The following is a 72,089-nucleotide window of genomic DNA, read 5'->3' as shown; positions in this document are numbered from 1 at the left end:
AAGATGGGAAGGGGACATGATGCGGGGAATATGAGATTCTAACAGTAAACCAAATAGAGAAGCATAATGAACACCATATTTGTATCAACAAGGATAATGAAACAGTAATATGTGCACAACATCACTCTTCGTGCTTTTACTCTCGTTCTCACCATATGAAACAACAGAAACGGCATGGCATCACCCTTCGTGTGTTACCTCTCATAACTATGGCACGGCATCACCCTTCATGCATTAAACTCTCACAATATCGGCACGACATCACCCTTCGTGCATTAGCTCTCAAATTATGGTACGACATCACCCTTCATGCATTAACACTCACAATATCAGCACGACATCACCCTTCATGCATTAACACTCGCTCATCATATCATGCACAGCATCACACTTCGTGTTTTACACTTTTCCTTACCTAAACAATAGAAACAATACATTCCGGCAAGGGAATCAACAATATAAACAATAACTCCCAGCAAAGGAATCAGCTATAACCAATCTCGTTTCAACAGTTAACTTCACAAAATAAATCTCAACTTGAGCCAATACTCAATAATGGTCAATTACCAAGAAATTATTATAAATCTTGTTCAACAGTGATAATCATCAACTTAAGCATAGACAGTACGTAATAAGAGCACAACAATCATAGTATAAGACTCACAGGTATGTTTGACACTAACATATAGATACTCGTCACCACACCTATATGTCGTACTCAACACTAACACGTAGCAAATAAGACTACAACTTCTATTCCCTCAAGCTAAGGTTAGACCAAACACTTGCCTCAATTTCACGGACAAAATTAAGCTTCAATTACTGTTTTACCTCTCGGTTCCACTTCTAATCCGTTTTGTGTCTAGTCATAATTTACTTAATAAAATTAGTAAATGCTAAATAAACCAATTCTAATGCATGAATATAGAGTTCCCAATGTTTTTCCCAAAAAGTCAAAAATCATCCCCGGACATGCTTGGTCAAAACTTGAAGTTCGAACCAAAACCTGATTACCCATTCACCCACGAACTCAAATATGCAATTAGTTTTGAAATTCAACCTTAAATTGAGGTCCAAATCCCCAAAAGTTAAAAATCCTAATTTCTACCCAAAAAATCCCAAATTCCCATGAAAAAACTTAGATTTTGAAGTGAAATCGTGTAAAAAGATGAATCGGATTGAAGAAGGTGAGTTAAAAATCACTTACTTGTGATTTGGAGAAGTTTGGGTCTTTGAAAAATCGCCTAGGGATGTTTAGGGTTTGAGAGAATTGAAAAATGATGAAAATCCCGTCTGAAATCTCACTTAACAGGCCTCAGTTATCGCAATTGCGATCAATTGCGAAACCTATAAATTTTTGTTGCCTTCGCATTTGCAACAACTGTGACCTTCGCATTTCCAGCCAGAGTGTCGGATTTGCGAGGATGGCCTGCCCAGGCCTGGTTCGCATTTGCCACATTATTATTGCATTTCCCAGGCCTGCTCACTTCGCAATTGTGAGGCCTGATCTAGCAATTGCGAGATTAGAGGCTTGTGCAAAATACCATATGCATTAGCGGAGTTTCCTAAGTTCTAATTACTCTGTGGCATATCCAAAGCTCACCCGAGCCCTCGGGGCTCCAAACCAACATGCATACAAGTCTAAAAACATCATACTGACCTCTCCACTGCACACGAACTGGAGGGAAATTCTTCGATCTCAACTGATGAACCTGCCAGTCTAGAATAGCTACCAGCTCCTCCTCATAGGTTAAGTCCTTGTCCAACTAGACAGTGCTGAAGTCTAACACATGGGATGGATTACCGTGATACTTCTGAAGCATGGACACATGAAACATTGGATGCATTGCTGATAAAATTGGTGGCAACGCAAGTCTGTAAGCCACCTCTCCAACTTGATCAAGAATCCCAAAAGGCCCGATGAACGTAGGGTTTAGCTTGCCCTTCTTTCCAAATCTCATCATGCCCTTCATGGGCGACACCCAAAGCAACACTCGCTCTCCGATCATGAACACCACATCACGAACCTTACGGTCGGCATAACTCTTTTGCCTAGAATGAGTTGTACGAAGCCTATCCTGAATGATCTTAACCTTGTCCAAGGCATCCTATACCAAATCTGTAGCAATCGAGCCTCCCTAAGCTCAAACCTCCCAACTGGTGATCAACATCGTCTACCATATAATGCCTCATAGGGAGCCATCTGGATGCTCGAGTGATAGCTGGTGTTGTAGGTAAACTCCGCTAATGGCAAGAACTGATCCCAAGAACCTCTAAAATCAATAACACATGATCGGAGCATATCCTCCAAAATCTAAATAGTACGCTCGGACTGTCCGTCTGTCTAAGGATGAAATGTTATGCTCAACTCAGCCTATGTACCCAACTCACGCTGAACTGCCCTCCAGAAATGCGAGGTAAACTGCGTACTTCAGTCAGAAATAATAGACACGGGCACACCATGAAGACGAACAATCTCCCGAATATAGATCTCAGCTAACCTATCTGAAGAATAAAAGACTACCACAGGAATGAAATGCACTGACTTGGTCAGCCTATCAATAATAACCCATACCGCATCGAACTTCCTCTGAGTCCATGGGAGTCCAACAACGAAGTCCATAGTGATACGCTGCCACTTCCACTCAGGGATCAAAATCTTCCAAAGCAAACCACTAGGTCTCTGATGCTCGTACTTTACCTGCTGACAATTCAAACACCGAGCTACATATGCAACAATATCCTTCTTCATCCTCCTCCACCAATAATGATGCCGCAAATCCTGATACATCTTAGCGGCGCCTGGATGAATAGAATACCGGGAACTATGGGTCTCCTTTAGAATCAATTCTCAAAGTCCATCCACATTAGGCACATAAAATCAACCCTGCATCCTCAAAACTCCATCATCTCCAACTATAACTTGCTTGGCACGATCGTATCGCACTGTATCCCTAAGGACAAGCAAATGAGGGTCATCATACTGCCGATCCCTGATACGCTCAAATAATGAAGACCGAGCGACTGTGCAAGCTAAAATACGACTAGGCTTAGAAACATCCAACCTCACGAACTGATTGGCTAAAGCTTGAACATCCAAAGCAAGCGGTCACTCACCGACCGGAATATACGCAAGGCTACCCATACTAGCTGACTTCCTACTCAAAGTATCGGCCACTACATTGGCCTTCCCCGGATGATACAAGATGGTGATATCATAGTCTTTCAATAGCTCCAACCACCTTCTCTGTCTCAAATTTAGCTCCTTCTGCTTGAACAAATATTGTAGACTTTTGTGATCCGTGAACACCTCACATGACACGCCATATAAATAATGCCTCCAAATCTTCAGCGCGTGAACAATGACTGCTAGCTCCAAATTATGAACTAGATAATTCTTCTCGTGAATCTTCAACTGTCGCAAAGCATATGCAATAATCTTTCCATTATGTATCAATATTGCACCAAGTCCAATACGAGATACGTCACAATATATTGTATATGGCCCTAAACCTGTAGGCAAAACCAACACCGGCGCCGTAGTCAAAGTTGTCTTGAGCTTCTGAAAGCTCGCCTCATACTCGTCCGACCACCTGAACTGGGCACCCTTCTGGGTCAACCTGGTCATCTGGATTGTTATAGATGAAAACTCCTCCACAAATCGATGGTAATAACCCACCAAACCCAAGAAACTCCAGATCTCTATAGCTGATATGGGTCTAGGCCAGTCCTTGACTGCCTCTATCTTCTTCGGATCCACCTGAATACCCTCTACTGATACAATGTGACCCAAGAAGGCAACTAAACTCAACCAAAACTCACACTTCGAAAACATAGCATACAACTGATTGTATCTCAAAGTCTGAAGGACAACTTGAAGATGCTGCTCATGCTCCTCTCGACTGCGGGAGTAGATCAAAATATCATCAATGAAGACAATCACAAAGGAATCCAGATAAGGCTTGAACACCCGGTTCATTAAATCCATAAAAGTTATGGGGGCATTCGTCAACCCAAATGACATTACTAAGAACTCATAATGCTCGTACCGAATGCGAAAAGCCGTCTTAGGGACATCAGATGTCCTAATCCTCAACTGATGGTATCCAGATCTCAAATCAATCTTCGAAAACACTTTGGCACCCTGAAGCTGATCAAACAAATCATCAATCCTCGGCAATGGATACTTGTTCTTGATAGTGACCTTGTTCAACTACTGATAATCTATACACATCCTCATTGACCCATCCTTCTTCTTAATAAACAATATTAGCGCACCCCAGGGTGAGACACTAGGCCTGATAAAGCCCTTATCAAGCAAGTCTTGCAGCTGCTCCTTCAATTCTTTCAACTCTATTGGGGCCATACGATAGGGAGGAATAGAAATGGGCTGAGTTCCTAGAGCCAAATCAATGCAAAAGTCAATATCCCTGTCGTGTAGCATCCCCGGCAGGTCTGCAAGAAATACTTCTAGAAACTCCCGAACAACTGGCACGGAATCCATCGAAGGAACCTTAGCACTAAAATCACGAACATATGCTAAATAAGCCAAACACCCTTTTTCAACCATACGTCGAGCCTTCATATAAGAAACAACCCTACTAACATAATAACTAGGAGTCCCTCTCCACTCCAATCGAGGCAAACCCGACAAGGATAAGGTCACGGTCTTGGCATAACAACCCAATATAGTGTGATAAGGTGACAGCCAATTTATCCCCAATATGACATCAAAATCAACTATATCTAGAAGTAAGAGATCTACACGGGTCTCAAGACCCCCAATAATAGTCATACACGAGCAATAGATATGATCTACAATAATAGAATCACCCACTAGTGCGGACATATATACAGGAGCACTCAAAGAATCATGAGGCACAACCAAATACATAGCAAAGTAAGATGACACATAGGAGTATGTAGACCCTGCATCAAATAGAACTGAATCATCTCTACTGCAAACTGAAACCATACCTGTGATAATGGCATCGGATGCCTTAGCCTCAGGCCTAGTTGGGAATGCATAACATCGGAGCTGGTCCCCACCACTCTGATCTACATCTCTGGGATGGCCTTCTACTGGCTGGCCTCCATCTTTAGTGGCCTGCCCTCCACCTCTAACGGCCTGACCTCGACCTCTAACACCTCGACCTCTACCTCTAGCTGTCTGACCCCTACCTCTAGCTGGCCGAGCGAGTGGTGGAATACCCGATGCCTGAAACATGGCACGAGAACCTTGATGTTGAGAACTGGTTGATGTTCGAGGACAAAATCTAGCAATGTGCCTCAAATTGCCACAAGTATAGCAAGTCCTTGGCTGCTGGGACTGCTGACCCTGACGACCTGAGTAACCACCCTGAAAACTCTATAGTGGAGGTGCACTAATAGGAGCTGGTGGTACACTATAGGGTAGCTGATCAGAATACTGCATATGAGACCCACGGCCACCTGGAGCACCGTGAGAAGTCTGAAATGCTGAATGAAACGGCTTGGGAGTATGTCCTCTACTAAAAGACTCCAGACGAGGAACCACTGAACCTGCCAGAATTACGAGGCCTCTTGTCAGACCCCTGACCGCTCCCCTGAGCTAGAACCATCTCAACCCTTCTGGCCACATTGGCCGCATCCTAGAAATAAATCTCACTCCCTGTCTCTTTAGCCATCTGCAATCGAATAGGCTGAGCGAGTCCCTCAATGAACCTCCTCACTCTCTTTCTCTCTCTCTCTCTCGATGGGAATTATAAGAAGAGCATAACGGGCCAAGTCAATAAATCTGGTCTCGTATTGAGTGACGATCATAGAACCCTGCTGGAGACGCTCAAACTGCCTCTGATAGTCCTCCATCTGAGTGATAGGAAGAAACTTCTCCATAAATAGCTAAGAGAACTGATCCCAAGTCAAATCCGGTGACCCAGCTAGTTTAACCAAACAATAATCCCTTCACCAAGTCTTGGCAGAACCTGACAAACGAAAAGTAGCAAAGTCGACCACATTGGTCTCCACTATCCCCATGTTTTGTAGAACCTCATGAAAGTTGTCCAAATAGTCCTAGGGATCCTCTGAAAATGTACCGCCATAGGTGGTAGTAAAAAGCTTGGTGAACCTATCCAGCCTCCACAAGGCATCAGCGGACATAGCTGACCCATCACCAGTCTGTACCACAATACCCGACTGAACTATCCCAACTGGTTGAGCTGCTGGGGTCTGAAACTGGGGAGCCATCTGCTCCGGAGTATGAGTAGTAGGAGTTTGGGCTCCTCTTCTAGCTTGAGAGACAGCTGGTGCTACATGGAATATGCATGCCTGAGTGACATTCTCCATAAGGCCCACTAGACGGACCAGAGCATCCTGAGTACCATAGTGGCGATGAACCCCTCTGGAATCTGAGCTAGCCCTGCTGGAACTGTCTGGGTCGGAACCTCCTCCTCAAACTCTACCTGAGGCTTTGTTGTTGGTGCTACTGCTCGAGCTCTGGACTGAGCCCTCCCTCTACCTCGCCTTTAGCACAGCGTCGGTTTCTACCCCTTGTAGGAGCTGCCATGGGGGGCTTGGGCTGATGGTCGGCTGATGAAGTGGTACGTGTTCTCACCATCTACGAAAGAACAGAGTGCAAGTTCAATTAGCATTGAGAAATCAAGTCGCATGACCGGAAAGAATAGATGTGAAGTTTTTCCAAAACTCTATAGCATCTGGGGGATAAGCACAGACGTATCTGTACCGATCACTCAGACGCTACCTAGCTTGTTTGTAAATTGTGAGACCTAGGCAACTTAGTGCTCTGATACCAACTTGTCATGACCCGGATTCTCCACCATTGGGATCGTGATGGCACCTACTCATGAAAGTTAGGCAAGTTAACCGATACATTCTAACACATTGATTATCAACCCAAACAGTAGTAATAAATTGCAAATAAGCTAAGCAAGTATAAAATGCGGAAGTTCCATAACAACTTAAGTTCTAAACAAGGCTACCCAATGATCTGGTGTCACAATGTCACGAACATCTAAAGGTTTCTACAAACATTGGTTTAAAAGAAATACAACTGTTCTCAGAATGAAAAGAGACAATACATCTAAAATATAAAGAAGTGGACTCTAGAGTCTGCGAATGCCGGCAGATCTAACTCGGGTCTCCTATGGACTGAAGGCAGCAACCCACTATCTACTCACAAGGTCCAGCACCGAAATCTGCACAGAAAGTGCAGAGTGCAGTATCAGTACAACCGACTACATGTACTGGTAAGTATTGAGCCTAACCTCGGTGAAGTTGTGATGAGGCTAGGACACGAAAACCATATAAACCTGTGCAGTTAAATCATATATGAACAGAACAATAATAACCGGAAATAACAAATAAAGATGGAAAGGGGACATGCTGCAGGGAATATTAGATTCTAATAGTAAACCAAACAGAGAATCATAATGAACACCATATTTGTATCAACAAGGATAATGAAACAGTAACATGTGCACGATGCATCACCATTCGTGCTTTTACTCTCGTTCTCAACATATGAAACAACAGAAACAGCACGGCATCACCCTTCGTGCATTACCTATCATAATCATGGTACGGCATCACTCTTCATATATTAAACTCTCACAATATTGCCACGACATCACCCTTCGTGCATTAGCTCTCAAATCATGGCACGACATCACCCTTCGTGCATTAACACTCATAATATCGGCATGGCATCACCCTTCGTGCATTAACACTCACTCACAATATCATGCACGGCATTACCCTTCGTGTTTTACACTCTTCCTCACCCAAACAATAGAAACAATACATCCTGGCAAGGGAATCAACAATAGAAACAATAACATCCCAACAAGGGAATCAGCTATAATCAATCTCGTTTCAATAGTTAACTTCAATAAATAAATCTCAACTTGAGCCAATACTCAACAATGGTCAATTACCAAGAAATTATCATAAATCTTGTTCAACAGTGATAATTATCAACTTAAGCATGGACAGTACGTAACAAGAGCACAACAATCATAGTATAAGACTCACGGGCATGCTTAACACCAACGTATAGATACTCGTCACCACACCTATACGTCATACTCAACACTAACACATAGAAAATAAGACCACAACTCATATTCCCTCAAGCTAAGGTTAGACCAAACACTTACCTCAATTCTACGAACAAAATCAAGCCTCAATTACCGCTTTACCTCTCGGTTCCACTTCCAATTCGCTTGTATCTAGTCATAATTTACTTAATAACATCAATAAATGCTAAACAAGCTAATTCTAATGCATGAATATAGATTTCCCAATATTTTCCCCAAAAAGTCAAAAATCGACCCCAGGCTCGCTTGGTCAAAACTCAAAGTTCGAACCAAAACCTGATTACCCATTCACTCACGAACTCAAATATGCAATTGGTTTTGAAATCCGACCTCGAATTGAGGTCCAAATCCCCAAAATTTGAAAATCCTAATTTTTACCCAAAAACACCCAATTTCCCATGAAAACCCCTAGATTTTGAAGTGAAATCATGTAAAAAGATGATTTAGATTAAAGAAGATGAGTTAGAAATCACTTATCTATGATTTGGAGAAGTTTGGGTCTGAAAAATCGCCTAGGGATGTTTAGGGTTTGAGAGAATTGAAAAATGATAAAAATCCCGTCTGAAATCTCACTTAACATGCCGCAGTTATCGCAATTGTGATCAGGGGTTTGCAATTGCGAACCCAATAAAATTCTGATGTCTTCGCATTTGCGACAAATATGTCGCATTTGCAACAACTGTGACCTTCGCATTTCCGGCCAGAGTGTCACATTTGCGAGGATGGCCAGCCTAGGCCTGGTTTGCATTTGCGACATTATTGTCGCATTTCCCAAGCATGCTCACTTCGCAATTGCAAAGCCTGATCTCGCAATTGCGAGATCAGAGGCCTGTGCAAAATACCAGATGCATCAGCTGAGTTTCCTAAGTTCTAATCACTCTGTGGCCTATCCAAAACTCACCCGAGCCCTCGGGGCTCCAAACCAACATGCACATAAGTCTAAAAATATCATACGAACTTGCTCATGTGATCAAATCAGCAAAATAACATCAACAACTATGAATTTAGCACCAAAATTCATGAAATTCTTAAGAACATTGAAAGTTCTATTGTCTCAACTATGGGTCCGATTTATACCAAATCAACTCCGATTCTTACCAAATTTCAAAGAGTCGACTTAATTATTATTTTAAACCTGTACCGGGCTCCCGAACCAAAATATGGGCCTGATTCCATCAAGATCACACACCATTTCATTTCTAAAAGTCTTTATATTTTCCAACAAATAATTTTCTTTAAAAATTCTTTTCTCGGGCTAGGGACCTCAGAATTTGATTCCGGGCATACGCCCAAGTTTCATATTTTACTACGGATCCTACAGGGCCGTCTAATCATGAGTTCGGGTACGCTTGCCGAAAATATTGATCGAAGTCAACTTTAATTATTTTTAAAGGTCAAAATCAATCTTTTTCTTAAATTTCTTATAAAAGCTTTCAGAAATGCGCCCGGACCGCGCATGCAAATCGAGGTGAAACAAAAGAAGGTTTTTAAGGCCTCAAAACACAAATTTGAATTCTAAAACAAGAGATGACCTTTTGGATCATCACAATTTTATAGACGGATATAAACTAGCATATAAAAGTATCTTGGTAGTTTTTCATATGATTCGCTCAAGTTTCCTCTCAGTAGTTGAACTGCATATTCCTTCGATCACCACGCTTGCATATATGTCATTTGAAGACCATACTACTTGTTCATGTTTCCAATTATGTCATTAGGAGTGTATATTGTTTTTGGGTTTTTATACTTGTCTATCATAAGACTGTCTATGAGTTTTGCAGTAGCTTGACGTTGTGCATAAGATCTGTCTTTCAGCGGGCATGGGTGCAGTTTACTGAAATTTCTGACCTTGAAAAGTTTTGTTGTTTTTAGGATTGAAGACTTAAAACACCAATCACAGTTGTTGATGATGCATACTAGGCAAATGGGATACATTGTAAATTCCGAGCTTTGTTTTCAGCTCAAGATATACGCATACACACATATTGTTATGTATCACTATGGGTGGAGAACCGTTCTGGACAGTGCATTTGATTTCAATAACATTCAATGAAGTATCTATCACAAGTTGTTTCGAAATCACGTATACAAAATCTTCAAAACTTATATTTGGAGTAAGTATTACAACATCGGCATTGCAATCCGCAAAACTATTGTCAACATTCCATCGGCCACGATATTGAATAAAAATTGATAAATTTGCCATTGAAGTAGCTGGAATTAGGTCAAAACTCACTAGTTCCTTGATTTATTTTGACTGTAGTTCATAGATCATTCATCAAAGATGTATCTATAGAGAAATCGCGAAAAGAGATTGTTGTTTCTACAATGAAATTAATCGATTTTTCAGTGAAATTTGAAGCTCCTTCTGAGAATTTTTTGGGAGAGAAGGTCGTGATTTACATAATATAGGCCTCTGTGAAATTGATACACTTAAAAAGAGGCAAGAAGATCTTTAATGTGATTCTCAGATGGAAGAATCCTTCTATGCGTGTATCTCTAATTTTCGACTATTTTTGGTAGGGAAATTTTCGTTCCTATACCATATAGAAAATTATATTACCAAATATGTTCATAGTTTGCATATTACCCTTCATGCTAATAGTATTTCTACAAAATATAGACACTGCATTAAATAAGGAATCATTGTAGCTATAGGATTCCTTATTTAGGCGCGCTAAAATTGGGGAATTAAATATTCTTCCAGATCTTCTACAATGCAAATCACGCATATTCATAATTATCATCAGATTCGTTTCAAATTTTCCATACTCTGTTTTTGCGATACACTCTGTTTCAACCTTTTTTCTTATTTCACAAATCAAAAATGACTAAATCTTCTACAATTCTTCTGCAACAAACGCAATTATGTCCAAATTTCAGTAATACAAAGCAAAGGAAAAGAGAGCAGCAATTTCACCATTGACAGCCATTAAAAAGCTTTGATGCTTTAAATTCAAATTTGGGTTTTCAAAAATCATTATTTGTTTGGATTGGGTGTTGTTGCAAATAATTGGGAATATGGTTTGGAGTTTATATCTCAATTTTGAGGGGTTTTGGTGAAGATTAGACTTGGTTTTGGCTGAATTTCGGATTGAAACTCGAAGAAGAAGAAGAAGAAGAAGAAGAAGAAGACATGACATACATTATACTGCATAAATTGTAGAAAAATTATAGACTGTTGTTTATTTATTTTTCTTTTATTCATTTACATATTGTATGAAAGTTGAACAACATTGTATAAAAATTATATGTAAGTAGTATTATATTGTAGTTGTATATAACTTAGTAAAAATAATGTACGAAAAGTGTAGATAATTTGTAGATAAGTTGTATAATATATAATTAGTTGTATGAAAATTATTTTTACTATGTATAAATCAGATACAAAATATACAAAAGACATATTGTAAAACTTTTGTATAAAATTTGTATGTAAGTTTTATGTTATTGTAGTTGTATTTCACTGGGTTGAAATAATGTGGGAAAGTTGTAGAAAATTGTAGATAAGTTGTATTCCTCTATAACGGGAGATGTTGGCATATCAAGTAACTTTAGTGTTCCAAACGAACATGCATGAAAATAAAGATAAATTCTGTTATGAATAGTTTGTAGAAATTTTGTAGATAATTTGTAGAAACATTGAAATTCTGTATTTTCATATTAATTTTTCAAATGATATGTAGTTTTATTGTAGAATAAATGTAGAAAACAAGCCATTATGAGTCTTATTTGACTCATTCCTCACATTCAACATATTCTACAAATTCACGTCTCTTTAAATACAATACAACCATACTTTCTTGAATTTAAAGGTATAGCAATATATATAACTTAAAAAATATCTTCTCCTCTGCACAAGTTAGCTCCAAAACAGACGAAGTGGAATAACAAGCTCCCATCAAAACTTTTAACACAAAAACACAAAGCTCAAATTTTATGTTATTGTAGTTATATTTAACTGGGTGAAAATAATGTGTGAAAGTTGTAGAAAATTGTAGATAAGTTGTATTTCTCTATAACGGGAGATATTGGCATATCAATTAACTTTAGTGTTCCCGACGAACATGCATGAAAATAAAGATAAATTATGTTATAAACAGTTTGTAGATAATTTGTAGAAATATTGAAATTCTGTATTTTCATATTAATTTTTCAAATGATATGTAGTTTTGTTGTAGATTAAATGTAGAAAACAAGCCATTGTGAGTCTTATTTGACTCATTCCTCACATTCAACCAATTCTATAAATTCATGCCTCTTTAAATACAATAAAGCCATACTTTCTTGAATTTAAAGGTATAGCAATATATATAACTTAAAAAATATCTTCTCCTCTGCACAAGTTAGCTCCAAAACAGACGAAGTGAAATAACAAGCTCCCATCAAAACTTTTAACACAAAAACACAAAGTTCAGAAATAATAGTCTATAATTTTTCTACAATTTATCTACAATATTTGCAATATAATGTATGTCATGTCTTCTTCTTCGAGTTTCAATCTGAAATCCAGCCAAAACCAAGTCTAATCTTCACCAAAACCCCTCAAAATTGAGATATAAACTTCAAACCATATTCCCAATTATTTACAACAATACCCAATCCAAATAAATAATGATTTTTGAAAACCCAAATTTGAATTCAAAGTTTTAAAGCTTTTTAATGGTTGTCAATGGTGGAATTGCTGCTCTCTTTTCCTTTTCTCTTATATTACTGAAATTTGGGATTGCGAGATAGAGAGAGACGTGGGAGAGAATTCTCAATTCTTTGCAACAACATCCAATTCAAATAAACAATGTCTTTTGAAAACCCAAATTCGAATTCAAAGTTTCAAAGCTTTTTAATGGTTGTCAATGGTGGAGGAGTTACAGATTTTCGCTGGTTTTAGAAGAGGAAACGTGGGTGTTTGAAGAGGAAATCGTGGGAATTTGGAGAGAGAAACTTGGGGGAGTGGGAATATATGGTTGAGTAAAATTAGGAGACTAATTAATACCATTAAAATCCTAAAATGGTACATAAATGGTAATTAGTTATATAGAAGGTAATTATATTAAAAGTTAGGCATTGAGGGTAATATAGTTTACTATATGGCATAGGAATGTAAAAATTTCTTTTTGGTAAGTGTCTAGTTTTGGGCTAGAAGTTGGTAAGTTTGAGTTTAAATTGGATATTTCTATACTTTTTCTGTCATTTATAGGCATCACTTAAAGGCACTTATTAGACACTTAATGCCACCACTTAAAGGTACTTCCTCCGGTTCATTTTAAATGATTTTTTGACATTTTTTTGTGATCCATAATATTTAATTTTTTCCGATATCAAGAAGAAATTAATTTCTTATTGTCAAAGTTGTTCTTGGAGTAAAGAGCCTAGGGCTAGGAATATTTGTTATATTTTTAATGAGCAAGTTAAAGTTAATATGGTCAATTTCACTATTAATTAATGTTAAAAGGTGAATTCCTTAATATGTGTGAAAAGAGCAAAAAATCACTTAAAGTAGACCCTAGGGAGTACTTGTTAATCACTTAATGCCACCACTTAAAGGCGTTTATTAGCCACTTAATGCCACCACTCAAAGGTATTTATTAGTCACTTAACGCGAGTATAACTTTAATTGTAGCCCAAAAAATGAATATACCCACTTATTACTTGTTATTTGTGACAAGTGCATTGGAAATGCATTGTGGGTGGACTAGTGGAGTAATCCAAATTTTTTAGCCCATCCCAATTTAACAAACTTTGGGATTTCACCATTTTGTGGTCATTGAACACGATGCAAAGGGAGCAAGAGTGTGGTATCCCTCTCTCAAGTCTCAACTACCCCTCCGTTTTAGAAAGATTGGTATAATTCAAAGTACGAAGTACTTAATTTTGATTGTAAATTTGGACATAAATTCTTTAAATTTTTAAAAATAAAATTTATATTTTTGAAAATTATATAAAAAGTATTATAAATTATAGTAATAAAAATGTGGTCAAAGAACAACTTCATAGACTTTCCAAATAATAATTGTGTCAATCTTTTTTAAATGGATGGAGTACTAATTAATACTACTATTTCTTTTAAATTACAGGAAGCTATTACTTATTTTCTTAGGAATAGATTAAATTTATGCTCTAAGTCTAAGCCGTCCTATTAAAACTTTTGTCATAACAAAGTCGAGTGGGTTCGGCGGACTTAATAACGGCGTCGTTTAGCAGCTCATACGAAGTCAAATAGCAGCTCATTTTGTAATGTCCCGTAAATGGCGACGGCGAGGATCGTATCCCTCAAAGCCCTCGTACGCGGAGTTTTAGCATGGTCACCACAGTCGCAATTCCTCCTCCGTTCTCGTACTCTTACCTCCACCGTGCGACCTTATTCCGCCGCCACATCGCCGCCTTCTAAGGCCGTTGTCTACGATCAACACGGCTCTCCTGATATTGTCACTCGGTAATTAGCTAAGTTCTCTTCTATTTACTACTACTATTTGTAACCTTATATGTTTATGTTTGTGTGTGTGTGTGTATTGCAGAGTAACGGAGCTTCCGCCGGTGGAAATTAAAGAGAATGACGTGTGTGTTAGAATGCTTGCGGCTCCGATCAATCCTTCTGATATTAATAGAATTGAAGGTTCGATTTTTTGAATTTCTTAGCTTTCTGTTCGCAATTTCGATTTTTTCCAATTGTAGGATATTTCTGTTTTGGAAGCATGTCTTTTTCTTCTTCAGACTATATTCCTAATGGTCTTAACAAGTTTTCGAGTAATGTTCTACTTGTGTTTGTGTCCCGTTGGAGTTTGACTCCAAATACGAAGTTATATCCACTGTTGTCCCTTGTATACAAATATCCCAATGTATTGTCCTATACTTCCTCCATTCCAATTTCTGTGCCAATATTTTCTATTAATCCGTTCAAAAAGAATGGCACTTTTCTATAATTAGGAAATTTAATATAAGCTTACCATTTTCCCCTTAATCCTATGCTTTTATAGTCACAAACCATTTTCCCCTTAAGACCACAAGTTCCAAAAGGTTTCACAAATCATTTTCCCCTTAAGACTACAAGTTCCAAAAGATTTTCTTTCTTTCTTTCTTAAACTCTATGCCAAGTCAAAGTACCATATAAATTGAAATGGAGGGAGTAGTAGAAATCATGTTGTTCTCGTTACTTTGAAATATATGCCACCTAATACATTGGATATTATGCACTTCGGTGCATTGTTCTAAAAGAGAATAATATATGTTTCTAAGATCTCAACTTGCTCCCAAGGCTCAAACTGTATTTGGACAGAAGTAGGTTTCGGTAGTTCTATTTGTTTCAAAATTTATCCACTTTTAAAATGACGAGGGGAGGGGTGAGGAGAGGCAAAATTTTGCTTTTATTTGTGCAACTTACTTTTCTTCAAACGATGCCTCGTTGCACTAAAGGTGTTTCTTTCTTTCTTTCAATCAATCAATTATGCCTCAGTCCTAGCTAAAGACTAAATACATAATTTCAAGTTTCGATACGCGACCTCATAATGGAAAAACCTTCTTTAGCCATTGTTTTCTTTCATTTTCAAGATTAATCTTTCTCATAAAGGAACATTATTTCACAATAGTTGTCCCAAATCTATTGTACCGCAGGAGTTTATCCTGTCCGACCACCAATGCCTGCAGTTGGGGGATATGAAGGGGTTGGAGAAGTGCATACTGTTGGCTCTGCAGTTAAGGGTCTTTCCACTGGAGATTGGGTTATCCCTTCCCCACCTTCTTCAGGTAAAATTTCGGTGTCAAAAGATCAAGTTGTGAACCCTAAGCATATCTTATTAGCCTGAGTAGACTTAAGACCCAATCAAGGCACTTAATGTGGTATTCCATATGCATCACCACAATAATGTTTTCATGCAGGGACATGGCAGACCTATGTCGTAAAAGAACAAACTGTCTGGCATAAAATTGATAAAAGCACCCCGATGGAGTATGCTGCGACTGTTACTGTTAATCCTTTGACTGCCTTGAGAATGCTTGAGGACTTTGTGACACTAAAACCAGGTTGTCCGGTACTTAATAATATGGTTAGTGCTTGCTTCCATTCCTTGCTAATATTTTCATAAGCAGGGGACACTATTGTACAAAATGGTGCTACAAGCATGGTGGGGCAATGTGTTATTCAACTAGCTCGACTTCGTGGGATTCATAGCGTCAATATCATTAGAGACAGGTGGAGTTTACTTCTGTTGCAAATATGTTTTGGTCTTGGTGTATTTTCAGTTATCTTATTTCCCAAAATAATTGTTCAGAGCACAGTCTAATTCTCTGGTGTGAAAATCTTGCTTCCTTTAGCTACATGCCACTTCTCTACAAAGATACTTGTGCTTTTCCAGAAAAGAAAGGACGACTTCTTGTTAAAGTTCAAATTTGCTTAAAGTAGATGTCTTGCTACTTACATCTGTAATTTCTCTCTATAGTGACAAGAAAAAAAATTACTGTTGTGGTATCATATGTTGATTCTAAGTTTTCCCCTTTCATTGCTGCCAAAGTGCCCTTATGTTTGGAATTTAACATGGATTGCCTGGGAATTGCTCTTCCACTGGGAGTATGAGTCCACGTCCAAACAAACTGTGTCCACATAAATTTTGTTCATTTTTTTTGAGAGCTTTTCTCAATGAAACTCAAGTAACGAATTACACACCAATCAGGTCTCAGTTAAGAATTTTATCATTAATATACGTATGATGTACCGTACTTGGTCCATTTTTTATTAATAAACATATTAGATCCTATTAATTTATTGAAAATTGCAATGCATGACATATGCACAAGATCACAAACCTAATGCTTTCTCAGGGCAGGATCAGATGAGGCAAAAGAAAATCTCAAGAAACTAGGTGCTGATGAAGTGTATACTGAAAGCCAACTGGAAGTGAAGAATGTCAGAGGTCTCCTGGTATCAATCAACAGCCATTTTAGGTTTATAATGACTTATATAGTCTTGTTTACACTGCAATTTTCTATAGGTCATTTCCCATTCAATTTTTAGTTTCCTCTCGGCCCATCCCCTTTTTCCAACTTTATACCTCTTCAATGTGTTGGAGCATTGTTCTAAAATAGTTAACTTCTCTCAGATGTTCTTTCTTGTTGGTATTTTCCTTTCTAACCATATATTATCATTAATGGTGTAGGGCAATATATCTGAACCTGCTTTGGGCTTTAACTGTGTTGGTGGCAATGCCGCTTCATTAGTCCTCAAATTCCTGAAGTAAGATGGTATTCTTAATATTATTTTCTATCCAGTTCAACTTTTCAGATTTAAAAGCATAGTATGTTTTTTGCAGGCAGGGTGGAACTATGGTTACATATGGGGGGATGTCAAAGAGACCTATAACTGTATCTACTTCATCTTTTATATTCAAGGCAAGCTTCAAGCATCACACTTTAGTGTTTTTCCTCTGAAAAAGTGTATCTATGATGGAGCTACTTCAATTATACCTGAATGAGCGTTAACAAAGTGAGGGCTATAATGTGACAATAAAACTCTGAGACACTCTAACAGCAAACAAACCTCAATGAGTGATCCATTCAATGCATGATTGATAACTGAGAATATTTAATTGTTGTTGGGGAGTTTGGATCAAATAAGGGCTTCAAGTATGTGCATTTAAGACCTGTAAAAATTTATTATGGAAACCCAGTGAGCTGTGTGTTAGTATATGCTTGTGAGGGAAAAGAACACTGAACTGTCATTGCTTCTATATTTTCAGGAGCTTGCCTTGACAGGATTCTGGCTACAGAGGTGGATGAGTTCAGACAAAGCTGAAGAGTGCCGATCCATGATAAATTATCTTTTGGGCCTATGTCGTGATGGGAAATTGAAATATGAGTATGACCCCTGTCTCTCACTTGATGTCATCGTGTCCTTGTGAAAGAAATTCTGGAAATTTTGTAGGTACTAGAATTTTATTGAAAATGATAAATCAATTCTAAAGAGTTGAAAATGTTTGTGGCTTGCTGACTGTTGGATAAATGATAGTGGGTGATGAAGTCAATAGTTAACCTAATGATCAGGACGTATTTAGTTTTATGACCTAAGGGAGGAGGTTATATTTTTTTCAAGGTTTTTTTGGAGCTGCTTCTTTCACAATGTTACCACGAACTGCAAGTAATTTTATCTTGATGCAGGGCTCTGATGTTATATTCCGTCATATTTATACAGGTTGGAAGTGGCACCTTTTGATGATTTTCATTCAGCTCTTGAAAAGGCTATGGGGAAGCGAGGAAGTCAACCAAAACAAGTTCTTAAGTTCTAAGTCATGTGCATTTAGATTCGATCTAAAACTAGCTTGAATATGAACAATTCTTTATTTTGAACCTCTGCAGTCCTAAGGCATACCTGTAAACACCCATGTAATCGGTGTTGAGGTCTGTACGCTGTAGTCCAGATCACAAAAATGTTAAAGGCTTGGAAATTCATGTGATAGTTAAGGAGTCTTCCTATAGGCAGAAATAGTTTTAGCTTTGTTACAGCAAACCTCTTTGTAAAATAAAGCCAGCTAATGTATGCAATCATTTGAGCTACTAGAAAAGGATGCAAAGTTTGTGTTCGATGAGGGATGTATGCAATCATTTGAGCTTCTCAAGCTTAAGTTGACCACTACCCCAATCATTACCGCACCAAATTGGAGCTTGCCTTTCGAGCTCATGTGTGACGCAAGTGACGTTGTGGTTGGGGCTGTCTTGGGTCAAAAGGTTAACAAGATGTTTCATCCGGTATACTACGCAAGCAAAACCATGAATGAGGCTCAAAGGAACTACACGGTTACCGAAAAAGAATTGTTGGCTATAGTATTTGCAATGGAAAAGTTTCGGCCGTATCTTATGGGGGCCAAGGTCATAGTGCACACCGATCATGCCGCTCTTAGGTACTTGATGACAAAGAAAGACTCCAAGGCAAGATTGATGCGATGGGTGTTACTACTTCAAGAGTTTGATCTAGAACTTATGGACCGGAAGGTAGTGAGAACCAAGCGGCGAACCACTTGTCCCATTTGGAGGAGGAGGGGAGGCCTTGTGATAGCCTTGAGATCAATGATTCATTTCCCGACGAACAACTCCTTGCGGTGTCAATGAATGATATGTCATGGTTTGCCGATGTTGCCAATTACCTCGTGACTGGATTAATCCCGTGTGAGCTCTCTTCTAACCAAAGGAAGAAGCTCAAGCGGGATAGTTTGGATTTCTATTGGGATGAGCCATACTTGTTCAAGATTTGCACGGATGGTGTGATTCATAGATGTGTCTTGGAGGAAGAACAATTAAGTATCTTAGAGGCTTGCCATTCTTCACCCTATGGTGGCCATCACGGTGGGGTGAGGACCGCCTCGAAAGTTCTTAGTTGTGGATTCTATTGGCCAACCTTGTTCAAAGACGCAGGTGATTTTGTGAAGAGGTGTGACATTGCCAAAAAGCGGGTGAAATTTAAAAAAGGGATGAGATGCCTCTCAATACCATTCTTGAAGCGGATATCTTTGATGTTTGGGGTATCGATTTCATGGGTTCATTTGTTAGCTCTTGTGGGAATACTTACATTCTCGTGGCGGTTGACTATGTCTCAAAATGGGTTGAAGTCGTGGCTTTGCCTAACAATGAAGCCCGGAGTGTTGTTGCATTTCTTAAGAAGAGAATTTTCACAAGGTTTGGCAATCCCCGTGCGATTATTAGTGATAGGGGTTCTCATTTTTGCAATAAAGTTTTCGACACGTTGCTTTCTAAGTACGGTGTCAATCACAAAGTTTCTACCCCTATCACCCTCAAGCAAGTGGTCAAGTGGAAGTCTCCAGCCGGAAAATCAAAAGCATATTGTCAAAGACGGTCAATGCACATAGGACCGATTGGTCGAAGAAGTTGGATGACGCTCTATGGGCTTATCGGACGGCTTACAAAACTCCGATTGGGATATCTCCGTATCGGTTGGTGTTTGTGAAAGCATGCCATCTTCCGGTTGAGTTAGAGCACAAGGCCATGTGGGCTTTGAGGAAGTTGAATCTTGAATGGGATGTAGCAGCCAATCTTCGTGTAGAGCAGATCAATGAACTCGATGAATTTAGATTCCATGCCTACTCCAGTTCGTCCTTGTATAAGGACAAGATGAAGTACCTTCATGACAAATATGCTCGTGGAAAGGAGTTCAACGTAGGTGATTTAGTTCTCTTGTTCAACTCCCGGTTACGTCTTTTTCCGGGAAAGCTCAAATCCAAATGGAGTGGACCGTTTGAAGTTGTGTTTGTGACCCTTTTGGTGCTCTTGATTTGAAAAATAAAAATGGTGAAGTCTTCAGAGTTAACGGGCACAGGGTCAAGCATTATCTTGGGAAAATTGATGACAGCCACGTGGCGGTACTTCTTCACTTCAAATGATGTGATGGTAACCTGCGTCGTGCTGCGACGTTAAATCAGGCACTTCTTGAGAGGCAACCCATGTGTTTTTCTTCTTGTTGTTTTCTTTGATTTTCTTTGTAGTATAAGATTGATTTTTGGGTTAACTGGTTGCGAGATGTTGCAGGGATTGTGTTGATGCAGTGCAAGACATAATGAAGAAATTGTTCAGTATCTGAAGTTGCTAGTGCGACCGCACTACACTTTATGCGGCCCGCACTGGTGAAGGCCAAAGTGACACGTCTCTGAAGTTGGCCACTGCGGCCGCACTATGTGCGGTCCGCAGTGGACCACTATGGCCACGGTCTATTTTATGCGAACCGCAGTGGGATAATTGGCCAAGTTGATCATAATAACTCAGTGCAGACCGCGGTCCATTTTGTGTGGTTCGCACTGGTAGGTGAGAATGGGCCCCAAGGGTTTTTCTATCAATAGACCCTGAGGGCCTCCTTTTACCCTTTTCGAAAAATTGAACCTCAGAGACTTTAAATATTGTTCCTCTTCTTCTTTGATTGTAATTGCTTGATTGGCACTATTTAACTTCACTTCATCTCATAATCTGGTAACATTACACTCATTTCTTCTTTGTTTAAATTCCATTTTTCTTAACTTTTGTTCTTCTTCCTCCCGTAATTAGTTCGATTTCTAGGTTAGATTAGTTTAAATGTTGATTACTGTGAACTTAGTAGTTTAATGGACTGGGTAATCGATTAGGGCCTTTAATTGGGTGGAAATTTGACCTTCAAAGCAAAATCTCAAGCCCTAACTTAGTGCCACTTCTGGGCACCCTATATGGCTCTAGAGGGTTTCCGTTCAGTACTCGTGTGTATCATTTGCCACTAGCCTTAAATCTCTTGTTACTGAACTTTCACCATCGACTTTATACGAAGTTTTAGTAGTAAATTCATCAGAAGTGTGCTGAATTTTTTCATGCACCTTTGAACGGGTAATAACAGTAATGCTCGCACAAATTGCTTTTTCAACGTAGGAAGAGGCCAAGCTTTTGCTGTAATGTCATATAGGTAGATCCAAGATTTAGAATTGGTTAATTTGGATCGGCACAAACATGTATGTGTGTCAAAAGCACTAACAAAACCAGTCGCAAGAGATCTTTACCATATCCTAAATATAGTGGACTGCCTCTTCTACAGTGTCAACAATCTGCAACAATTGTGCTTAAGCTTGTTTTACTTGGTAAAGATTGTTATATTTGCTCAATGGCTGCCATGAAAAGGAACAACTGTGTGAAGATGCGAAAGGAATACTATCAATTTACTAATGTGAGCATAATGTTAAAAACTCTTTTTCCAGGTTAAACGGAATTGGACCAGTAGGACCAAAGCAATGGGAGAATTTGCAGCATCATATACACAAACACACTAATCCCATAAACAAATTATAGAAAAATCATTATGTTCTTATGCAGGGAGAAAGGAACTGATCAATGTGAATTCAAGGCAAAGAGCAAATCAAAATTGAAGTATCAACACCACTGGTATTGTCGGTTTCTTATACAACAACATATACGCAAAAGCATAATTAATTAATTTCTTTTTCATACTAATTGGTTTTCTATCTCATGATCTGTTTACAAAGAGTTTCAGGTTTGTAAACAGAACAAGACTTCCTTTTTACATAAAATTTTGAGGGGGAAGGATTCTTGAGTAGAATATGAATCCAATAATTATGCACTCCCCTATAACAACCCCGTGTATGAAGGGAGGCAAACCAAACTCTCCAAGCTCAGCTTAAAAGAAAAATAAAGCAGATGTTACAATTGGCTAACCTGCCAAAGCCAAATCACACTCAATACATCGATGAAACCAGCAATTGAGGAAATATAGTATGAAATCACTTCATTGTATTAGGATCAAACTTTAGAGCCTCGTTCCATATGAGCTCCTTTATGTCATCCTCGCTTAGAGATGCTTGTTCAAAGTCAAAGTTGAAAGGAGAATCGCAAACAGGTTCCTCGTTTATCTCATGGAGACTTATCAAGAATGGATGATTCAATGCATCCTCAACTGCATGCACATAGAAATCAATATAAGACTTTATAAGTAAGAGCCAACAAGTTTAGAAAAGTACTTTTTTATGCTGTGGTTGCCAATGAGCATACCAGTTATGCGTTTAGCTGGATCAAAAACCAGCATCCTTTCAGCAAGATCAAGAGCTAAAGGGGACACATCCGGGAACTTCTGGGAAAAGGGTTGTCTTGGAACTCGAGGGAGATGCTTTACATACTTCCTAGCATTATCACTCCTTAGGAATCCAAGATCAGAATCCTCTGGCGAACCTAATAGCTTATTTATGAAAAGAGCGAAAAACGGATTTTATGATTGGTCTATAAAAATGACAATAAAGTAGATCTACTATAGATGAGCATTAGTGTTTGCTAATAAGAGTATAATACTTAAATGGCATTATACAACTACTTATTAAGAAAGCAGACATACCGCAATGATAAGCCCCAATTGCTGAGCATAGTCTCTGCCTGGAAAAAGAGGTTCTCTCTTTATGAGTTCCATCAGAATGCAACCAACTGACCATATATCAATTGCTGCAGTATATTCAGTACAATTGAGTAGTAACTCCGGTGCCCTATACCATCGGGTGACAACATACTCTGTCATAAAATCCGCCTCTGAAGTGGTTCTAGCTAGCCCAAAATCACAAATCTTGAGGTCACAGTTTGCGTTGAGTAGTAAGTTGCTAGGTTTCAGATCCCGGTGGAGGACATTAGCTGAATGTACATACTTGAGTCCACGTAATAATTGATAGAGAAAGTACTGAAAAACATCATAAATAGGATGTTAGAAGACTGCGCCAAACAAAAGTGAATTTCAGTGTGCCAATAAACATGATTTATCTAGCACAAACAACAACAACAAACCCAGTGTAATCTCATGTGGGGTCTGAGGAGGGTAGTGTGTACGCAAACCTTACCCCTACCTTGTGAAGGTAGAGAGGTTGTTTCCGATAGACCCTCGGCTCAATGATTTTAACTAGCACATACATGTAAAACTAGTGTGAATATGTTAAGTTAATTATTTAATAATTACAGTTCAAATAGTTCAAGTGAGGACATTTGAAGAAGAATATCATATTATGACTAAAGTAATTTAAACCGCCATCATTCAACTTCTAGTTATGAGATATTGAGAAGTTCAGTATCAAGCAATACAAGTAAATTAAGATGGATTCAACCGAAATCGGCTGAACTGAATTGGATAAATTATGACAGCACAAATATGGTAAAGCATGGTCAGGCAATAAGTAGTTCTTTATTTTGTGTTGTGGGTTATAACCAGTATACAGCAGAGGGTATAATAACTGACAGATTGTTGTGCCATCGCCAACAACATAAAAGAAAGAAAAAAGAAAGCTGAACTTAGGTCAAATATCCAGTGTGAGCCTTCAGTATGCAAGCTAACATAATCAGTCGCATTCAGAAGGAACAGATTGTGCTCTCAAATTTTATCCTATGTGTTACTAAGCGTCGTGGAATTGTGTTGGAAACAAGCATAAATCACAGATAGCATCAGAGACAGGAGGTTACCAAATAGATCCACCTTAAACACCACAAACGAATCAGCTAATAGACATGAAAGTGAAAGGGGTTAGTTCTGACTGTTAAAAGTGGCGTTTCATTTCAGAAATGCAAAGGAAAAATTATATCACATCCAAAATCCTAAGGAAATGTTAGGTGATAGTTTACAGTGACTATAAGGAGAGGGAGTGGATTATCAATCTCACAAAGGAAGTCTATAATACAAGACGAGACAGCTGACATGCTAATCTAACCAATCATGCGAAACAGAATAGCAACTGCCTCCTCCAGAACCCTCCTCACTCAACCTGAATATCCCCAAAAATCCGAGTCTCCTGTGAAAAGATAATTATCTATCAGATGTAGCCAAAATTACTCTGCCTTTTCCCCCAACGTTCATAGGAGTCGTTCATTGAACAGCTTCTTATGAAAATACCATAGAGCCATTTCCAAACCTTAAAAGGATAATTTGGAGCATGGGTTTAGCTGTATACTAGTGAACTTCTGCTAAAAACACCATATAACATGAAATGAACTTTCATTTTCTGTGGCCTTTTCCAAACCTAAAAGGACAATTTGGAGCATGGAATTAGCTGTATACTAGTGAATATTCACATTCTTCCAAGTTCTATCTCATTCTCACTATTCTATCAAATAAGTCGAAAACACATGGGATGGAGAGAGTGCTTTTCTAATTCAAGCAGCTCCAATCATGCAGGTACCAGTCTATTAAACTTGAAAATGTGACAGGCTAAACTACTTAATTCGACAGTGTGCAACTTAATAGCACATCATCAAACAAAGAATCAGCAATCAGCATAACCAGCAAATTTGATCTTTTCATCGAGCATCAATCATAATTGCACATATAACAAGTTACTAAGAGATGCCATCCACATAAAATTTGAATTTCGCTACTGTTACAGAGTGAATGCTACATTATATAAAATTTAATGAAAGATGAGAGTAAGCAGAGAGGCATACATACTTGGCAGTGATCTTCTGTCAGTGCTTGTGAAGAGCGTATTATCTGATGCAGATCAGTATCCATTAATTCATACACAATGTACACATCATTGAATTCCTCTCTGTCTGGTGGTCTTACTATATCTTTTATTTTGATGATCTGCACAACCAGCATACCAATATCAAAATCAACGAATTTTGTAACCAAATTACAGATTCTACTAAAAAAGAACACTAGAGGCAAAGCTATAAGCTCCACTTCAGAAACTATAGAATAAAAACATAAGCTTGTATACTCAAATATTTTTGATAGTTACATTTAAGTAGTAATAAAGATTCCATTAGCACTTGGCACAAGAGGAATGGCACATTTCTACATTTAGAACTAGTAAAGTTTCCATTTTACCTTTAATGGGATGATTTACAAAGGTACAATTGTCTATGACTTGTTTAAAGACTACAAATTTTATAAGTCTTTCTTTCTTTCTTTCTTTGTTAAACTCCATGCACAATCAAACAACATCACATAAAATGGGACTGAGGGAGTACTGAAAGTAGCATAGGTAAAGGACATGAATTCTCCAACATAAAACAACTATACTACTTGGTAATTAATTTGAGAATACATTTTCATGATCCATGTGAGAAAGAAGTTTGATCTCGCGAAGGGTCCTTTTCGCATCAATTCTATTTTCAAATGCATTCCCAATTTTTTTGATTGCTACCTCCTCCTTCGTCTCCGAATTTGTAGCACAACTGCAGGGGAACCCAACAAATTGTCAATTTCCCACCTAATAAAACTAACAAGAATACAATCCAAATCAAATCATATTCACCATAGTCATCCCAATTAACATAAATCCTATAGTAAACTTTCACTTGTTTCTCAATCTCATTAAAAAGACTTAAACTTTACACCACAACTTCACTCTAACAACAGAAAAGGGTCTTTAAAAAGCTAAACCAATATTTAAAAATGTATATACATAATAAACACCCTAGCAAAAATCATTTTACTCTAAATTCTGAACCCGTCTCTTTCTCTGTGTAACAATGAAAAGGCAACAAAAAGGGTTGAAAGGAAGTACCAGACCATGCCGTAAGCGCCACGGCCGACAGGTTGAATAGGAGGGATGTACTTTGATGTAACCTCAAAGAAGTTACCTAGTACATTGTACTCTACATATTTCCCCTCATGTGTTGGAACTCCTTTTATTTCCAGTTTTTCATTGGTTTCGTTTTCCATTTCTGCTCTCTTTGTCTGTCTCACTTTATTTTTCTTCTGACAGAATTTGATTGGGATTCGATTTGGAATGTGAATCTTAGTACAAGGAGCTTAGCTCTGTTCAAGAAATAGTGAAGTAAAAAAGTAGCTATGGACACAAAGGTGGTCTTTTGTGTAAAAGCGGGCCCGACCCGGTGTTTATTTGGGCTCTTTTTGAGTTTGAAATTTGAATGGATTTCTTCCTCTTTTCCCCCTTCTGGCACTTAGCATAAAGTAATCTTTTTTGGGGGTGGGTGAGGGTGGAGGTAAGTTTATTTACTTTATTGTAGGAATTTTTTCATTTCTATATAATATTTATGAAACTTATTTACCAAAATTATTCTAATTTTGTATATTACCCGCCTAAACAAAAATTACTTACAAATTATATAAAATTTATTATTAATGCTTTAAATTAGGGATTCAATTACACTTTTTTTCTTTTTCCTCGCCTCTTCTCTTTCCCTATTCATTGCGGCCTCTCTCCATATATAAATCAATTATTAGTGTCTTAAATTAGGGTATTCAGTTACATTTTTTTTTATTTTTTCTCTCTTCTCCTCTCCTCTTTCTTATTCTAGGGACTAGGGAGTCGGTGCATAAATAATCTAATTATCAGATGTGATGCCAACAATTTGGATTTGCGCGCCCATTCTATTCCCACTTTAAATTAATTTTATGATCTCATTGCTTTAAGAGTTGGTTGGGGATAATTTGTACAGTTTCATACGTGTTCTCCACAGTCATTTCTTGTGAAGATATATATCACGTCTCTCCCGGTGAGAGAGGGAGACACATTGTGGAGGATGAAGAACGTATATACCAGAACACAAATTATTAACTCATCAAATAACTCCATCATTACTTCAAAAGTTGTCCATAACTTATATTCGCAACTCCAACAACAACAACAACAACAACAACAACAACAACAACCCAGTGTAATCCCACAAGTGAGGTCTGGGGAGGGTAATATATTCGTAACTCCATTATTTGTATTTAGCGCTCATTCTATTTATAACTTCATTATATTGATATACAGTGGCATCTATCAGGAAGTGATGTTCTGGATGCAATGCCCATTGACAAGTAATTTGTGTTTATCCATCAGCGCCAAACCAAAACAATAGAGACATTGACGATAGATATCACCTAAACCAGACAAGTTAAATGTTGGAATATTCAATTTGATACAAATTTGATATATTTACAACATATAAACTAAAAATAAATTTTGTACAACTAATTATATGGTATACAACTTATTTATAACTTATTTACATCTTTCATACATCATTTTACCCAATTAACTACAAATACAACATCACATAATTTAAATACAATTTCACGCAAATTTTATACAATATGTTTTCTATATGTATTTTGTAAAAGATTTGTATATATTTTGTATGTGGTGTGTTCTTCTTCCTCTCTGAAATTTCAATCAAAATTTCCTCTCTTAATACAATTTCGATACATATCAACAACTTTATGTAAAAAGATAGTATTTATAATTTAAATACAAGTTTCATACAAAGATTCATACATTATTCAACTATTTTTCAACTTTCATGCAATATTCAAATAAAAAATAAAGAACTACAACATAATACAACTTTAATACAATTCCTAATATAAAGGGGGGAGAGAGAGAACATGGATGTGAAATAACTGATTTCTTATTCAATTCCTAATATAAAGGGATACTCATTTAAAACTAATTTGTATATAATTGGTACATGACCATGTAATTAAGTTAAAACTTGATTAGGGAGGGTAATAAAATTTCATATGTAGTATAGGAAGATAAAAATTCATTTATTGTATCTCCTACCGAACCTATTCCTTTTTATCCCTTTTTTACTTCGTTTATTCGCCAAGTATCTTTTTGGTCAAAAGTTTTTTTTTAGGTCAAATGTGGTATTTTTCTAAAGTTTAGGTATTTGGTCAAGCCTTTAGAAGGAACAAAGTATTTTTAGATAGAAGCAAAATCAGCTCGTGGGAAGCAGAAAAAAATTGATTCTCCCCAAAATTACTTTTTCGAAAAACACTTTTGAGAAAAATACCCTTAAACTTATTTTTTAAAAACTTGGTCAAACGCTAAATACTGCTCAAAAATATTCTTTAAATTAATTAACCAAATACAAATAGTTTCTCACCAAAACTATTTTTTTTAAGAACTTTTCGAAATAAGCTGATTTTAATTAGAAGTTTGGCCAAACATACTATTATTTGTATTTGGTTATTGCACTAAATCAAATAATTTAATATTATAAGAGAAACATTATTGTGTTAAGTAATCTGATTAAATCAGTTAAAGATTCAAAAAAATCCTTGCTTGTTTATGCTCTTTGCCTTAAATTACATAATCTTAGTGACCAAGGAAACTTCATTTTCCCGTTCGATCTTTTTTATTTTTTTAATTAGCTAAGTTACTATATTATTGGACTAATTTATTATTGATCATACAGTCATACTGATAGAAGAGTAATCTTGCAAGCTAACAAAAACAACCTAACTTCGTCTACTCACTTTGACTTGTATTAGATCAAGTGGTGGACTTAGGGTGTATTTGGTATAACAGAAAATATTTCTGTGGAAAATATTTTTCAAGAAAAATATTTTCTTGGAAAACAAGTAGTAATCTTATTTATTTTTCAGTATTTGGTACGCAAATTAAGGAAAATAACTTCTCAAGAATATTCATAAATAATTTAGATACAATAAACATGAAGCCATAAACTTTCAAACCAACAACCTTCCACACCCACAAAATTTCATAAACTTGTGAACCGCTAAACTTTCGAACTCGTAAACTTTATAATTTCTAAATTCTTAAATTTCCAAACACATAAATCCCCGACCTCATAACTTTAGAACTTGTAAAATTTCAAACCTCTAAAACCAAAAGATGTAAAAAATTAAAACTGAAAATATAAAAAATAATTATTTTTTCCGGGGGGGGGGGGTGGGGAGGGGCAAGGGACAGAGTAGGGTGTAAAGAAAAACGAAAAAACTGAACTTTGAAATTACAAAAAAAAAATTGTGCGGGAGGGGGTGGGGAGAGGTGGGGGTGCATAAAAACAGAGATTTGAAAATAAAAAATAAAAAGGTAAAAAGAAACTTTTTTTGTACGGGATGTAGGTGTGGGGGTGGAGTTGGTGGTGGTGGTGGTGCAGAAAAGTGAAAAACAGAAAATGGTGCGGGTTGGTGACGGAGAAAAAAGCCTTATTGGATAGAGGGGATGGGTAGGCGTGGGTGGGGTTGGGTGGGTGGCTATGGGGGCGTGGGGGTGGGTTGGTGAGTGTGGAGAAGGTTGAGAAGGAGTTTTGAAAAATGTTTTCCCTTCTTTTGATAAAGAAAATATTTTCTTCCTATTGGAGGAAAATGAATTCATAAGAAAAATGTTTTCCAAAACATTTAAGCCAACCAAATATAAAAAAATTAGAAAAAAAAATTCTTCATACCAAACACACTCTTAATGGTCCATCTTGTTACAAAAATTTACAATGGCAACCATTTTAATAATTTTAATGTCTCACTTGAATTTGTTTCTTTCAAGGTCACGTTGAATATTAGTATAGATTTAAAACTCTAAGGCTATATATTAAAAAACTACTATAGTAGAAAATACTTTGAATTTTTCATTTTTCAGATGTTAAAGTGTGTGATCATCTCATCTAAAAGTTTAAGCTATTAGTTGAAGACGAAATTGAGAGCAAAATAAAAAATTTATGTGTATTTGATACATTACAAGAATGATTCATGATCATTTATTGATTGCAAATATTATAATGATATAATGAGACAATGATTGAAGACAAAAAGAAACAATGCAAAAGAATTGATAAAAGAAGTGAAGCTAATGTAAAGAATGGAAAAGCTAGGCAAAACCGCAGAATTGTAAACAAAGCAGCAAAGCAACTCAGTAGTGAAACAGCAGAGTCTGGCGACGCGAGGGATTCTTCTCGCGTTAGAGCGTGCGACGCCAGTGCTGTAGCGAGGTGGAGCGCGCGATAGAACTCGCGAGGCGAGGTCTACAGCGAGGTATTTGCCCGTTCCGGATTTTAAAGCCTATTTTGTCTCCTTTTTGGTTTTAGACTTGATTATTTCGTCTAGGTCTTTTTTTTATACATATAAATAGTCATTAAACATTGTTTTTAGGTGGAATTTGACCAAAGGAGGCAAGAACATACTAGGAGCAAGGCGGAAATTCTTTTACGAGTTTTTCATTTCCTTCTTCTTATTTCCATTATTGGTTATGAATTCTAGTATTGTAGTTTTGCATACTATTATGAATAGCTAATTTGTTATCTAGGTTTTGATGGAACCTTTTGTAGGATGAATTCTTATTACGTTTTTATATAATTGAGCCGTTGGATTTCTTTATTTGTTCAACTACATGTTTATTGATGTTGATTGAATGACCATCAATTAACTGTACATATTTAGTATGTATTGCTTGGAAAATAGTTATATTTAGGTAGTTGTTGAAAAAAATCACTCATAACGTATGTGAGGAATCAATACAGAGGGTTTAAGGTGGGATTAAGAATAATGAAACCTTGGTGCAATCTTAGTGAGGGGTGAATTAGTGTCAGTTAGCGTAGTTCGAAAGAATATGTTTAGTAAATTGTGATAGTTGCTCGGAAGAGAATTTCGACACCCGAAGTACTCACAATCGGTAGAGAATACTTAAGCGAAATTATAGAAGACGTAGCGGGAATGATTCCGACAATTGGGGAAATCATAACTCTAGACCTCCTTAATCTTTTCTCCAACCCGTAGTATCTTTAATTGTTAATCTATTGCTTTAATTATTTAGTTAGTTAGATATAAGAATCTTAATATTTATAACTTAGGAATTGTTCGAGCTTATCTTCTTAATGATAGTCAACAACTGTAGCTAAGCCTTAGTTCTCTGTGGGATTCAACTCTGGCCTTGTAAACTAGATTATATTTGCAATGATTGTGTAGTTTTTTTTATAAGGCATAATTAGGCGCAATCACTCTCCCCTTACATGTGGGCTTGATTCTTTTTTATGAGCCAAACACGTACAAATTCTTTAGCAATAAGATAGGAATTCAGAACCTCTGCACACTTCAACATTCATTAAGCTAGTTATGAATTTTGTGGTGATAAGTAATGCCCAATGGGGATATTTAATATCTATTATATTACTTTACTTTACTACTATTAATTTAATTAATAATCTATCTATATAGAATAGGAGAAGCAAATTCATATTATTGTGCCAAGTGTCAACACAGAAAATGTACATGTGTCCGATTTTAGGACAAACCTTCAAATAATTTGGAGGTTCAAATTTATTTTAAAAAAAAAACGTAAAGGACACATTTTTTTAAAAAAAAACATTCAAATTTTTAAAAATAATAAGTAATTTTACATGGCACAATTGAAGGACACGTTTAAAATATAAATATGTTAAAAAAAAAACTGCCAATCTATCTATAATTAAAAGGAGAAGAAAATGCATTATCATTACGCCAAGTGGCATCATCACAATATGCTACCTGGCACTTTAGGACAATCCTCCAAGAAAATAGGAACTATAAAATATTTTGAAAAAATTAAAAACTCCTCCACAAATTTCAGGTTTCTTTGTTTGTTTTTTCTTTAATTAAATATTTCTTTATTTTTAAAAAATTAACTAATTTTAAATATATATTTTATAATCTTTAACTTTTAAAAAATAAATCTGATTTACACTATTATTAAAAAATTAAAAGTTGCACATTTTAAAAATACATTTTTTACTCTTTAACTTTGAACCATGAAGACCGAACTTTTTTTAAAGAGCTTTATTTAATTCAAAATTTCAGCTTTATTTTCTTCAAATTTCATATTTCTGTAATTATAACACATTAACTAATTTTAAAATATACGTACTCTTTCACTTTAAAAAGAGAAAACTGTTGTAAATTAAAACAAAGGAAGTTACATATTTTAAACCACTATCCCTAAATCTTCTCTACAAAACCTAATCTAAGGATAATGGACACAGTTGCTCAACCACGCATAACTCATGAAACATACGCACATGAAACTCACAAAACCAAACTGCCGCCCAACTTCTATTTCTCCGATTGATAGTGTTCTTAAATTCAAATCTTCCACTGCTATAAAAAATTCAAGAAACCATATGATTTCTGCAAAAATTGAATCAAGGCTATAAAAATTTCAACAATGCAATATTTGGAAGAACCAGACCATTACAATTTAGACGCTACTTTCTCGATTGAATAGGTTCTATAAGATGAAAAGTTATTAAAAATCTATTATTGTCTTATAATTGTTTTGGTAATTCTGTCTTTTAATTTGCATGAGTGTATTCATGGGATAATCAGTACCAAAACTCGATTGAAGAATTTGTGCACCAAACATATGTATCCTCAAATATGTTTCTCAGTGATATACTACAGCATATATCAAGTTTGCTTCTACGTTTTTTTATTTTCAAATCTGAATTTTTTAATTTGCTCTTCGTGTATTTTTTAAATTTCTATGTGCATATTCATGGGACAATCAATAGCAAAAATATGTAGTTAAGTTACAGATATTCTTAAATCTATTATTTTAAGTCTTTTTCGAACTCAATAATTTTTTTGTATTTGTTAGGATCTTAACTTTAATACTATTCTAGGCGTAGATGAAGAGAAGGAATCCGAGGTAAGTACATGCTCACTTTTAATTTGTCCTTTAAGATGACACTTATTTTACTTATATATGTGGATAGATATATTTGACAATAAAATTTTAGATCTGGTCAAACTCGGGTTCTTCGAAGGATACACTAAAGAACTTGATTATTAGAATTCAAGGGTTTATATTCAGTAGTAAGTAGGCATATATATGATGTATTAAAACTTAATAAACTGCATTAATATTTGAATCGCAAGATTGTGTTTTGTGATAAACTGGTGCTATCTTTGTAAGAAGGATGAGTAAGTCAATTATTATCTGTTTCTTTATTCTAAGAGGGCACAATCAGGTTTGAAACATGTTTCTTTTGTATAACATGCATTGGGTAGTGGCTAATTGTGGTAAGGCTTATTGGGGCATGGTTTGGTACTAACATTTATAACTGGATAATAAAAACTCGGAGCACTCGTGTTCTTATCCCTGGTTGGAGCCTCCGGAATAAATTAAGATAGATCTCCAATGAGTTGCTTTGAAAAAACTATCTGAAGTTGTTTTTGGCTGGATTGCTTAATATTGTGTTGCTGAATCATACAAGTCACTGTATTAAAATTTTAAAAAATTTAAATTTTAAAATTATGTCCTCTGTGTGTTAGCACGGAATATAATTTACTTTTGCCTTTTCTAAATGAATAGGAAACTAAAATCTTTTAGTTACTGATCTGATTTATTTGAGCACGTTAAATCATTCGTTTTAACTAAATTATAATTATCGTCTTATCTATCCAATAATAACATTTAATTATAATTATATAAATAACTCATATAATTATCAAATAACTTTTGAATAATACTCAAATATTGTAATTATATAGGCTGTGCTACAAATAATAGTGAAAATATAAGATGATTCAAAACGAATAAATTATAAATAAATGAATCTAAATAATTCTTTATTTACTAATTTTCTAACTTCATTTGTTATTTATCCATCATCATCATTACAATATTCAATCCCTTCCTACTTATAACTCGTGATGAAAATCATAAAGAGCTTCATTTGTAGATATATGTTTATTTAGAAATAGCCCTATATGAGATAATAATTCATCTTGACTTATAATGATGATAAAAGAATAATGTGATAAAAAAGAACTAAAGTCATACTATATGGATTGCGTTAATTCAAAACATGAGAAACTGATGATTCAGCCTCTCTAGTATTCCCAATTTTCTCAAACTAACTTAATTTACTTATTTTGGTTTCTTTTGGCGGCAATACCTTAGGGCCAGAAGTGTAACAATTATGGTTATATCATTTCTTTGTATCATATTGCCTCAACTATTACAGGTTGAATCAGTTCATAAGTATTTTGACTAATATTTTAGAATCTTCTACAGAAGGATACATGTTCCTTTAATTTACATTAAAGCTAAAGGATGCTATCAATCGATGCTCCTTTAATTTAATTTCCAAATCAAACACCCATAAGTTCTTTTTCGTTCTCCAAATATGTTGAAGTTTCCAGTGCAAAAGAAGGGTCATGCTAGAATAGGTGAGCATGGGCATAAATCCATATCAAATTTCAAGATGCAGAATTAAGGTTGTTAGAGAAGACCCTTGAGGCCCCGCAATTGAGCTAGCTTGCTTGATATAAATTGGAAAATATTTGCTCATTAAGCTCTCTTTCTTTTCTTCTTGGTCTCATGGCTATTCGTAAAAATCAATCTTATATGTTTTTCGGAGCTTTTCATTCTTTTTTAAATTGGATGTCTCGAAGAGACCTATGAAGTTTTTCTTTCAATTAGGCAAAAGAACCAAAAAAGGAACGAGTGAATTTCTCATGTAATTTTCCAGAATTATTATGGCACTGTTACTTTTATGCAAGTCAAGGATATGGTACTGTTCGTTTTATGCAAGTAAAGAATATTAGACGACGATATATGATCTAGAGCATCTATGCAATATATTATTATCAAGAATATGGAAGAAAAGGTTATGCATAAATGTTCGAAACGTACTCTAAAAGGTAAAAATAATACGCTTTTAATTGGTGCAATAATGGAGAGGACTTTGGTCTTTCCCGTAGTTAATGCTATATATACTTCTTTTTCTATTATCTCTCTTCGCTCTTTTTCCCTTTGAAGTAGGGCTGTGCACGGATCGGATCATATCGGATTTAGCATATTTCAGATTCGAATTTTGGATTTCGGATTCTAGAAAATGCAATCCGAATCCGATCCAAATTATATCGGATCAGATCGGATTTTAAAGTTTGGATCGGATCGGATATCAGATAGTATTATTATGCTTCAAAGTTAAACTAATATGTATATTTTCTTTGTAAAAGAGGCAATACATTAAGAAAAATTCATGTTTATGCAATTATGAGAGTACTATGGTGCCAATATAGCTAAATCTAGCAATTGTAAAGGTAATAACTTGGAGGTTGATATAAATTAAAGTGTAGTATTTATACATGTCCTAATAATTTCGGATTTCGGATCGGATTGGATTAAAATATACCAATCCGAAATCCGATCTGAAATCCAAAATTTTAATAAATATAATCCGAAATCCGATCCAATCCGAAATCCGAAATTCAAAATTGAATGGATCGGTTCGGATTTCGGATATCCGATCCGAATGAACAGCCCTACTTTGAAGTATACTAGTAAGGGAGAATGGGGAGGAGCTTCCGGTTCATGTGCATTTACGGAAAAACCAATAATAATACTTCAACAATTACGTATTTGTCCTAAGGGCCAGTTGAGGAGCTTCCCGTTGTCCAAGGGGATATGTTCTTCAAAGAGCGGCACATGTAGGTCTGGTAAAATGTGGTAGACACCGCAGGTTTATTTATCTGTCAGCACTTTTGGCTATTTTCAATCTTCTTTCTTCCTTTCCTTTCATCTGTTCGGTTTTCGCTAAAGCTACTTGATGATTTATTTTACTTTCTCATGTTCTTCTCCGAGTTGGTGCTGTGTAATATTCCTCTCTGTTATTAGGCGAGTTTTATTTTTCCAGTCCTTTCCTTCCCTTTCCCCGTGTTCAGAAATTATTTTCTATCTGAAAATTTGGGAGAACATGACCTCTCTTGTTTAAATAGATAGTGTAAATACATGGCCATAAGGTGTTTGCTTATTTGCCTGACTGAATTATTCCACTGCGTAATTATTTCCATACTGCAATTCTGAATATATATTTGAAAGTTTCTCGAAGAGGCAACCAAGGTTTTGGAAATGAATATTTTAAGCCTTTCTTGTATTGAATGAAATGATGTTTTATGAATCATAGTAATATACCACAACATATTAGAACTGTGGCCTCGGAGTATAGACCTTTCAAGATGAGTATTTCCTTCAATTTCCTATAAAATATCTCATTTTCCTTTTGTTTGTTAAGTCGATGCTTGATTTTTAATTATTTGACTATTAAAATTTGGGGATATTACTATTATAGAATCAGTAGAAGCCTCTTTAGTGAACATATTACAGGAAATGCTTGATAAAATTTAGCACCTAATTGTTTTTCCTTAATTTTTTATCTTTAAGTTATCAGGTTGTTGTTTGCCACTCGAAGATGTTTTAACAGTGTTTGTGTTATCCACTTATAGGCACATTTGTCTAATCAGAGGAGGTATAATGCGCAATTGCAATTATTCAATTGTAAGACAATCGTGATCTCTTTAGTGCCTTTGTTGCATAAGATATTTTATTTTCCTCTATTTAAGCATTCTCAATTTCTAAAGTAGTGACATGTTTGGTCACTCGCTTACTGAGGTAGCTTTAAAGTGTTAGTCGCTAAGCTGATATTGCTAGGAGTGTGTCCCTGGAACGGAAGAAACTGCAAGAAAAATGATAGGGTACCAAACACATACTATATATTTATTTTCTCCGGGAAGAATGGCAAGTTTAGCAAGATAAGGCGTGAATACACGCATTCATCAGTTTTGTATATGTCAGTTACAGCTTGCCATCCGTTTATTGCAGGAAGGTACTTAGTTCTCTAATTCAGATGGATGCTTTGTTGCTTCCCTTGACACCTTGAGTTAGACCTAAATATTGTCTGTCTTCTTGGTCTTTTTCCTTCTAAGTGCAGCCGGTCCAATCCATTATACCAATACTCAGATGAAAGACTAGAAATTGATATTATTATTATTATGTCTGTATTTGTAAATAATGATTCTGGAAATTAGAACGTTAGCTTATAAACGTAAATATAAATAAAACAGAAATTAATTCGAGCCCACTGAATTCACAGTGTTTCCTTAAGGAACTTAATCCCCTCCTAGTACCCAAGTTTATGGATTATTTCCTCCCAGGATAGAACGAATAACACACTGGTGTAGCGGTACTTCAAACCCCAGTGTTTCAGCGAATACAAAGTTCGGCAGCAAATCACACTTACGGATGCTTTGTTTGTAGTTTAAAACAATGCATAATAAGGGAGGAAAACTCAGAAGTCGAATGGAAATTCTGAGAGGAAGGAATGCAAATTATAGTCAACGTTGAGTTTTCGGTGAAGAGAAGATCAATAGCTCTCAATTCTGTTTCGGTGTGTCTTCAACAAGCTGCTTGCACCATCTATTTATAGTGCAGTTAACTGCTAAACACGGACCCGCTGCCACTCATTTAGTGGAGCACTTGGCCATGGTGGACGGAGCACCAGACTGCTAACTAATGGAGCAAGCATTTAGCAATGGTGGGAGACGCACAAATCCACGGATTGGAACATATCCGTTACAAACACGGATATTATTACGTTAATATTTACTATTAACAAATAAATTTGGTCCAAAAAATTAATCAATCAATCGTTTGACCGAAGCCGAGAAGCCGAGAAGCCGAGAAGCCGAAGCCGTAGCCGAGCGAGCGACGACGGCGCGAGGCTTGCCTTCTTCCTAACTCTTTAAGAGCTACATGAAGTGCATTTGTATATAAACCCACCAAACTCCTTTTTCTCTACCAATGAGGGACAATGTCTCATTAAAAGGAGAGGGAAATTTAAAATTTTACTCAAAATTTTCATTTCCCTCCATTTGCATTCACCCTCTTTTTAATACCTTTCTATATTAAAAAGAAACTCAACAATTGAAGCCCTTGCTCTTCTTCCACCTATCTTCATATGTGTTGATTCGCATATTTTGTGAGATTACTTGTATCAATATGTATTACAATCAAGGTGATATCAATGGCATTGTTGATTATGGTTGATCGAAATAACACTAGAGCATACAGTGTTTTTATGTCTTCTTTTGCAGATATTATACTGCAAATACCTTATTATGCCTATGTTGTACATGAACTCTGTTTCTTGTGGTTACTTATTTTCATTTGCAATGTTTAAAACTATTTCTATTGGTACCAGATCAGTTGAAAAATTATAACAAAATACCAAACATGTTGGGCCCGTGCTAAGCTTAATAAGGGAGAATAGAGGACCAAAAAATCATGATATTTTTGTTTATTTTTCCCAAAAATACTCTTTCATTCGAACATGCTTGCCTTCTCTTACATGGTTATTATTGTCTTTTCGGGCATTTCAGCCACATTTTTGTATATGAGCACACGTGCCAATCTCAAAAAACATGGGAACTCTGTTAGGAGTCTGCATATTAACTGTAGACGTGGAAGATGTGGGGATCATTAACTTTTCAGTTCATCATTTACTAACCCATTAATTAATTTGGATATTTAAAGCTTTCATGATTAAACATAAACGCTAACTCCTACAACTAAATAGGAGATTTTAATAATACATATTTATTAGACGAATTTTTTTTGTTGTCTTACTAAAATTTGACGAAAAAGGAAAAAGAATATTGTTAGATAGTTAAACTAACTAAACTGTTTGGGGTTCATACTGTGATAATTAAAATCAAATGGATAAAAGTATTTTTCTAATTATATGTAGAACTCATAGCTAGGTTTTGATGATTACTCCAGCTCTACAATACTTGACTCTTTGTAATTAGTGATTTCAATCTAAATTGTACCAATTGATATTGTCACAATAACTTTATTTACAGTAATATTACTTTTTATATCTCACTTTCGTACTTGGAAAGAACAATAACAACGAATTCGAAAAAGTAGTAAGCCATACTCGTCACATAATCAGAAGGGTAACACGATATGTAATGATAATATTATTCACATTGGCCCTGGGCAAAGCCCGGGCTACCCCTTCACTAGTATTGTTATAAGCAATTCTTGAATATTTTTCAATATATACAGAGATACTCTGAGACTTGTTTACCTTGAGGCATATTTTCTTGTGCTGTATTTATTATCAAAAATACCATTTGACAAAGGCCGTCATTCTTTTTTATATTTAAAGGGAAACAAAAGGAAACTAGCTAGAAATCAAGCGAGGGAATGAAATCCTAAGAATATCTCTTTCAAAAGTTAGACTTAATCCTTCATCGCATTTGGTTTGGTCGTTTTATTTTCTTTTAATTCAATTATTTACTGTTTTTATATTATTCGTGTTAAATTAAATCACATATCCTTTAAATTACGTATAAATTCAACTGTTACTCATTTTAAAGGTAAACAGTCTGAAACTTAATTACTTTAAGGTATGCTGTATTTAGGATAAAAAATTACCATCTGATAAACGTCGTCATTCCTTGCGTTAATTATCGAGGCTAATTATATTGTTAGAGATGTCTCTATCGTCATTTATTTTCTAACCTTAGTCGCTAATAATATGGGAGACACGATTTCATTTGATGAATTCGTCTAGGTTCGTGTATCTTCTTTCCTTCTTATCTTAGAAAATTAACAAACGTCATGTTAATTTTAAATTATTTAGTGCCAATATTGTTTGTATAAATTAGGACAAAGTCATGTCGACGTGGAAAAAGAAAATCTTATTGAATTCAACGAGAACTTTTGAATATTGCTGATATTCTGTACTTTGGTTAATCAAGAAATGAAGAAGAACTGTCACGTTAAGTATTTGTTGAACTTATTTCATTCATTAAACACTGCATGACATCATGCTCATCAATAGCCCCCCCCCCCCCCCCTTGTATCAGTATCTATCAAAATTTATTTTGACAGAGAAATGTATTCTTTCCATTTCAATTAGATTCAAGTTGTGTGAGTTGAATTATTAGTTATCGTATAATATATTTCACTTCATACTCGGATCACGATATTTTTACTAATTTGATTCATTAAGACTCGTTAATTTAAGAAAGTCTACTTTCCACTACTTCAATAGACAATTTTAACCTACAAATGTGTAATTCTAAGTAAATAAAAATAACAGAGTGCTAGACTCAATATCAAGTGTCAAAATCGTACTAGTCCTCTGAAATTTCTTAATTATTAAGAAAATCTGTAGCGCTGGACTCTAGTACCTTACAATCTCCCCAAACTTCAGATAGATACCCAGAATTTGTTTGGTAGGATAAGGTGGGATAAGATGGGATAAAGTAAGATATTAAATTTATACCATGTTTAGTTAATAGTATAAATTCATTCCAGGATAAAATTATACCGTCAATCAAACATGGTATAAACTTAGTCCCAGACTTAATCCTCGATATTCTATCTTATCCCACCTTATGATGGGATAAATTAGTCTAGGGATTATAATCTCAGGACTATAATCCCGGGATAATTTAGTCTGAATACCAAACGAAATCGTTTGGTACACAGGATAAGGTGGGATAAATGTGGGATTAAATTTATACCATGTGTGTTTGACGGTTTATCCCGGGATAAATTTATACCGTCAACCGAACATGATATAAATTTAAGGGATTTTTACCTACCTATACCATATATGAAACCTTATTACCCTCAATGTTTAAGGTTTGTGTTTATTACATTTAAGCATACCAAATTACCATTTCTATACCATAATTCAAATTAGGGATATAATTAAGGGTTCATTTATATTAGGCATAATTATAGGACTGCATCTTCCCACTTTCTCTTTCCTTTCCATTTTCTGTTTTAAGAAAATACTTGAAATTATTTATTTTCTTTAGAAATTTTTAATGATTTAACCTTTTTTTATATCTTCATCCAGTATTGTCCTGTTCCTCGGAGATGCTGAGTACTTTCATACATCAAAGCTGGGGCTATAACATGTCGTTTCTCTTGTCCTCTACCAAAATTTTCCTAAATATATTATCTTCCTGCGCAATGCGACAAAACTAGGCCAGTACATCAAGATTGTTTCTTTGTTTGGTTCATTATTTGTCCAAACAAAGAAATGACAGTGGTTGAAGGTTACTGGTTAACACGGTCGATTGAAACTCGAAGAAGAAGAAGAAGAAGAAGAAGAAGAAGAAGAAGAAGAAGAAGAAGAAGAAGAAGAAGAAGAAGAAGAAGAAGAAGAAGAAGAAGAAGAAGAAGACATATTTCCAGAATTTGTAGATATTTTGTAGTCAAATTAGAAAAATTATAGATAAATTGTAGACTGTTTTTTGCAGAAGATTTTGTAGAAGCTTTAGTCGTTTTGGATTTGTGAAAACAGAAAATAATGCATCTACAATCAGAATACAAATAATCTACAATTTATCTACAAGATATCTACAAAATAGATACATTGAATTTTAATATCCAAATTCTCATTTCAATTGTAGCATAATTGGCATTTTCGACATAATTGTAGAAGATTTGTAGAAGTTTTAGTCTTCCCAATCTACAATTCATCTACAATTTATCTACAATTTATCTACAATATATCTACAATTCTATACAATTCTATAATTTAACTACAATTTATCTACAATTTCTGGAAATACTTCTTCTTCTTCTTCTTCTTCTTCTTCTTCTTCTTCTTCTTCTTCTTCTTCTTCTTCTTCTTCTTCTTCTTCTTCTTCTTCTTCTTCTTCGAGTTTCAATCTAAAATTCAGTCAAAATCAAGTCTAATCTTCACCAAAACCCCTAAAAAATAAGATATAAACTCCTAAACATATTCCGAATTATTTACAACAACACCCAATCCAAACAAATAATGATTTTTGAAAACCCAAATTTGAATTCAAAGCTTTCAAGCTTTTTAATGGCTATCAATGGTGGAAAATATATGGAAGAACAGATTTTTTTCAACTTTGAGTTGTTGAAACTCGAAAATTTGAATTGTTCGTTCTTTTTTTCGAGAATTTGAATTGTAGTTCTAGAGAAAAATACGCAGATGAGAAATCTCCTTTCCCTTTTTAAAAATTGAATTTAATGTAGAATCAATTAACACCAAGATTCTCTCCTTAATTTTAGCCCGTTTTTAGGGAATATTCTGCCCTTTTAATGCCTAATAGTCGAATGGTACAAAATTTGTAGTTAAAACATGGACTAGACGGGTAATTAACAAACCATGCACATTTAGGGTAATAAAGTTTCATATATGGTATATGTAGGTAAAAATCCCTAAATTTAATCTATCTTAATACAGAATATTCCACCTTATCCCATCAAATTTAGGATTATATAATCCCATCTCTCATGTGGGATAAATTAGTCAAGAAATTATAATTTCAGAATTATGATCCCGGAATAATTAGTCCGCGTACCAAATGACCCCTAAGTTATGGCTTCTCTATCCATCAAGATCCAACTCTTTTTGGCTAATACAAGCTTTGAGTTGGATAAATCATGATTGATGACATGTTTTACCAATTTAAACTTTGACCCTATTTGACTCAAAAGATATCAGAACTTTTTTGAATAAATCAATCAAAGAAAATGAAGGGGTAAATCTTAGCTAAGCATAATAATCTCTAGAACAAAATATAGATCAGGAGAATGTAAAAGATAAGAACTCTTTATCTCTTGGAAAAAAGAAAATTCAAATAATAACCCAGTCAATCGTTCATCTAAGCGAGTTTACAACAAGTATTGTGAGTTAGGAAAGATATCCAAAGAGCCCTCTCTCAACTTGTTTTACGCTCTCCTATATATAAGGGACTAAAACCCTTATAAGCTTTAAAAGACAAGTTATAGGGAATATTCGAAAGAATATTCCTAAGGCCCCATAATGGGCCTACCCTACTGCAAGGGTCGTACAACCTCTTGTTCACCTTAAGGTCGTCCTCTGCAGGATGTCGAACTTCGAGGATCTCGTCATTCGTCGTAATCGTCGACTGTCGTGGTTGTTCAAATTTGGACCCATACAGACCAAATCTCTTCATATTGGAACATTTCGTTTTTTTTATCTTTCGATTTGATTTTTGACGTAAAAATAGCACGGTATAGCCAGTTTTCGGACTGATCATTCAAAAATAGTCAACATTTACCAAGTCAATGAAAAATAACCATTATTTTGCTGCAACAGAGACCGGTCTAGCATAATATAATGGAGTTCGGTGCATCTGTGTATGAACTCCAGCATATTATGCCGGACCGGTATACTTTGCTGGCTCCTGTATAATATACTGTAGATTGGAGCACCGGTACTCAAACTCCAGTATATTATGCTGGACCGTATACTTGCTGAAACTCCAGTATATTATGCTGGAGTTCTAGTGTACTTATGCTGGAACTCCATCATATTATGTTGGAGTTCCATCATACTTATCCTGGAACTCCAGTATAATATGCTGGAGTTCAAGTATACTTATATTGGAACTCCAACATAATATACTGACGTATTTTTCGGGTTTTGAACAGTGTTTTCGCTCAGATTTATCTTTACATGAAAAGTGTCTAAATTTCGATTACTTTTAAAATTGGGCTATTTTTGAACGACCAGTTGTAAATCTGGTTATTTTTAAATTTCTCCCTTTTCAAGTAACGCTGTTTCATAACACTATGGTTTTGAATTATGCTTAGGCTCTCTTAGAAGTCCCAAAACCATTTTCCAATCACTTATGTCCACTTAAGAGGTTCCTACTTCGTAATTTAAGTCCTTTTTGGGGATAAAGTGCAAGTTGGGCACTTCTCTTTTACTTATGAATTAAGTTATTATTCCACATATCATCAAAGAAATCAAACTTTGCCTCAAAGCCATTTCTGAAACTAATAGTAGGATAATTCATCTTATTCTATAGCAATACAAAGTGAGATTTCCACAATTCAAATATGGTATAATCACCATAACAACATTCTTTTATAACAATACTTTACTATAATTATTAAAATTTTCTCATAACTAATTTTTTATATTATATTTGTAACGTATTAACTTATTTAATATTTAATTAGTAAAATATATATATCTTTTGAAATTTTAAATTTGAATATTTTTTTTATCTATATATTTAACATCAGAAAAGAAAAAAAATTGGTTCCGAATAATTTGTCTATAATAATCAAATAATATTTAACAATCAAATATTGTCATAAATGTATAACAACTATTATAAAAGTCAAAAAATATCATAACCAACAAAGATGTTATTGAGAAATTTAACTAAACAATTTATCATGGTGAATTAGAAAAAGTAAGAATCAAAGTGAAATTTAGTTCCCGTCAAAAAGAGAATAAATTCCAAGATTTCTTCCCTCTATTGCACCATGAAATAGAAAACGTTCATCGAAACTTGCCTTAAAAAAATAAGAAAAATTCGATAATTTCTGGTTGACTTTTGTCCCAGTCATGCTCATACCAAGAAAAAGTAAAGTCCGTGAACAAAGAAATTTCAAATTAACACTTTATCAATTAAAACAAGAACTACCTTACGAAAAGGCTCATATCCATTACAATATTGTTCACTCTGAAATTGAGAATTTAGTAAAAACGAAGAAAAATAAAGAGATTAAAATTAATAAAGGTATAGTATACTACTAGTTAACAAGCTAAAGCAGGGGAAGAAAACAGGGGAAACAGAAATTCCCAAAGTTTAAATCTGTACATAAAACTCCCCTCAAGTTCATAAAACTACAAAAACACACCATCATCTATATGATCCATCAGAATCAGCACCAGAATTGTAGCAACTAGGAGTTTCTCCTGGGGTTTTTCTTCCATTTGAAGATATTAAGGAAATTTCACATCCCTTTTTGTTTTTTGATCCACTGGTCATATTAACCAATTCAGCAGCAGAATTAATCAAAGACTTCAAGATTTTCATCTTTATTTGTCCCCTTCTTGGTGGAGGATTAAGCCTCTGCTGTTTCTGATTCAATTCCATTTTTACAATTATATGGGGTTTTTGGAAGAAGATTTTTATGGGAAAAAACAGAGCTTGAAGTTGGAGAGTATAGAGGGAAGAAAATGAGAGAGTTTTTATTATTGGTAATGAATTTTGCTATAGAGTGGCCACATTTAAATACTACATCAGTTTCTGTGGGTTAAGAGGGACTAAAGTGAGAATGCCAATTACTTGGTTGCCAAGTCTAGGACATGTAGTGACATTTGGCTTAGCTCACTGATGCAACTCACAATGACGTTTTGTTTAAAATAAACTGGAAACAAAAAGTTCTCTATATATATTGGACATTTGATTGAAAAACAGTTTTATGAATAATAATTAAAAGATTTACGATATTCCAGAAATAGTCTTTCTATCTTCACAATGTAGAGGTAAGACTGCATACATACTAACTTTTCCGACTCCATTTGTGAAATTAAACTCGATTTGTTGTTGTTGTTGCTGGAAAATCATAAATTATCCGATTGAGACGGTGAAGTTTTCAAAAGGGAAAACTATACAGTACAACCCTTTCCAAAAATAATACTCCTAGCTAGTTTATGCAATTTTATTTTATTTTTGTTTTTTATTGACCGGCCAAACATATAACTTGTCCTTTTTAGAATCTTAACTTATTTATAAACTTTGGAGAGATCCACTTTAAGGAGAAAAATAATAATTAAGGCTGCATTGTCAATTGTGTAACATGAGTCAAAGAAGGTGGGATAACTTCAATAATAGTGTTACTAAATGCCTAAAAGAGTATCAATATTCATTCTCATTAGAGTTTACTTCTTTTAAAATTTTAAAAAATAAAAATAAAATTGGAGAAGCAATTGCTTAAGAATTAAGTGACTGTACGATGTACCTTCTAGAAGAACTATCCCAGGAGGGGTGCAGTGGCTTAGGATAGGGGATGGCGATTTATTTATTTATGTAAATACATATATTTTCTAATGTGGATTTTCCAGTGTGATAAAGCATTTTTAACGTAATAAGTGACTAGTTCATATTCTCTAAGAAGTTCACACATAACTAAGTTACATTTATGTGAAAAAAATATAATTCTGTGATCTTACTTTTATTTTGTGTCTTCTCCATGTCATATCCTAAAACAAATTTCCTTTTTTTTTTGTTTTGTTTTTTTAGTTTTCACCTATGATTGATACCCATATTGTGACGTTAGGGACCGACTAAATCAGCCAACAAGTCTTATAAAGGATTAAGTTTGCAATTCCATTGTCTATTGATAAAGCTATTGCTTAAAAAATTCATAATGGTTAAAATAAATTGTAATGGTTGAATTATCGAATTGATGAGATATTATGCATTCACGCAGGGTTCGGAGCCACATTCCAAAGGCGCAGTATATATAGTCTACTCAAATACATGCATTAATGATTGCTTTCACACAAAGATAATTTTACTGTTGATCCAAAATTTTCCTATTATATATATATTGATTTAATATAAAATATAATTGTATATTTCTACCGTCGACCAACATCATGCTTAAAAAGAAATGCAGTGCCTAGAACCAGCTGCAATTGGAAAAATTGAAGTTGTGTGAGAAAAATGTGTTTTGAAACTTGAATGTAGTCAGCTTTCTATATCCTTTTCCAACCTTTGATGATCTTCCTGTGTGCAAATCATCAAAGTCAAGGTGGAAATTAGTCCAGAACGATATCATCAACTGCACGATAGACCATGGGTAAGCACCTTTAACCTATGCCCATCCGGTAGAATTAGACGATTAACTAATCATGTGACCCCGCCTCATGGCTTTCAGAAGGGCCTAAAGTGCATGATGATTCGATTTCCGAAATATATTAATCATGGTTTTTAGGGTAATAATTAAATGAATTGAGGCTAAACAATTACTCCCTCCAGTCCACTCTAATTAATTTTTTGGTTGTTTTATACATATTAAGGAATTCACCTTTTATTTAATTAACAATAAAATTGACTATACTAATCTTAATTTGTTCATTTGAAACATAACAAATAGTCCTAGGCTCTTTACTCCAAAAGTAACTTTGAAAAAAATAAGTTAATTCCTGCTTGATATTTGAAAAATTAAATATTATGGACCACAAAAAAAATTAAAAATTAATTAAAGTGGACCGGAGTGAGTAAACAATATTGAAAAAATTGGTCCACCATTGGCCAACCGTTAAAAATGATTAGTTTGACAAGTGTTTTCCTGTCCCGGTCAATCTAACTCTAGTTCGATTTCTTGGTCTGCGCTGATTCTGGGCCCTTTTCTGGATTGGTTTGGTTAGGTCCTGGACCGTTTGGTCTGGTCCTGGCCCTTCTTTTGGACCGATTTGGTGGGGTCGTGGGCTGGCTAGCCTAGTCGCCAATTAGTAGAACCACCAGTCTTAATGTACTTAGGAATTTTTACAATCCTATGCAATATAGAAAACTATATTTCCCTCAATGTTTAAGGTTTGATTTAATTACATTTAGTATACATAATTACCAATTCTATACCATAAGGTGTTTTAACTGTACATTAATTGTACCTTATATCACTTCTAAATTAAAGGTACCGTATATTCCTCTATATCTCCCCCTCCCCCCTGTTTCTCTCTCCTAAACCCACGACCCCACCCACGTATCACAACACACACACACACAATTCTAGCCATTTTTACCTATGCTAAAATCAGAAAAACAAAGTTTCAAACCCACTGCTGAAGCTTCTTATACAAACCCAGTCAAAATTGAAGTCAAATCTTCAATTTCGTTCATACACACTTTTAATTCCCCTTGAGCTTCAAAATTTCTCAATGAAGAAGAAAAAAGCTTCAAAACACAGCCCTAAAAAAGATGTAGAATCTGATGTACCTTCTTTCGATTTGGGTGTATTATCACCACATTCACCCCCGAAGCAAGGGAAATCTGCACATGCAATTGTAGATATGAAGCATAGTGTTTCTCCTCGTCAAATAAGGGCTGAAGCTAGAACTAAACAAAAATATGATTTCGATGTTAGAGAATCTTCAAGGCCAATCAAACAAGCGGATAGGAAACGAAAAGGGATAGTTATAGATGATGATTTTGTAGAAGATGTACCTATCAGTAAACCTGGAAAGAAAGCTAAGGTGGCTCCCAGTTCAAAAACTCTCAAAAAGAAGAAAAATTCAAAAAAGCCCCTAGTGTTAAAACTCCTCAAATGTTCGAAAACACTCACTACTGAAGGTAAGAATTTTTTTAATTTCTTTAGTACTTATTTTGCCTTTTTTAGTTGGTAAACATCTACAACTCTGATTTTTTGTAGATTTTTGTAGAAATGTTGTATATAAATTGCATATGTATTTATGTTTTTAAGCACTGAAATAATGTGAGATTATTTGTCTTAATTTTGTAGTTTAATTGTAGATTTGTTGATCTATTTTAACATTGTTGTTATATTGTATAATTTTAAAGTTATTTTGTAGAAACATACAAATGTATTAGTGCTTTTTAATTACTGTATTAATGTTAGATTACATTTGTTGAATTTTGCAGAATGGACCTTTTCTTGCATCCCATAATGATGATTATGGGGTGCTTAGATTCCAGACATTATGTGACCCTAGCATTTCTAGCCAAATTAAAGCGCTTTTATCTCCAAATGGTTTGAAGTTGTTCAGGAAGACATGCTTTGGTTATTTACTGTCATTTCCCAATTTATGCATGCAAAATCAAGCTATTCATCAACTTATGAAGTATGAATTGAAATCATCTGATGCTTCCTATTTTTCAGCTGAGTTAAAAGGTGAGAGGTTAAATTTTGGATTGAGAGAGTTGCAGTAATAACTGGTCTTAGATGTCATACTAAGGTGACAAACTTTGGTTACACTCCTAGCTATGTCAGTAAGTTAATGCGTGGTTACTTTCCAAACAAAGTAAAAGTGGAAAAGACATACTTAAAACAGATAGTAACAACCAAAAGCTGGGTCAATGATGAAGATGCAGTCAAGTTATGTATTCTATATCTCATAGAATACTTCATTTGTCTTTCAGAGAGAGACCATATTGGGTTGGTAGATCATTTTAGGTTTTATTTGGTTGAATCCGGTCAGTACGAGTTATTTCCATGGGGTGTTCAGTCTTACAGACACCTGATTGAATCTGTTAGGCACAGGCTAAATCCTTTCGTTCATTTATATCTCATTCGAGGATTCCCACTAGCCATGCAAGTATGGTTGTATGAGTGTTGCTCCTACGTCAACATTGATATAGTTACAAAGATTTCTAATTCAATCCCTCGCATACTAAACTGGTCAGCTGCTAAGGGTCAGATTTGATTAGCTGCAATTGAAGACAAAATGATCAAACCTGAATGGATGAAGGTAAATGGTCTTTATTCATTATAATAGAATGTATCTACAAAATATCTACATTTTGTATACATATTCTGACTCAAACAAGCTAATTTATTTTTTTCATCATTCAGTTCACCAATATAAATGAATCACCTGAAGAGCTTTCAGTGATGTCTTTGCCTGATAAAGTTGAGTACACAATTGAAGAGGTGGAACATATTTTTGAGAATCCAAAAGTTGATACTCCTCCATTGGAACCCAAAAAATCAATTGGATAAGAGGAAAAAAAGTCTATTCTTCGTAGAATAAAAAAGTTAAAAAGTGGTGTTGAGAAGGTAATATGTAGTCCTAATAAAGCATTCTAATTTTTATATAATAGTGTATATGTATTTTAATATATATTTCTAAAGGTAACTATGTATTTTTTTATTATGTAGGTCGATGAAAAGCTTGAAAAACTTAGGGAAGATGTATTTGAAGAACTAGGTAGCCTTCGAGACCTAATAAAGGAATCAGTCAAGACTGTTTTGCAGGTGATAAACAATCCAAATGATCAAGTTGATGCGAATGTAATATTTGAATCTTAATCATATTAACAAAACTATTTATGTCACCTCTAAAATATATATATCCTAACTAATATAAAACTTACAGTTTGCTGGGAGTTCAACCAAAAGACAAGAACAATCAGCAATTTCAGTTCAATAGTGGTGAAACAGTGCAGGTCAGCCCCAGCAAAATAGGTATCTCCAATATATCTCCAATATATCTACAATTACATATACATCATCTACAAAATAACTACAAAATATCTACAACATAACTACAATTTGTCTACATTATATATACAAAATATATACAATTAATTCCAGCTTATTTACACAGCAATACAAATTTATGTACATATTATGACACACCTTCATATCTTCATAAATTGTCAAGCCAATACTATCCAGTATTATTTAATATTTTTAATGAAAAAATCAGAACATGTTGAATGTGCACATGGCGAAGAAAATCATCCAGTACGTGTTGATTTATATACACATTTTGAATGGACTGTTGATGAAGAGAATGCAGGTTTGAAATTGTTTTCAGAGATATTTTATTTTTGTTTCAATATATTTACCATTCTATTAAGTTATATACACATGGTGTTTCAGAGAGGGAAGATCTGCATGCATAATCTCCAATTCACGGAGTGACAGTAACAGCTCAAACAGAACAGCAGTACCCGGAAGATGACAATGTAGGTGAAAAGGCAGAGTTTGTGAATGTAGGTGATTCAGAAGAATCCGGAGGTGAGAAGAAGGAGGTTACACTTGATGATTTCGAGCTGCCTGATAACTTTTCCCAGTTGGTTAAGTTCGGCGAGCCTATACGAGATGAAACAACACCCGTGCATCAAGGTAGAACAAGGCAGCCGTGAAAGCATGCTCGATCACCATTTCTCCCTTTATAGTCTTCTGGTGGCAGTACCTAGGTTGGACCTCTAATATTCCACCTCAAGCACCCGTTTACTAGTGTTATTGGTCAAAATGTAGACCCTGAGTTGTTGGATCAATTCCACAAGTGGTTATACAACGGTACCGACATACGTTCAAAAAGGTTAGGTTGCACACATTGACACTTATATTCCTGTATTCATCTTTTACACATCCACTTCATTCATAATTTCTATTGATTTATATAAGAGGAAGGCTCCATATTCTATAAAGGACAACCAAATTAAGTCATGGTTGGATTTTGGAGTTGAAAAGGTTGACAAGAAGGAGTGGTTCTTTTCCCTTACACACCTAGGACAAGTAATTAACGACTCGGTAATATTCAATGTATTTAATTTGTAGTTTTTTTGTAGATAAATTGTAGATACTTTGTATTTTCTGAATGAATAGATGCTTTGTATTCTGATTGTAGATGTATTGTAGATAGTTTGTAGTTTTGTGTAGAATTTTTTGAGATAACATGCAGTATAAATGCAATCTGTTTTTGTTGCAGCACATTAATATTATAATGTATTACTTAAGAAAAATAAGCAAGTATGACCCCCACAACAACACCAAATTTACTACAACAGATTGTATTTTCAAGACTAGGATTGATCAGATTTATGAAAAGTTCAAAAATTCTCCTCAAGAAAAGAAGTTTTCTATAGTCAAACCCCAGGATGTTGTAGCAGAATATATATTGGGGTATAGACTACTCGCAAATGTTGCATGGGATGAAGTTGATTATGTCATCATGCCTGTCAACATTGTAGAAAAGTTTTACTGGGTGTTGGTTGTTTTTGACATTGCAGAAAGGTGTCTTTATGCGTATGATTCCATGGTCTCTTCACACAATCACCCTATTGTTGGACCTTGTGTCGACAAGTTTTCTAATATTATCCCTTTGTATTTGTCATGCACCGGGTTTTATGGGAAGCGGAAAGACATCAACTTCAAGAATACAAAAGCATATATTGAGAAAGCTGTTACCGACCCTCTTAACATTCAGTGGATAGTCGGAGAGATACCACAACAAAAAGAAGGATCGTTGTAACAAAAATCTTCTTTCTTTCTATATATTTAACCATTTTTTTTCCTGATGGTTGGTAAATATTGACATTTTGTTATTTTTTTGCAGAGATTGTGATGTATTTGTTGCTACCTTTGCAGAGTATGTTAGTATTAGAGAGTTATCAATTCCCCCAGAAGACCTTTCTAATATTGACCAACACCGTAGACGCTATGAAGTTCTACTTTGGGATTATGCTAGAAAGAAGCAAGAGCTTGGGGCAATTAGTGATAGTGAGGTGACAGACAAATTGGCAAGGAGGAAGGTGCACCAGCTTTGAATGAGAAAACACGAGTCTAAAGGAAGAACAAGTAGTTGTAATTTTTTGAATGGAATATGTAGTACAATTGTGTAGTTAATGCTAGTTTATAAGAAAGATGGTAGACAATTTTTTGAACATTTTAGTATGTTTTAATTGTAGCAGACTTGTGCTACAATTATAGTAGCCTTTGTTTTTTTTTCCTTATCCAGTATTGTAGTTTAAATGGAAACATTATGTTGGGTTTACATTCACTTGTTGAATTTTTAGCATTTAAATCCTTTCCAACTGAAATTTTATACAGTTATTCTAATTTACATTATTTCCACCATAAAGCTTCTTTCTATCAGAATTTTAATCTATATATTATGTCAGCTACAAATATTTGTAGTTTTTTGTAGTTGTATTTGTAGATATTTAGTAGATTATTATAACAATGTGTTTTGTTTATTTTATATTTATTTTGTTGAATGTAAACAATACTTCATCTACAATATGGTTTGATTTTTAATTACTTTCCTACAGATTTATAATGTATATACTCTGTAAATTCCCGATAATGTATTTTTTTAGTAGTTTTATTGTAGATAAACTGCAAAAACACATTAACAATTATGTAAAGGATTCCATATGTAGTAAAAAAGTTATAGATTATATATATAAAAAACATTCATAAACAAATCAATATATGAAAGTATTATCTCATTATAGAAACATTCTAACTAACTACATTATGATCTTTAAAAAAACAACGATTACACATCAACATCTGTTATCCATGACTAACCAACAAATTTTCATCAAATATTCTATTAATTACATAGAATTTTATTTCATTTTGGGTGCATTCTTGCAAGATCTTTTGTTATGCCCTTTTCCTCCGCAGTTGCCGCATGAAACCTTGTACTTCATTGAATTTATTTCATCATATATTTTGTATCTTTCTTTCTGAGGTCTTATAGCTCAGATTTGAAGGATGTGCAAGAAAATACACCAAATCACTTACCATCGGAATCACGAAAAATACGGCCAGCCGTATCATAATACTCGTTCGTCATTGCCTTCGTAAGTGCGTTAGTTGGGGGGCTTATACTGAAATTTTGCAAGAGATGTCCCTATCATTATTTATTTTCTAACCTTAGGGCATCTCCAACTTTTACCCCATTTTTGGTCTCCAAAATGGGGATTTCTCCATTTTGGGGATAACTTACTCCAACCATTACCCCATTTTTTTCCTCAAACTTTTTTATATTCTTCTCTCTCTCTTCTATATTATATTATTATATTTTATTTCAATTTCATTTTTTAATTTCCATTAAACAAATTCTATCTTTTATTTTTATTAATTTGTAATTTCCAAAATTAAAACAATTCCATAAAATTTTAAATAATATAATTTATAAGCAATTATTATAGATTAACTAATAATTCAAATAAAAGTGAAATCATTGCGATACAAGATTAATTAAATACATATTACATAACGATAAAATTCATTCGAAATACTAGATAAATATTCAACTTCAACCTCTAGTATTCTCTCATAAATGATCTATTAATGCATTACGAAGTGCAAAATGAGCATCTTTGTCCTTAATTCTTCTATGTTGAAATAAAAATTCTTGAAATCGTTGATTTTCATCTACTGCCATTTTTACATAAAAATAATAAATGCACGAAAATTAATTTATCAAAATTATACACCAAAGTTAAGATATAATATTAATATTATAAATACATTACATAAACATAATTAGGTATATATAAAGAGATAAATTAAAAGATTAAAAAAAAAATAAAAAAAAAAGTGATGAATAGTAATGGGGGAGATGAATAGTGTACCACATATTTGAGGGAACACTATTCATCCCATATTTTGGGGACAAAAATGGGGGAGGGTTGGAGGTATAGTATACTACTAGTTAACAAGCTAAAGCAGGTGAAGAAAACAGGGGAAACAGAAATTCCCAAAGTTTAAATCTGTACATAAAACTCCCCTCAAGTTCATAAAACTACAAAAACACACCATCATCTATATGATCCATCAGAATCAGCACCAGAATTATAGCAACTAGGAGTTTCTCCTGGGGTTTTTCTTCCATTTGAAGATATTAAGGAAATTTCACATCCCTTTTTGTTTTTTGATCCACTGGTCATTTTAACCAATTCAGCAGCAGAATTAATCAAAGACTTCAAGATTTTCATCTTTATTTGTCCCCTTCTTGGTGGAGGATTAAGCCTCTGCTGTTTCTGATTCAATTCCATTTTTACAATTATATGGGGTTTTTGGAAGAAGATTTTTATGGGAAAAAACAGAGCTTGAAGTTGGAGAGTATAGAGGGAAGAAAATGAGAGAGTTTTTATTATTGGTAATGCATTTTGCTATAGAGTTGCCACATTTAAATATATGTGAGTTAAGAGGGGCCAAAATGAGAATACCAATTACTTGGGGTCCAAGGTTACCAAGTGCAGTGACAGTTGGCTTAGATCACTTGGAGCACCTGTCAATGACGTTTGGTTTTTAAAATGTTAGAAAAAATTAGTTCTCGAATTTTTTTTTTAGGAGTTTTCACAAAAAGAAAAAGAAAAAGAAAAAAAGGTTGATTGGAAAAAGTTTTATGAAAAAAATGACAATAAATTTTGGGAAATCAGAATTTTCCAGTTCAGAATAGAGATGGGGTAGTTCTCAGAATCTCAAGTATTGAGCAACTACCGACTTGTAAATTGTAATCATCTTTTTTCCCTTTTTAGCTTTTTTTTTATTATCAAATTTGAAGAAGTCCACTTACAGTTTGTTTGGATGGTTTTACCTATTGTATTGTATTATATTATTATTTTAAATATAATATTTTTTTTAATTGTTACTTAAATTTTATTATATCGTATCGTTGAATCCTTTATATCGTAATGCAAAAAGGTAGTATCGTTACCTTAGTTTTTTTCTTTTATCTTGCCCTTTCTGTTATTAAATAATTATATCATATACCTTTCCTTTTTATATAATAATTATACTCTATTTCTTATTTTTTTTAGTAATATTACAAGTTTATTCTTTGTATTATTGGTGCATGACATCATAAAATAACGACAAACGATACAATATATCCAAATATTATATTCATCAAACAATACAATACAATATAAAACTATACATTACGAAACAATATGTAACAACCATCCAAACAAGTTGCTAAGGAGAAGAAAAAGATATAAGGCTTTATTGTCATGTGTTTTTAATGAATTAAAGAAGAAGAAATAAGATTCATTCTTATTAGAGTTTGCTTCTTTTATCTTTTAAAATTGGAGCATGTCTTAAGGATTAAGTGGGCGTTTGGACATAAGAATTATAAAATTCCAAAATCGGGGGAAAGAAAATTTCATGTGAAAATAATATTTGAAATTTAAGAGTTGTGTTTGGACATGAATATAATTTTGGGTTGTTTTTGAAGTTTTGTGAGTAATCTGAGTCAAAATTTTGAAAAACAGTTTTTTGGAGTTTTTCAAATTTTCAAAAATTTTGAAAAAATGTACCTTCAAGTGAAAATTGAAAATTTTATGAATAACCGCTGATTTCGAAAAAAATGAAACTTTTCTTTTAAAAAAAGGAAAAAAGTTTCTTATGTTCAAACGGGCTCTAAGTGATTATAGGAAGCACCTTCTTTTAATATGAATATTACACAGTGGTAAAGAGTTGACGTAATTAATAAGTGACTGTCATAACCCAGCATTTATTTGTATTTTCTGAGCAATTCACTCATAATTGAGTTACATTAATGTGAAAAATATAATTATGTGATTTTACTTTTATTGTGAATATTGTTTAGTAATTATAGGTCAAATTAATCCTTTTACCGGTATCATATCCTACAGCAAATTAAATCAATCAGCTAATGATACAAGTCCTACAAAGGATTAATGTATTCGTTTCTATTGTCTATTGATAAAGCTATGCTAAAAAAGGTAAGAATAAGTAAGTAATTGGTAATTGTAATCATGAATGTTTATTACTATCATTATAGAACAATTTCTTCTCACACTCACTATTACACTAAATCATATTTAATTATTATTGTTAAGTAATAAATTAAAGTAATGATAGTATCAACTAATCATGATTAATAATAAACGAAAATAAACACGACAAAAGTAATATTGATTCAGTGAAAAATATAATTATATATTATTCTACCGTCGAATAAGTAGCATGCTTAAAGAGAAACTCAGTGCCTAGAACCAGCTGAGATTGGCATGAAGTTGTGTGAGAAAAACGTTTGAAGCTAAGGGGGTTTATATGGTTTTTAGGCGTGATTAAATCGTAAATGAATTGAGGCTAAAATATTAAACAATGTTGAAACTTGAAAAAATTGGTTCACCTGTTGGCCATGCTGAGGAAGTGCCAGCTAATCAATAAGAAAAGAATATTTGACTTCAATATTGACACAAATGTCATAAAGTCTCCTACAGCTAATGAGTTTGGAAATAAATTCTTTAAAATTCCTTGTCGTTGTAAAGGTATGAAAGATTGACCTGCAACTTTTCATATTTCTGTCAATTCAACTTATTTCACACTCGGACACCCTGCACATATTTTTTCTTTCTTTTTCCCAACGAATAGACCGAATTAGCTTTTTTATTTTTAATTTTTTAATCAATAAGGAAAGCATTTTATCCGTCAGCTGCTTACATAAAAGAATTTCCAAATGTATACATAACTGTCCGTTTGTTAGGATTGGAGAATGACAATTCGCTGGTGCAAGTGTGAATACAAGAATTCTTGTTAGAATTGGAGAATGAGAAATTGACCCACTTGACTCATCATATTGTAGTTCAGACGTTGAAGTAAAACAGGGGATTTGCATCTGTACCTGCTTTTTGGGTCACGTTTTAACTTATACCTGCTTTGCAAAAAAAATTGCAAGTGCACTCACTTTTCACGTAAACTTCAAGCATACGGGCCTGAAGTAACAAAGTCAATCACGCAAACTTCAGCATTCTAGTAGACGGGCCTGAAGTTGTTTGTAATTGCTGAACTTAAGCATTCTACTAGCTGAAGTTTTGTTCTCTATTTGCTGAACTTCGGCATGTTTTAGCTGAAGTTTTTGCCTGAAGTAGCAAAGGCAATCACGCAAACTTCAGCATTCTAGTAGATGGGCATGAAGTAGCAAAAATTGCCGAACCAAGTGTTGGTTGAAGTTTTTGTTTGTAATTGCTGAACTTAAGCATTCTTCTAGCTGAAGTTTTGTTCTCTATTTGCTGAACTTCAACATGTTTTAGCTGAAGTTTTGTTCAATATTTGTTGAACTTCAGCATATTTTAGCTGAAGCTTTGTTACGTTTGTGATGAACTTCAGGGCTGGAATTTGTTTTGTATTGAAGATTGAATTTCTCATCTTTCTACTGATACGATTCATAAAAATCCTTCTGATCTTTTTGGTTGGGTACAAAGCATGTTATCTGAGCTCAACAACACTTCAGTTCCCTCTAATTTCGACATGATTTGTAGTATTGAAGAAAAAGATTTATGTGTATTCCCAGGTGCTGATGCATTTTCTAGTAGTATTAATATCAATGAGCAAAACAGAATTAATTTCAATGACGATTTGAGATGCAACAACAAGGCCAATTGTACTTGTAGATTCACAAGAAACTGGTGTTCGCCTTGTGCACACATTAATGGCGTGTGCTGAAGCAATAAATCTTCAATCAATAATACTTACACAAAGTCTCATGTGTTTGAGAGAGAAAAGTAGAAGAAGAAGAAGAAGAAGAAGAAGAAGAAGAAGAGGAAAAGAAAGGAGCACACAAGTAGCAGGAAGAAGAAGACGCCTGAAGTTGTAAAAATTAGGGTATATGTTAAATAATTTTAAAAATATGGGTATAGATTAAATGGGGGCGACCAAATAGAGCGGCATATGCAATTTTTACACTAAAACTGAAACATGGATTATCCGTACAATAATATTATTTAAGAAATATTATATTTACAAGCTTAGGGAGTAAGTGATTGTGTGAAAAACCTTCTAGAAAAGGAAAAACAACACTGTATACAAATTGTATACATTTTTTAACTATTAAATATAAATTATTTTTGGCGTGGCCTAAAAGTGATAATACCCAAATAGAAAACAGTCCTTGAATTGATGTTATTCTTTCATATTTTTATGTAATATGATTATAAAAATATTTTTTACGCGATTAGTGGGTAAAAACTAAACTTCTACTTGTTTTATCTATTAAGATTTGTTTATTAAATCCTTCACTCTTATCATATAAATTATTGAAGAAACATTTAAATAAATGTATATCCAACCGTTTAAATTAAAAATAATCAAACCTTAATTCTAATTAAATACTAAATAAAGTACAAATACTTTTTATTTTAAAAAAGATCAATTTATACAATAATCATATTATATATGATATTTCGCACTTTATGGGCATTGACACAAGCAGGCCGGAGCACTGAACCTATTTGAAGTGGCCCAGTACGTACTAGAGAAGCCTATGTATGAATAAGGATTAATTTTAGTTCCCCACTTCGGTAGTAGCATCGGCTTCATTGCCCGGTATGGCATCCTGGAGGCTCTCCAACCGTGGAGGGACTTGCTACCGTAACCTTTTATGTGAAAAAGAGTGACCGATTTTTTTTATTCGGTCATAGGTTGGTCCAAAGAACGAGAGTCGGCTTCTGATGAATATATAATACATGTATAATCTATATATAATATACGTACAACTATACATGATCAACATATAATCTATATATACTGGTTAGAAATACAAACATGAATCTGACTGACTTTTCGTTTAAAAATCCTACAATTAAATGGAATTTTTTGTCTCATATAGCAAATGTTGATACCTTATTTATTCTAAATAAATATCATTTAAAAAAATTATATTCCATAATTACCTTTTGATTTTTATAGCCAAATATTTATTTATGATTACTTCCTACCCTTAAGCCATAAAATACGCTGCCCTCTCTCTCATAAAATATGCTGCCATCTCTTTCTCCACACTCTCTCTTCAATTGTTTGTTTTGTTGATTAGAAAAACAAACTTTTGTTAAATTCTTACAGATTACTAGATCGGGTTTTCCACAGCCTTTTCGCCGTAACCGATCCATCTGTACCTTGCGTTTTTCTTCTCTTTCGTTTTTCTTAATTCACCAACCAACAATTCAAATAAAAATCATGAACCCTTAAAATTGTTTCTGCACTATAGCCGCTGACAATAGCATCTCGCTGTGTTAATTTCGCAATCTGCTATCGACGAGAGGACATTAACGTTATTCTTGAACAAAGACGACAGAGTTTTGGTGCTGAGCAACTTGAAGAATTTGTTACCTTTTTTTATTGTATTTCAATGTATCTTGCTGTATTTGGAGTTTTGGGGCTGAGCAACTTGAAGAGTCTGTTACCGATTTTTTCATTGTATTTCAATGTATCTGGTTGTATTATATGTATTTCATTGTATTCATTGTCTTTTTTTCATTGTATTTCAATGTATCTCGCTGTATTTTCATGTATTTCATTGTATTCACTATCTCGCTATATTCCATGAGTGTATTCATATTTTTTTTTAATTAATATAATTTATATATTCAGATGTATTTATGTATTCAGATTTATAATTGAGTTTGTTGAGTTATATTAGGAGTCTATTATGTTAATTGATTCACTTTCCGTTAAAAAAAAGTGCAATCCCCTGTTTCACGCCGTGAATACAGTCGACTACAATAATCTGTCCAGCTGTAATCCCATATTTCATGCCATGAATACAGTCGAATACACTCGAATACAAAAATCTGTCTAGCTATAATCCCATGTTTCACGCCTAGGAATGCTACTGTATTCATGAATACAGTAGCTTAAATACACTCTAAAAAATCTAAAAATATAGCTATAGGAAGTAATATAGTAAATGATAGCTACAACTAGCTAATAACCCCTAAAACATAGTGATTTCTCTAATTAAATCAGCAGCGAGCCCATCGTCATATTACCATGGAAACTATCCCACACCCACCACCCCAAAAATAAAAACAAAAACTCCAAAGAGAAGTGAAAAAAACATAGTCATTGTCACTAGAGATTGAAGTTGATACACTAAGGATTTCAAAAGATTTTTCTTTTTGAAAGATCTGAAGAAATCAATGGGAGGGGGATGAATCTAGTCGTAGATGAATTTTGAGTGGTTTTCTTCATTCTAGAATGTTAAATTTAATAGGAGTTAGCTATTCCTATATTCTACTTCATCACCTTATCCGGTTAAGTAATCACAAAATGTTTCAAAATTCAATAAATATTGTTACCAAAAAAGAGGGTCATAAATTCATAAGCATTACGGTAAATTTTGACCCGTTGTACACACAGATATTATAAGGGTATAGTTGGTAAAATCTGAAATATACTATATTTACGGTGGAGTATTTAAGCCTCAACAAGAAGTCAATTTATAGTCTGTTTGACCAAGCTTTTTTCTTGGTCAAAAGTTTTTCTTTTTTGTCAAAGTGTTTTTTCCCCCAAAGTTAAGATGTTTGGCCAAACTTTTTGAAGGAAAAAAAAGTAGTTTTGAGTATAAGCAGAAGCAGAAAAAAATAATTTTTCTCCTTAAGTACTTTTTTGAAAAAAACTTTTTTGAAAAATACACTTAGAAATATTTTTTAAAAGTTTGATCAAATATTAATATCCAAAAGTACTTTTCAAATTAATTAGCCTTATACAAACCGGTTCTTACAAAAAAAAAATACTTTTTTGAAAAGTACTTTTAAAAAAAATAAATAAATAAATTTTAGAAACTTGCCAAACAAGGTATAACATTAAATAAGAATGCTTGAATGAGAGACACCTTAACAACTTATTGTCATTATGCTTAACCCGCCTGGAAGGGAAGTGCTAAAACTATAACCAATTAAAAAAATTATTAAAGCTTTTACAAAAGCTAAATACCTCAGCATTCTATGGGATACCTATGTTCACCAACTCAAATTTCAATAATAGAACCAATGGCGGAATCACATTCAATCAAGTTAAGAGGTAAGTGACACTCTTTTATTGAAAAATTATATTGTATTACTAGATAAATTTTTCTATTTGATGTATTAGATAAATTAATATAGATAGACTCATGTCTCTCTATTTTTCAAACTAACTTTTTACCCTATCACTGTCGATTGGACGCAAAGGAAGGAGTTAAATTGTTGCCACGTGTAATACTATTAGGATGTCTCAAAAGTGCCAGCTAATAAGAATTATTGACTTTTTAATAACAATGATTTACAGCTAATCAGTTGGAACGATAATTTATTTAAAAATTGCACGTCATCTAAAAGGAAGCAAAGATTGACATGCAACTATCACATTTTTGCACGTTTTTTATGAGTATATGAAATGGTGTAGCAACCCTTTGGGAGGCTACTACTTAAGAAACAAATCTAATTCCCTACTAACAAAATATTAAAAGAGATATTAATAAAAATATCAAAAGTAATTTAGTAGCGGAAATAGGCCCATGCGAAAAGGTTCAAAGTGCAATATATATTTTTTTTAACATACACCATAATTTTATTTAACATAAAATACAATGTCAAAATATTAACACAGGGTGATATAACCCTTCTTGAGCAATCAAGAGATTAAAACAACTTTCTAACAAATTTATACACTCATTCAAAATCACTGCAAGTTTGTATTATACATAAATTTTAAACTATCGGGTATAAAGAAAGGGAAACTAGTTTTCTCCTTTTCTACATATTTACAAGACAAAGTGTAAATTCAGCATATTACAAGACCTGAGTCATTAAAATACCCTAATACAATAAAGTATGTTACAAATTCAAGTTACAAGATTTTTTTTTTTGGTCTTTAAAAACCAACAAGCCTCCAAATAACATAAGTGTGACATGTATATATATATATATATATGTGTGTGTGTGTATATATATGTATATATTCTGTGTATCCTGTACATCATGTATACGTCCCAAAACTATGCAAAACCAAGGTGCATATGCAAATGTGATCTTCATAAGTTCTTTCAAAAGACTAATTCACCCTGGCCATCTTCAGATTTCATCCCGAACATTTCCTACGATAGAAAACAACTATCGCTAAGCATAAAGCTTAGTGGTGTATAAACTTTAGGTTTGGAGTCATTAAATTCTCCAATTCCCCTTTTCAGTCATAGTTAGCTCAATTTAACATAATTTAAAACAAGTGAACAAATATATCAAACATACCAATATCAAACTTTGAAGTGTTTCCAAATATTAATAACAATGCTCAAGAGTCTAGAAAGTGTATACTATCAATTTAAGGAAGTATACCAATTATCCATTTTTCGCCCAATATGTACGTCATGCCATCACACTAAGCATAATCAAATATCAAGATGGACCGAAGCCCCAAATCAAGTAGGGTCAAAACCCAATAGACAAGAGAATCAAGAACCATATTAAAAATGGCTTCCTAGTTCGTACTTAACACGGACAAGTTCCATAATCCAAGACGAACTACAAATCCAAAGTCAAGATGGCAAAAGATCCGAATCAAGAGGCATGCCAAGTGAGTGACCAAATCACTGCCACAAGAAGGACAAAGTCCCAACAAGAATGCAAAATGATCAAACAATCCGTACGAATGAGCGATTTAGCAAATTTCTGACAAGATTTAATATAATACGAATATAACAATATAAATTGAAGACAATAAAAACAAAATATCAGGTTATTTCAACATATTTCCAGCAAGCAAAAAGAGTACAAGTTTATACACAAACCTTGGTGTTTTACCATAAAACAGTTCAATCACAACTTGGGGACGTTCGAATCGTCTACGCCGTAAACAAACCAAATCTGTCCACTTCCTCAAACACTTCTCCTTTGATGTTTTTTTTCAAGGGTTTATATACCTTAAATACATAATCAAATATCTAAATAAGTTCAGTGATTTAACAAGTCAACTAAACATGATATTGGTGAAAATTACCCAAAAACGTTTGAAACAGAAATTCTGGACAGTATCACTGTTCTACGTTGTGACTCAGTTTTGAAGATCTATACGGACAAACTAGACTTTATAGTCTTCATAAAAGTTGTAGATCTATGTCTTACCGTTTCAGAACATCTTGAATCACCACCATATCAATTTTGAACAAAAAGTTATGCTAAATTTACTAACAGCAGTACATGGAGTATTTCAAGAACTGAAAATCTGGACAGCACCTGCCCTGTACTTTCTGACTCTTTTTCAGGTACATAACAACAAAAATAGATTTTGATTACTTCATAAGAGTTGTATATTTATGAAATACCTTTCCAGAAAGTCCTAGATCACTTAAATCGGAGCTCTGTACAAAAAGATATGTAGAAAATACTAGTAGATGTCTAGTATAAAAACGGGTTATAGAAACTTACCAAGAGGAGCAACTTGATCTTCACCAAAAACGAATTTTGTGTGTTGATTTAGTAGAAATCCATGGGTTTTTTTTTATGAACCTTCAGCTTCTTGTTCTTACAGAGGAGAAAGATAGAGAGAGATAGAGATAGAGAGATAGAGTAGAAAGATAGAGATAGAAAGAGAGAGGTAGATATTTCTTCTTCTTTTTTTGTTTCGGAAGAGTAGAAGAATAGGGAGCTTACGGATAGATATGAAATAAAATGATTCCTCAACTACTAAATATTCTTAGATAAATACAAAAGGTTGGAAACCCAAAACTTAATTATATACTATATTTAATAACAACTCGTCAAAATAATATTAAGTGTTACATATAGCAACACCATGGAACTTCCTTGCCAATATTAACACAACGTAAGTAAGAAATTTTCATATACTGACCATTTCACATTTAGGAAGTGCAAAGTAAAATATTTCCTCGTTAAAAAAAATGCTCAATCAAGAATGCAAATATTGTAAAATTTTGGGGTGTTACAACTCTCTCTCCCTAAAAAAAATTTCGTCTCGAAATTTACCTTGTACTAGTCCCAAAATAAATGTGGATATTGAACTCGCATATCCTCTTCTCGCTCCCAGGTAGCTTCTTCGCCTGAATGATTTCTCCAAAGAACCTTCACTAATGGGATTCTTTTTTTTCTAAGCTCTTTTATCTCCCGCGCTAAGATTTGAATTGGTTCTTCTTCATATGTCAAATCAGGATTAACCTCAATAGACTCAATAGGAAGAACATGAGATGGATCTGAGTGGTATTTTCGAAGCATAGAAACATGAAAGACGTTGTGGATCTTACCTAATTCAGGTGGCAAAGCTAGCTTATATGCAACCAGACCAATTCTTTCAAGTATTTCATAAGGTCCAATAAATCGAGGACTAAGTTTACCTTTTTGGCCAAATCTCATAATCTTCTTCCATGGAGATACCTTTAAAAATACCTTATCGCCCACCTGATGCTCAATTTCACGTCTTTTAAGATCAGCATAGGACTTTTGTCTGTCTGAAGAAATTTTCAAATGATCCTTGATGATTTTTACCTTATCTTCAGTTTGTTGCACAATTTCAGGACCCACAAATTTTCTTTCACCAACCTCATTCCAACAAAGAGGCGTTCTACATTTTCTCCCATATAAAGCTTCATAAGGAGGCATGCCTATGCTTGATTAGTAGCTATTATTGTAAGCAAATTCTATTAGGGCCAAATGTTTGTCCCAACTACCCTTAAACTCAATAATGCAGGCTCGAAGCATATCCTCCAAGATTTGTATTACCCTTTCAGACTGGCCGTCTGTTTGTGGATGGAAAGCGGTGCTAAAATTCAACCTGGAACCCAAAGTTTCTTGCAGACTAGACCAAAATCTGGATGTAAACCTCGGATCTCTATCAGACACAATAGAAACAGGGATTCCATGCAGCTTCACAATCTCATTAATGTACAATTCTGCTAAACGTTCCAGTGAGTAGTCCATTCTGATTGCCAAGAAATGAGCACTCTTAGTTAGTCTATCTACAATGACCCAAATTGAATCATGATTTCTTTGAGTACGTGGAAGTCCAGAAACAAAGTCCATCGTTATCATTTCCCATTTCCATTCAGGTATTGACAAAGGTTGCAGTAAACCAGCTGGGACTTGATGTTCGGCTTTTATTTGTTGACATACCAAGCATTTAGAAATGAACTCTACAATGTCTTTCTTCATACCACTCCACCAATAGTGCTCCTTAATGGTCCGATACATTTTAGTACCTCCAGGATGCATTGCATAAGGTGAACTATGTGCTTCAATTAAGATCTGCTTTCTCAATTCATCATCATTAGGAACACACAACCTATTTTTATAAAATAAGGTACCATCTTTCCTTAATGAAAAATTTGATTCTCTTCCATTTTGGACTTCTTCAACCCGTTTCACCAGCTTCTCATCTAACTTCTGTGCTTCTTGGACTTGCTCAAGTAAGACTGGCTTGACTTGCAAATTAGCAATAATAGAACCATTAGAATTAAATGAAAGGCAAACATTCATGGCTCTTAATTCAAGAAGCAAAGGCAAATGACTTAGAGTTAAACTTCCAAGGGAATTGCGACTCAACGCATCTGCAACCACATTGGCTTTACCAGGATGATAATCAATCGTGCAATCATAATCTTTGATGAGTTCAATCCATCTACGTTGTCTCAAGTTTAACTCGTTTTGTGTACCCAAGTACTTCAAACTCTTGTGATCAGTAAATATGTGACACTTCTCTCCGTACAAGTAATGCATCCAAATTTTTAAGGCAAAAACAATGGCAGCAAGTTCAAGATCGTGAGTGGGATAATTTAACTCATGTGATTTCAACTTTCGAGAGGCATAAGCAATTACTTTCCCTTATTCAATCAAAACACAACCCAAGCCACGATGAGATGCATCACTGTATACCACATAATCTTTTCCTTCAGCTGGCAAAGAAAGTATTGGAGCTTGTGTCAACAAGGATTTGAGCTTTTCAAAGCTCTCTTGACACTTGTCATCCCATACAAACTTAGTATCTTTCCCCAAAAGTTTGGTTAAAGGAGAAGCTATAATAGAGAAGCCCTTCACAAACCTTCTGTAGTATCCTGCTAAACCCAAGAAACTCCTTATCTCAGTTGGAGTTTTTGGGAGTTTCCAATCAACAATAGCTTGAATCTTACTAGGATCAACCTTCACACCTTCAGATGATACAATGTGCCCCAAAAATGCCACTTCATTCAGCCAAAATTCACATTTGGAAAGCTTAGCGTAGAGTTGTCTCTCTTTCAGAATTTGCATGACAATTCGGATATGCTTATCATGATCTTCTCTATTCTTGGAATAGACTAAAATGTCATCAATAAACACTACCACAAATTGATCGAGATAAGGCTTGAATATACGGTTCATTAGATCCATAAATGCGGCAGGAGCATTTGTTAAACCAAATGGCATTACCAAAAATTCATAATGGCCATACCTGGTCCTAAAAGCAGTTTTAGGAACATCTTGCTCCCTCACACGCAACTGATAATATCCAGACCTCAAGTCAATTTTTGAGAATAAGCTGGCACCCTTCAGTTGGTCAAACAAGTCATCGATTCTAGGCAGTGGGTATTTGTTCTTGATTGTTACCTTGTTCAGCTGTCGGTAATCAATACAAAGCCTAAGAGTGCCATCTTTCTTTTTCACAAATAAAACAGGAGCTCCCCAAGGTGAAATACTGGGACGGATGAAACCTTTCTCAAGAAGTTCTTGCAATTGAGCCTTCAACTCTTTTAATTCAGCTGGAGCCATTCTATAAGGAGCGATAGAAATAGGGGTAGTTCCCGGGACAAGATCTATAGGAAATTCAATCTCCCTTTCTGGAGGCAACCCAGGAAGATCATCAGGAAATACATCAGGAAAGTCGCACACAGTTGGTATGTCCTTAAGACTTGGACTCCCCAATCGTGTATCGACTATATGAGCAAGATAGGCATCACAACCTTGACAAATCATTTTCCTTGCCAAGACCGCTGAAATAATATTAGATGTCAATGATCTTTCTCCTTGAACTACTATGTGTGAATGTGCAGGAGTTCTAAATGTCACTTGCTTCAACCTACAATCAACCACTGCGTGGTGCCTATGGAGTCAATCCATGCCAACAATAACATCATAGTCTTGGAAGGGCATTTCAAGCAAGTCGGCAGGGAATACCAGATTTTGAATCATGAATGGACAATCTCGGTAAATCCTGTTAACAATAGCCTGATGACCTAATGGACTCGTGACCAGCACATCAAAGTCAAGTCTCCCAGATTTAACAGTATCAGGAAATGCAAGTGATGAGCAAACATAAGAGTGCGAAGATCCAGGATCAAATAGTGTAACAACAGATATGCCAAATAAGTGAAATTTACCAGCAACCACGCCTGGGCCATCCTGGTCATTCTTCTGTCTCATAGCATAAACTCGTGCAGTAGCCCTTGACCCACCAGCCTTATTAGCTCCACTCGAACCCGCTGTTTGCATATTTCGAGGTCTAGCACTGCTATTAGCTTGAGAATGAATAGTGGCAGGCTTTTGAACTGATCCCTCTATATGTGAATACGAAAAAGGATTAGGATTAGGACAATCCTTCACTTTATGATCCATACTTCCACAATTAAAGCAAGCACCGGAAGCTCGTCTACAGGCACCATAATGATTCTTCTCGCACTGTGCACAAGTAGGGGTATGAGTTTTGCCTTGGCCATAACTTGGAGTACTGGCAGTAGAAAAATTCGACTTGTTCTGCTTATGATGTAATGATTTATGTGTACTCTCAGTCTTGGAATAATCAAACTTTCCCTTTTTGGATGGACCGCCATAATCTGAATTACCCTTCCTAAACCTGTTTTCTCTCCTACTAGCTTCTTCCTTGTCAATTCTTTCCCAAGTAAGAGCAGCTGAAATCAGCTTGGAAAAATCATCAAGTTGTAAGATTGCCACTGATTTTCGAATGTAACCATTCAAACCTTCTTCAAATCTTCTGCACTTGTCTCTTTCACCATCAATAATACCTTTAGCATAGCGAGAAAGCCTGAGAAAGTTTTGTTGATATTCTGCAATAGACATACTTCCTTGTCTTAAATTCAAAAACTCTTTCTTTTTAGCATCACAATAGACAGGGGGAACATATTTTGCACGAAATAATTTCACAAAGTCATCCCAAGTCAGCACCGGAGGTTTTGCTTTTGCATTTGGCACACTTACCCACCAATCATAGGCGTCTTTTTGTAAAAGAGAGATAGCATACTTAAATTTGGAAGCATTAGTACACTCCAGTTGTTCAAAGACCCTCTCCATGCGCTCGAGCCATTGTTCAGCTACCGTGGGATCTGTAGTGCCTTCAAATTCAACTCCGCTCATTTTTCTCATCTTCTCAAAATTCATTTCACTAGGTTCTGACCTTGTCCCAGCCAAGTGACGAAAGAACTCAGCCATTTGCTGGAATGGAGGAGTCATAAATGGAGTATTATGACTCATTGCTCTTGGATTACTGCCCATTTCATTTTCACTAACACGAGGATGATTTAGGTTAGGCAAGGGTTCCTCATTTTCTCCGTGAAGGTGAGGCATGACATTATGCTGAGCCTGACTTTCATCAACGGATTCAACAGCTCTATTCGAAGAAGAGGCCATATTAAAATTCCTATAAAAGATAAGATCACACTGCATTAGGGACATGTACATGATGCACGTGCACACAGAATCCAATAAATTAAATTAAACAAGTATGCAAAAATTTATAAACTCCAAGTCATTTTCAAAAAAAATAAAAAATAACAACAAATACTACGTACTATCACAACAAAAAAACCCTAGAATCACAAGCCGTGGCTCTGATACCAAAACTTGTAGCAACCCCTTTGGGAGGCTACTACTTAAGAAACAAATCTAATTCCCTACTAACAAAATATTAAAAGAGATATTAATAAAAATATCAAAAGTAATTTAGTAGCGGAAATAGGCCCATGCGAAAAGGTTCAAAGTGCAATATATTTTTTTTAACATACACCATAATTTTATTTAACATAAAATACAATGTCAAAATATTAACACAGGGTGATATAACCTTTCTTGAGCAATCAAGAGATTAAAACAACTTTCTAACAAATTTATACACTCATTCAAAATCACTGCAAGTTTGTATTATACATAAATTTTAAATTATCGGGTATAAAGAAAGGGAAACTAGTTTTCTCCTTTTCTACATATTTACAAGACAAAGTGTAAATTCAGCATATTACAAGACCTGAGTCATTAAAATACCCTAATACAATAAAGTAGGTTACAAATTCAAGTTACAAGATTTTTTTTTGGTCTTTAAAAACCAACAAGCCTCCAAATAACATAAGTGTGACATATATATATATATATATATATGTATATATTCTGTATATGTATATATATGTATATATTCTGTATATCCTGTACATCATGTATACGTCCCAAAACTATGCAAAACCAAGGTGCATATGCAAATGTGATCTTCATAAGTTCTTCCAAAAGACTAATTCACCCTGGCCATCTTCAGATTTCATCCCGAACATTTCCTACGATAGAAAACAACTATCGCTAAGCATAAAACTTAGTGGTGTATAAACTTTAGGCTTGGAGTCATTAAATTCTCCAATTCCCCTTTTCAGTCATAGTTAGCTCAATTTAACATAATTTAAAACAAGTGAACAAATATATCAAACATACCAATATCAAACTTTGAAGTGTTTCCAAATATTAATAACAATGCTCAAGAGTCTAGAAAGTGTATACTATCAATTTAAGGAAGTATACCAATTATCCATTTTTCGCCCAATATGTACGTCATGCCATCACACTAAGCATAATCAAATATCAAGATGGACCGAAGCCCCAAATCAAGTAGGGTCAAAACCCAATAGACAAGAGAATCAAGAACCATATTAAAAATGGCTTCCTAGTTCGTACTTAACACGGACAAGTTCCATAATCCAAGACGAACTACAAATCCAAAGTCAAGATGGCAAAAGATCCGAATCAAGAGGCATGCCAAGTGAGTGTCCAAATCACTGCCACAAGAAGGACAAAGTCCCAACAAGAATGCAAAATGATCAAACAATCCGTACGAATGAGCGATTTAGCAAATTTCTGACAAGATTTAATATAATACGAATATAACAATATAAATTGAAGACAATAAAAACAAAATATCAGGTTATTTCAACATATTTCCAGCAAGCAAAAAGAGTACAAGTTTATACACAAACCTTGGTGTTTTACCATAAAACAGTTCAATCACAACTTGGGGACGTTCGAATCGTCTACGCCGTAAACAAACCAAATCTGTCCACTTCCTCAAACACTTCTCCTTTGATGTTTTTTTTCAAGGGTTTATATACCTTAAATACATAATCAAATATCTAAATAAGTTCAGTGATTTAACAAGTCAACTAAACATGATATTGGTGAAAATTACCCAAAAACGTTTGAAACAGAAATTCTGGATAGTATCACTGTTCTACGTTGTGACTCAGTTTTGAAGATCTATACGGACAAACTAGACTTTATAGTCTTCATAAAAGTTGTAGATCTATGTCTTATGTTTCAGAACATCTTGAATCACCACCATATCAATTTTGAACAAAAAGTTATGCTAAATTTACTAACAGCAGTACATGGAGTATTTCAAGAACTGAAAATCTGGACAGCACCTGCACTGTACTTTCTGACTCTTTTTCAGGTACATAACAACAAAACTAGATTTTGATTCCTTCATAAGAGTTGTAGATTTATGAAATACCTTTCCAGAAAGTCCTAGATCACTTAAATCGGAGCTCTGTACAAAAAGATATGTAGAAAATACTAGTATATGTCTAGTATAAAAACGGGTTATAGAAACTTACCAAGAGGAGCAACTTGATCTTCACCAAAAACGAATTTTGTGTGTTGATTTAGTAGAAATCCATGGTTTTTTTTTATGAACCTTCAGCTTCTTGTTCTTACAGAGGAGAAAGATAGAGAGAGATAGAGATAGAAAGAGAGAGGTAGATATTTCTTCTTCTTTTTTTGTTTCGGAAGAGTAGAAGAATAGGGAGCTTACGGATAGATATGAAATAAAATGATTCCTCAACTACTAAATATTCTTAGATAAATACAAAAGGTTGGAAACCCAAAACTTAATTATATACTATATTTAATAACAACTCGTCAAAATAATATTAAGTGTTACATATAGCAACACCATGGAACTTCCTTGCCAATATTAACACAACGTAAGTAAGAAATTTTCATATACTGACCATTTCACATTTAGGAAGTGCAAAGTAAAATATTTCCTCGTTAAAAAAAAATGCTCAATCAAGAATGCAAAATATTGTAAAAATTTTGGGGTGTTACAAATGGACCACTTGTGGTCCAAATAGTAATAAAATAAAAAATATACCTAGTACTACAGTGCGTAAAAGAATTTTTTAAATGATCAAGTAACAAGATTAATAATGTCCATGTTTAAATAACAGTTGTTATATGAAGCTAAAAGCTTTGTGCCGTTCTTTTTTCTAATAACATAAATTTGAATTTGAGCCTTGATTTTCATGATCGAACAATTTTATTGATCCTGAACCACACTTTGGGATATCAGGAGCGTATTCAGTTTTATGATATCGATTTATCTGAACTCAATAGTTTTTACGCAGGTACAATTTATGTGTAATTTTTTTTTAAATTGTAACAAATAGCAGATATGAACTTATAATTTTTAAAAATATAATAAATTTAACGCTAAAAAAACCTTAGAGGTTAAACTATAAGGTTTAAATGTTGGATCCATTTATGTTGAGTATGTGATTCTAAATACATTGTAAGAAAGTGCTTACACGAAGCAAATTTTTTTTACCTAAAATAGTCTAAAAATTAAGAAGAAAATACGACAAATTACAAACTTTTCCACAAAAAATAAGAAGTATTGCACCATCAAACAC

General features: G+C 34.4%; 2 protein-coding genes and 1 long non-coding RNA gene across 3 annotated transcripts; 2 read left to right on the top strand and 1 right to left on the bottom strand.

Annotated features, from left to right (window-relative positions):
* The first annotated feature begins 14,233 nt into the window (after positions 1-14,233).
* Positions 14,234-18,661, top strand: LOC104219373 (enoyl-[acyl-carrier-protein] reductase, mitochondrial-like). Its single transcript, XM_009770060.2, has 10 exons — positions 14,234-14,526; positions 14,609-14,706; positions 15,702-15,833; positions 15,966-16,109; positions 16,176-16,278; positions 16,905-17,004; positions 17,240-17,316; positions 17,393-17,471; positions 17,819-17,937; positions 18,271-18,661. The coding sequence occupies exons 1-10, from the start codon at positions 14,339-14,341 to the stop codon at positions 18,362-18,364; spliced, it is 1,134 nt and encodes a 377-aa protein (XP_009768362.1). The 5' UTR covers positions 14,234-14,338; the 3' UTR covers positions 18,365-18,661.
* Positions 18,662-22,012: 3,351 nt separating this feature from the next.
* LOC104219365 (mitogen-activated protein kinase homolog NTF6) lies at positions 22,013-26,362 on the bottom strand. The gene is made up of 6 exons (XM_009770048.2): positions 26,093-26,362; positions 25,631-25,760; positions 25,027-25,164; positions 22,945-23,277; positions 22,608-22,791; positions 22,013-22,512 (listed from the first exon to the last, which is right to left on the bottom strand). The coding sequence occupies exons 1-6, from the start codon at positions 26,248-26,250 to the stop codon at positions 22,340-22,342; spliced, it is 1,116 nt and encodes a 371-aa protein (XP_009768350.1). The 5' UTR covers positions 26,251-26,362; the 3' UTR covers positions 22,013-22,339.
* A 9,305-nt stretch (positions 26,363-35,667) lies between these two features.
* LOC138882293 (uncharacterized) lies at positions 35,668-37,738 on the top strand. Its single transcript, XR_011403774.1, has 2 exons — positions 35,668-35,783; positions 36,547-37,738. It is a non-coding gene; the product is annotated as an uncharacterized lncRNA (long non-coding RNA).
* Positions 37,739-72,089: the final 34,351 nt, after the last annotated feature.

The sequence above is a fragment of the Nicotiana sylvestris genome, chromosome 11 (genome assembly GCF_000393655.2).
Source record: "Nicotiana sylvestris chromosome 11, ASM39365v2, whole genome shotgun sequence".
In the NCBI taxonomy this organism is placed as follows: domain Eukaryota; kingdom Viridiplantae; phylum Streptophyta; class Magnoliopsida; order Solanales; family Solanaceae; genus Nicotiana; species Nicotiana sylvestris.
This window is presented reverse-complemented; position numbering and strand designations above follow the sequence as displayed.

Coding starts and splice junctions, on each gene's coding strand:
- LOC104219373 (XM_009770060.2), top strand. CDS start 14,339: ATGGCGACGGCGAGGATCGTATCCCTCAAAGCCCTCGTACGCGGAGTT. Junction 15,834..15,965: donor CCCTTCCCCACCTTCTTCAG/GTAAAATTTCGG, acceptor GTTTTCATGCAG/GGACATGGCAGACCTATGTC. Junction 17,005..17,239: donor AGAATGTCAGAGGTCTCCTG/GTATCAATCAAC, acceptor TTAATGGTGTAG/GGCAATATATCTGAACCTGC.
- LOC104219365 (XM_009770048.2), bottom strand. CDS start 26,250: ATGGAAAACGAAACCAATGAAAAACTGGAAATAAAAGGAGTTCCAACA. Junction 25,761..26,092: donor GGCGCTTACGGCATGGTCTG/GTACTTCCTTTC, acceptor GTTCCCCTGCAG/TTGTGCTACAAATTCGGAGA. Junction 22,513..22,607: donor TCCAGCTAAACGCATAACTG/GTATGCTCATTG, acceptor ATGTGCATGCAG/TTGAGGATGCATTGAATCAT.